The 67,668-nt window shown below is 40.8% G+C and overlaps 2 protein-coding genes across 4 annotated transcripts; both read left to right on the top strand.

The window, feature by feature from the left end:
* The first annotated feature begins 10,284 nt into the window (after positions 1 to 10,284).
* Positions 10,285 to 60,310, top strand: wu:fb95e10 (microtubule-associated protein futsch). 3 transcript variants are annotated; one of them, XM_038290414.1, is made up of 6 exons: positions 10,285 to 10,603; positions 36,129 to 36,860; positions 37,852 to 37,930; positions 52,742 to 52,947; positions 56,229 to 56,895; positions 56,950 to 60,310. In XM_038290414.1, exons 2-6 carry the CDS (start codon positions 36,224 to 36,226, stop codon positions 59,690 to 59,692), a joined length of 4,332 nt encoding a protein of 1,443 aa, XP_038146342.1. In that variant the 5' UTR covers positions 10,285 to 10,603; positions 36,129 to 36,223; the 3' UTR covers positions 59,693 to 60,310. The 3 variants fall into 3 exon arrangements, with proteins under 3 accessions (XP_038146342.1, XP_038146343.1, XP_038146341.1); XM_038290415.1 differs by having other exon boundaries at positions 56,229 to 56,949; positions 57,202 to 60,310; XM_038290413.1 differs by having other exon boundaries at positions 56,229 to 60,310.
* A 2,219-nt stretch (positions 60,311 to 62,529) lies between these two features.
* On the top strand, positions 62,530 to 67,228 carry LOC119786861 (UPF0746 protein DDB_G0281095-like). Its single transcript, XM_038290416.1, has 2 exons — positions 62,530 to 63,223; positions 65,784 to 67,228. The coding sequence occupies exon 2, from the start codon at positions 65,981 to 65,983 to the stop codon at positions 66,680 to 66,682; it is 702 nt and encodes a 233-aa protein (XP_038146344.1). The 5' UTR covers positions 62,530 to 63,223; positions 65,784 to 65,980; the 3' UTR covers positions 66,683 to 67,228.
* The last annotated feature ends 440 nt before the right edge of the window (positions 67,229 to 67,668 follow it).

Raw genomic sequence — 67,668 nt, 5'->3', positions numbered from 1 at the left:
ACAGGAAGGGAGGAAAACACACAGGCACTAATCAGCGGAGGCAGAGTAAAAGATTAGCTACATTAAATAATAAATAACATAGAGCAAAAGTGCTTGACCTTCAAGTCTGCCGCGTAAATGGAAGTGCAGGTCAGCTGCATCAGCGGAAAAATAGGAGAAAACTGCACCTCCATAATGTTCATCTTCAAGGCCGATATGTGCAGAGTCACTCAGTAATGTGTTGGAGTGGTATCGCTGTCCAATAAACACAGGATCTGTATTTATTATTCAGTACCAGAGCTGACCAAGCAGCATTTGAAGTGACAGCTTCTGGCTGACCTCACCTTGAAGTCATCAGGTTTCAAAGCTCATTAATGGCATCTTATAAAAACTTGCCTTTGCTACTATGAAAACAATACACATTAAAATCACCATAATATTCATTAAGCATCACATTTGACCCACTTGCATGCAAAAGATCTGCATGATTAAATTCCATTAATTAGATCTTTGTTGCTCTTTATTCACATGTTGCTTGTCAGGCAGTGTGGAAGCATCCTGCATGCTAATGATATGCAGTGTGGTGTTCTTCAGGGAGTCTATGCTGTGTGCAGAGAGCAGCAGCTGCACCAGCGTGTGCTAACCTGCACCAGCCTGGTATTCATGCACAGTCACACACCGTTTCTAATATAATGCTGCAGTTATCAGAGTGTAGATGCCTGGTAATAATGATCGGGGTTGTCTGATGAGAAGGGTGTGTCTCTCAGAGATTCAGACCTGTGTGCAATGTGACTCTAGGTGCTGGAGTGCCTGTATCTTTATCTGTTGTTTAAATAACTAATGTGTTGTGCAAGACTCTCTGACTCCAAACTAAAGGCCAGGTTTTTCAGGGTTGACTGAGCGCCAAGCCCCTTTTTGTGCTGCGGCTGCCCCAGCTGGACTCTGAGCACTGCGGAAAAAATACAATGAAATAAATAACACTAGAACTGCACGCCGGGGTACAGTGCCCTGCCCCTTCCTGTCTCGGCTGCTGTTAACCACCGCTTGTGCAGGAAGAAAAAAAAATACCACCTTCCTGTCTTTGTTGCAACCGGTAGACTGTGCCAATGTGTCCATCAGGCCCATATGAGCGAGCACGCCTCACACCTTTTTTCCCTCTCAGCTTCCATGCCTTTCACACACACCTGCACACACACAATGTGGAGGTTATTATCCTTTCACAGCCCCAAACTTCTCAGCCTTTGACCCCAAATAATAGCAATCAAAATCCACCAACCCCCTTAAACACATCTAGTTATTTCACTTAAAATGAGTTTAGTACATATATTTCAACAATATATTTTATATAACATGTATTTATTTAATTCCTCATTTAAATATATTCATTTTAGTGAAATTTTCACAGTAGCAAAGATTTTATATAGATTAGATGGAATCTGACTGAAGGTTTCAAGTTATTTTATAAACAGGCGTATTACAGAAGAAAATAAAATCAGACATAAAGAAAATATTTAACTTCTAGCATCAGATTATTGGGGCATTAAATTACTGTGAGGTTAAATATTGATTAGATCTTTTTATATTAAACTAAGATAGAAAATAAATAGATGTTATATCTGCTTAGGTGATAGCACATGTATTTATTTCATGCAACATTCACGTTTATTTCATGATATATTTTGGCCCTTCATATAGTTCAGGGTTTCCTGTTCATTGTAAGGAAATAAAAATAATAATAAACTTGCTACTACTCATTTGGCAGGACGTTGCCCCTCGGCGGGTCCTGACTCTTATTTTGGGAATACTTGGTTTAACCAGACAGTTGCCACCTTACAGTATATTTAATACCATGCAAAAGTGTTCTCCAATAACTTGTTGGCAAAACTACCTCTACTTGAGGCCCTCAACCCATCAGGGGCCCCATATAAACGGTTACGTTCAGATTTGTTTTTAAAAACTGAGAATTTGTGTTCATTGTAATTAATGGTTTAAACAGGCTATATAAAAATGTGTTATTCACATCAATTTACTTTGTAAAAGTGGAAACAATTATCTTCACTGTTAGGCCCGGCGTACACTATGTGATTTTTGGGGCGATTTTCCAGTCGTGCGACAATCATTCGAACGGGCCGACTTTCAGCCTGATCGTGCGTCGTGAGTCGTGTAGTATACAGGGGGTTACGAGCGGTGATCACCTTCCCACGACCACCTTGCGATCAGGAATCTTGAGGTCAGGAGAATATCAAACATGTTTGATTTTCTCCCGACCGTCGTGGGCAAATCGCTCAGGGCACATGCGCCAAGAAGGATTCTTCTATTAACCCAAATAGCGCGTTGGATAGACGAGTCAGAGCAGCTCGATCTCACTGCAGAGCTCAGTCCGACGTGATTTTTAGTCGTACAGTGTGAGCAGGCAGATCGCATAAGAGTGTCGGGCCGAAATATATGAGCTGTGAACTCACACTGTACGGCTAAACCCTGCGATTAGTCGTACTGTGTGAGCAGTAGCTGCGTTCAACTATTGAAAAAAATCTGATGCTACAAGCTGAAACTTTTCTTTGTGTCTGGGCTTATTTTGTTAACTAATACTAGCCTGGCCAATCAGACTCTGGTGACTCCGTGCATATCTGGCTGGACTAATCACAGCGCAGGAGGCGGGACTTTACGATGTGTGACTCTCAGTGCCAGAAACACCCATATTGCAGCAGCAATTTTCTGCTAAGATAACAACAACATGACAAACATAATACAGAACAAACCTTATTAGATTTTTTAGGCAAAACTGGCAGAAATCGATCAGTGGAGACTTTCTTCTATCGCTTTGCAGGTTTTGGAGAGTCATACAATTACAAAACCCCAAGTTTGTCGCTTGAGTTTTTGCATCACCTTCATAGTTATCTGATTGGTTCTAACCTGATAAGGTTGACCTTTTAGTCCCCTCTTTGAAATCAAGCTGTACAGTACCAGCTCTTTCCCAGACATACGCAGTGTAAAGTCATATCAGTCTGGCTGGCCATACCACTAGGCCTGGGGAGGGTTGGCCATGTGCATAGGTCAGCAACGCAAACTGCTCAAAGAGCCATATTGGACCAAAAAAGTAAATAAATAAATAAATCTGTCTGGAGCCGCAAAAAGTCATATATGCCTCGAATGACAACAAGGACTCTAAATATATATACGCATTCAATAAGTTTATCCTGGAGCAAATGTCACATAGGAGCACAGGGTGAGGGAGGAGCAGTGAACGCCGCTTCACCTCCCTTCACCGCACAGTCTACGTTTTGTTTCATTGATGAAATTATAGAAACAGGATAAAGGAATCTTTCTATGGTGGACGTGTTTCTGTTGGGAGGAGTTGATTGAGTCATGAGGAACCAAGCAGGAACTGACATCCATCAAAGCAGAGCTCTCTAACCATGAAATCCCACGTCCTCCATCACCACCTTGGTGTGATTTATATTTTTAGGATTTGGGGAAAAATGGAACAAAGTTCCCTTCCCTGCATCAGAGCGCCACCTGTTTGATCTGTGGACGATTTTTTCATCCTTACAACCTAGCAGCAGTAGTGGAGTTCAGAGATACAATCATCTTCTTAAGTCTATCTTTGCTCTCCTCTAATTTATCCAGGAGTTCTGCAATCGCACTTTGTCTCTCCCTCCCAACCTGGTGATCAGCTGCATGTTTTGCCTTCCTGGAAATGCCTTTCCAAGTTTTTCTTTTTGTTTTTTGACAACCTCTCATCACAAAGCAAAAATGCAGTCATTCCTTCCGCATTGATAATGAAAGCAAATGACTCGCTCCAATCCCTGAATCCTCTTTTCTCATCAGCTAACTTCCTTTTTTCCCTTTGGGATGCATGGTCCGACACACACCCACCGCTTTGTTTGCCTGGCATCGCGCCACACTGGTTCCAAGTTATGACAACTGATCTCTAAGGTTATGACTTAATGTTTAAATTTATTTATTATACAAATGTTTACAGCATTGGAAGAATTTTTTTTTACCCCCTGCACTCCATTTTAAAACAAACCAAAAAATTCAATTTTCATAAATTTTTGAAAAAGTTCCAGGGGGGCGCTGAAGAGCTCAGCAGCCACGGGTTGCTGACCCCCGGCCTAGTGGGTTAGAGCAGCACATTTGTGCTCTGAGAGGGCTGCAAGTACCCAGTTTGAATCGATCAACAAATAAGTTCAAACTTCTGAAATAGGACGATTTGGTCTTGATTTTAGCAGGTAAATAAGATGATCTGCAATAAAATCTATATTTTTCCCATTAAAATCAGATAAGCTGCAAAAATTTATCAAAAATAAATAATGATGATTTAATCTTAATTTGAGAAATAGGATGATCTGCCAATCAAATTAGGATTTTAGGCCTTCAATAAGAATAAATTTACATTACCACTTGAAATAAGATAATGGGGTTTTTATTTCTTATTTTAAACCTAAGTCATCTTACTCTGTTAGCTTATTATCTGCTCAAATCAAGGGAAAATACATTTATTTCAAGAATAGTTGACCTACTTAGATTAAAATGTGTACAGTATAATTCAACTATTATGTACTTAAAATAAGATACTGGAGATTTGGTTTCTTATTTTGAAAGTTAATCATCCTATTTCTTTGGCAAAAGGAGTCCAGCTGTGTGAAATTTTATCTCAGCATAAAAATGAATCAATGTTTCTTAAAAAAGATACATTTTTCTTAAATTTGAGCAGGTAAATAGCATTATCTGCAAATGGAAGGTGTGTTTTTTCCAGCTAAAATAAGATAATTAGATATTATGCTCTTAAAATAAGATCATGCAATTTTCTTTTCTTATTTTGAACATAAATAATCTTATTCACTTTGCAACTGAATTCACTTACCCGCTCAAAACAAGGGGAAATACACCTATTTAAAAAAAACTGACTTACTGAGATTTGATTTTTGCAGAGAGTTGTTGGAGAGAAATGCTTCAAAACACATCATGAAGCCCACAATGTAAAACAGCAACTTGTTAGAATATTTATTTTACTGAGTGCAAAAACTGACCTAACAAGAAGTAAAAATTGTTTTATCATTAGTGTGTTTGTCCTTAATTTGAGGAGAAAAATAAGATGATCTATCAATGGAAAGGATAATTTTACACTCACAAGATCATTTGATATCATAGCTTTGAATTAATATACAAATAATATAATATAATAATGCAAATGAAATACACCATTTATTATTCATAAATACAAAAAAGAAAAATGCAATTTCTCTTTCTAAAGTTTGCTTGGAGCCTAAGCAGACATTTAGTTAGTGCACGCTTTTGGGGTTAATATATAAATTGCTTTTCTTAATTTAAAGGAAGATTATCTTATTCCATTGGCAAATTCGCTCACCTGCTAAAATCAAAGGAAAATACACGTATTTAAAGAAATTATTTATATTTCCACTTTTATAGTGTAAGGAACAGCAGACAGATCAATGCTGAATCTTTTTATGTTTCTTTGTCTTTCCTTCCACATATTTGTGTTTGTCGTTCTAATAAACGATGACGCTCAGAAGCTGTAAGGTTGTTGGAGTCACATTCAACAAAAGTCTCCTCTGGAAATCCACCTGCAATTTTTTTTCAAGCAGCTGTCCCTATTATTGTCCTTTAGAGATGGGAGCAAAATCCTAACACCTTGAACTTCAACAGACACGCAGTTTTATCTCACTGTCTGATGTGGCATTTGAAAAAAGGAAGACTGCACGACAGGTTGGACATGAAAAGATCTCCATCCAAACCAGAGCAGCACACAAAAGCCTGGCTCATGCAGACAGCAGGGACAGGCGGCTGCTGGGAGCTGAGCGTGCGGCGCAGCAGACAGGCGGCGTGCCCACCCAGACAGTCTCTGATGAAAAGCTGTGTTCTGCAGAAGAGCAGAGAAACAAAAGGTTCAGGAGAGATGAATCAACACACTGTGCTGCCTCATCCTGACAGAGAGAAACAGACAACCATACCATCCGTGGATGCTCTGCTCATCTCTCTCTTTGTGTCTGAAAGCTTCTTGGATTGAAGCTGCAGGCAGATCTCTGAGGCAGGAATTTGCCTGTTAAGACAAAAACAAATTAGCCAGCAAATCAAAAGGCTGTTTTATAAGACATGAAGATGCTCATGCAAAAACAGGGGAAATTCATTTTCAAGATCTAGCATGAAACTGAGGCAGTCTTGATTAAAATCAACAGGTTTGAAACACATTCAGGGTATTCCACTGCAACAGTAACACTGGGAAGGGACAATGTTGATGCCTGCGGTGCAGCAAGGCTTCACCGTGGAAGTGTGTGTGTGTGTGTGAGAGAGAGTGAGAGTGCAGTGGGGCATGGAGAATGGAAGAAAAGAGTTTGAATAGTCGAGATAAAGGGCTCCAGGGGCCTGGGGTGGGGGGCACCAGACAACTGGGAGAAACTCGGACAAGAGAGCAGAGTGACTCGCAAGAGGTGACATCATCCTCCGTTTGAATAATCCCCCCCAACCAGAGAGGATTGGTTGGTTTCAGGGAGAGAGAGAGACAGAAAAAAAGAGTTGCTTGGCTATTTGCTATTCACTCCCTTTCAGTTTTGTCAGGGCGCGCTGTCTGGTGAATGCTCCATTCACGGACTCATAGTGAATCCCACGTTTCTGAAAAGACAAAAAAAAAAAAGAAAAATGAGATGCTGGAAATTATCGGTTGGAGCAACTATATACCATCCCCATTAGAGACGCCCGCATCCCATAAAGTTTTCACACCTCCTGAAAATGTTCTGGTGTTTTTGACCGACACAAAGCACAGTAGTGAAGTGGGATTCAGAGGATAGGCTATTCTAGAAAAAAAAAGAAAATAATTTAAACACTTCCGTATAGCTTTGACTGTTTTATAGGGTAATTGTCCAGCAGGAAGTTGAACCTCGACCCGGTTTCAACCCTAACACTTTTACTTCCTGGATCCATCCAGTTTATAGCCAGCCTTCCTCTTAAGAAGCAATCCCACAGCATGATTCTACCGCCACCATGGTTCACACTGAGAATGATGTAATCAGTTCAGCTGTCTCTGTACACACATTAAAATGCAACATTCAGCTCCATTAAAAACTTTAAGTAAACGTAACTCAATTCAACCCTGAGAGACGATGCAATTAGAAAATATTAAATTTATCAATACAGGTAACACAATCATGTTCTTCAAAATATTTATAAGGAAAACAAGGTGATTGTGAGGAATCAATGACTCTCTGCAATCCCTCTCTCCAAGCATCCACGTAGCGACAGTGGAGGGAAAAACTTCCTTTTAACAGGAAGAAACTTCCAGCAGAACCAGGCTCAGTGTGAGCGACCATCTGCTGAGGCCGACTGGGGTTCAAGGAGACAGACAGCTCTCTGCTGATCTGTAACATAAAATCCCAAGAAGACGTATTAAAATGTGTGGCTGTAATGTTTCAAACAGGAGAAATGTAAGTGAAGCATGGACATGGGATATGGTTGGTTTTAAATCTATCATGAAACATTTTGTGTTAAATTTACCATATGTTTGTTTTTATTAATACCATTAGAGGAGATCAAATGTTGGGGAGTGGTTTGGAAGTACCAAGTTCGATGCCCACAGCCTGCAATCTGGGTCCCTGAGCAAGACCCTTAACCCCACACTGCTCCCTGGGCGCCATACAATGGTAGCCCACTGCTCCCCAAGGGGATGGGTTAAATGCAGAGGTACATTTCTTCAATAAATTTCAATTATCAATTATTAAGTGATGAGGCATGTTTAAGTTTTTTTTTTGCATAATACACCAGATCTGTAATAATAATCTCTCTATTTTAAAAGCATGTTCCAATCTTCTTAAATGGTCCCTATGACCTTTGGAAGTGAATCCCTCAGCATGCCACATTCCCTATTGTACATTTTCCACATGTTCTTCCTCTATTTAACACTAAACCCAAAGCACGCACTAACTAAATGACTGCTTGGTTCCAAGGCAACTTGAGAGGCCCCCAAGAACAAATCAAAAGTTTCATTTTTAGTATTTAAGAATAATAAATTGTGCATTTCATTTGTATTATCATAAAAAATAGAGAAATAACGGAAATTTGGTCACACCGATGAAACATTTAGGTGAGGTTCTTAAACAGCAATTTGTTTTAAGCCCAAAGGCTTAAAGGAATTGATCTGTGTCATATCACGCTTGAATGAAAGCGTATGTATTTCAAAATACTATTTTAAGGCATTGTGAAGGGTACCAGTCTTTGTTAACAGCAATTTTGTGGTGGATTTCCCTCAACTGGATTAATCTACAGTAAAGATGGGACATTTCTAAAGTTTTCAGTGTAAGATTATGCTTCTGCAATAAAGAGATTTATTTTAATGCATCTTACACATCTTTACCACGGGACTGATTACATTTGTCTCTCACACTGCTTATATGTCTCTTCAGAGACACATAAAAACATTAGCATAGTCGGCTGTCTAACCAACTAATGTCACAACAAGATCTAGTGAAACTCATCAATTACCTTTAGTCACATTGATTACTGCATGTCTTCACAGGTCGATCAATCAGACGGCTGCAGCTAATCCATAAACCTGCTGTTTGTGTTCTCACTAAAAAATAGAGCACATGACCCTGGATTTAAAGTCTTTGGCTACCTCTAGCTCAGAGTAGAGGCGACACTTTAAATTTAACTCAATTCAGTTTATTTCTATAGCGCCAATTCACAACGCATGTCATCTCAAGGCACTTTACAGTTCAACCAGATCATACAGTCAGATTGAATCTATCTAAATAAAACCAGTTGATTCCATCGACTCATTGACTTGAAGGCAATCCCTCACACCAAACATGCTTGTAGCGACAGTGGAGAGGAAAAACTCCCTTTTAACAGGAAGAAGCCTCCAGCAGAACCAGGCTCAGTGTGAGCGGCCATCTGCCGAGGCCGACTGGGGTTCAAGGAGACAGAAGCAGAGATACAAAAAGCAACTTTAAAAGGCGGCCCTGGCCAGGCAGAAGAGCTCCAAGCCAGCTCTCATGTCAGAGGATGAAGAGAGCAAATCCAGCCCATCACAGTCAGACAAACAGGACTACACTGAAAAACACCGATCTCCAAAATCTATAAACAAAGGTGACAGCTGATATTTCTCTCCAGGATGGTGTCACGGCCAAACACTAACAGACCAGGGGCGGAGCTAGATGTGGGGCCAGGGGTAGCCATGGCCACCCTTAGCCAATCATTAGCCACCCCTACCATTTTTTTCCCTCTAATACAGACAGTGGCAGCAGTAATCTTCTCAAGTGGAATATTCAAAACATTTTAATTTTTCATGTATTAACAATTACTTGACAACAAAAACACTGGTTAATTATGCACATTAATATACTATCATAAAAGATGATAAACACAGAATTCATGCTCTTTTCAGAACTAGATTTTGTGTTATATGGGATAAAGAGAAAATTATGTATCTCTGAAAGTCATCTAGGAGTCTTCATTTAAATCATAGATAAATAACTATTTTAATAGAAACTTAATATTCAATTTATGTATATATTAGTACTTGTAAATATAAATTTTATGTAGAATAATTGTTGATAAAAGTAAGTAAGTAATGAAAAGCAAGAAATGTTTGCCCCAGAACTCAAACCTGAGAGAATTGTATCCACTATACCTTTTGTTTAGAAAACATGGATGTTTAAATATATGCGTCTATTTGTTAGCAAAGGCTGTAGGAAAGTATAGTTTGTCTTTATTTAGAAAATATGGATGTTTTGCTCGTTAATTTTCCTGTTGAAACAGTGTAAATTGACCCTGAGGTTCTGGTGCCTATCCGCTTTCGGCCACCCCTCAGTGTACAGTGGTTATTGCCTGGACAAATTTTCTCTGAAACGGATGAGGTAAAACAAAAAGCAGAGAGAGAAATACATCTATTAGTCAATAAGTAGGATTGTCTTAACTTTTTTATCGATACTGAGATACTTTCGCATAACTTATTATCATGAAAAAGTATTCCATAATCATTATTATGAGAAAGTATCTCATAATTATGCAGAAACTGGCTTAGAATTTGTTATATATATATATATATATATATATATATATATATATATATATATATATATATATATATATATATATATATATATATATATATATACATACATACACAGTATATATATCTATATATATAATTTTTATTTTATTTTACAACGACTTAATTGCAGAATGAGAGGGGTGTGAGGGTTAGAAAAATCTAATGTCACTGGCTCCTTGTTGGAGCAGAATTTCCGAGCAGCCCCTGAATGCAGCATCCATCTATCCCTCTCACCGGCTCCAGTAGAGTGAAGGTTCTAGTAGAGAAGCCAACCGTCATTCTCCTCCTTTCTTCCTTCAAGGGTGCGCGCATCACTTGTAGGAGACCAAAACGAAGAAGAAGAAGAAGAAAAGACGCTCGCGACTCACTCTTTCACCGTCTACTGGCTCGGTTCGACGCGACTTCGTGGTTCCGGACGATATCCCTCCCTCCTACTTTCACCCCGGCTTTATTTGACATTTCCATCCCCACTTTCTGACTCAGAGAGGCGGACTGGCTAACGCTGACTGGGCGTAGCTGGAGAGGGTCCTGCTAGCTTGCAGTCGCTCTAAACCGGTAAGTAGATTCTCTTAGCTTGGAGCTAGCATGCTAAAGTCGGTGACAGTGAAGTTAACCACTAAATAAGATAAATTAATAAAAACAATGGCTGTCTGGCGTGAACGTTGAAGACGTTAAAACCGTTACGGCTGCTTTTTATATTTTAGGCTGTTTTTAAATTAACTAAATTACATTAGCTGTTTTAGTGAAGGAGTGTTTCTGTTTATCTATTAAATAAATCAGAATATAAGATTTATTTCGGCTGTCATTTCGTCGTTTGGGCGGATGACTGGCTCCGTTTGGGTGAGGTGATCCAGCGGGGCGGTGGCAGCCATGGGCCAGCGGAACCTGTTAGTTACCAACTCACACTAAACGCTCCTTTTAACGTCTTTTTCTCCCTTTTTGGGGAAATATCAGCACCTCCATGTGTGGCCATTTTTGTCTGCCTTTTTTTCCCACCTAAACTTTTTTTTTTTGCCTCCCTTTTCCCTCTTCTTGCCTCCCCTCCTCCATCCTTAATCGTGGATTCCCATTGTTCTGTGATGGGCAGAAGTAGTGTGAGAAACGAGGGATGTTTCAGACGCCTCTGGGGGGGGGGGGACATTTCAGTTTTTCTCATTTTTGTGCAAATGAAATATGCAGACACCGTCTTTATTTTATTTTTTCTTTCTAATACAACATGTTTCACGTTTTTTCCCCCGGTAAATGATAACCTGATAACCTAAAGCTGAAATGTCTCTAAAGAGAGCAGTGTCCAGCTCCAATATAATCAGAGCTGATTTATGGACCCCTCAAATAGTAATCAGCTATGGTTGTTTAAAGGAATAGTACACCCAAAACATGATTAGCCTTCATTTTCTACTCACCTCCATGCTGAACAACACTCTGGAGTACTTTTTTGATATCTCAAATGCATCTGGAGATCTGGGAGGCTTCTTGCTGTCTGCTGACATTCAAATAATGGAGGTCCATGGCGCCCGAGACAGAAAGGTCCATAAAAGTCCACAAAAACGTGTCAATATTCCTCCATACTGCTCGTCCAATGTAATCCAAGTGTCCTGAGTGGGTAGCATCCAGAATTTACTCGAAACGAAGTCATTTAGAATGTTTTTAGAGCATAAACAGTAGTGTATAGGATTTCCTAATAGCGCCCCCATGCGCGCTCACGATTCTACGGAAGCCGGCAGACCAAACCAGCGCATTCAGCTCGGCAAAGAACTCATGCTCTTCCTCAACACTGAAGTCCTCAGACATTTTTCTTTCGTTGTTTCTTTCTTTGCACAGGTAAACAGCACATTTCTTCTTCTACGCTTGCATTATCGGCAGACCAGACGCTGAATGCGCACTTTCTTCCGGTTTGGTCTGCCGGCTTCCGTAGAATCGTGAGCGCGCATGGGGGCGCTATTAGGAAATCCTATACACTACTGTTTATGCTCTAAAAACATTCTAAATGACTTCGTTTCGAGTAAATTCTGGATGCTACCCACTCAGGACACTTGGATTACATTGGACGAGCAGTATGGAGGAATATTGACACGTTTTTGTGGACTTTTATGGACCTTTCTGTCTCGGGCGCCATGGACCTCCATTATTTGAATGTCAGCAGACAGCAAGAAGCCTCCCAGATCTCCAGATGCATTTGAGATATCAAAAAAGTACTCCAGAGTGTTGTTCAGCATGGAGGTGAGTAGAAAATGAAGGCTAATCATGTTTTGGGTGTACTATTCCTTTAAGGCTTTCTGACTCTATGTGGCAGGAAATCTTATTTAAAAAAGTGCAGATAATTTAACATTTGCTCATTTGAATGTCATCTCTTGAAAACTGAAAAGACAAACTGAGTAAATAATTTTTTTTTTTTTTTTTTTTTTTTTTTTTTTACAAATCAATGGCATGGATCTACTAAAGAGTGTTAGGGCCACAGGAAAAAAATGAAAAGGTTAACTGATTTTTAAATATTTTCCTCAGAATTTTGACCTTTTTTCCTCAGAATTTTGACACTTTTTTTATCAGAATTTTTTTTTTTATCAGAATTTTGACTTTTTCTATTTTATCAGAATTTTGACCTTTTTTTTCCTCAGAATTTTGGATCTTAATGTAGATGGGCACGATAAAGGAAGAGCTGTGGGAGCACTCAGCTTCAGTAACAAAGACATGAGTTGTTTGGGAGGGCCAGTAACATATTGGTGGAAAACTATGGAATTAGGTGACTTTTTATGTGCCCGAGGGGTCCCCCGACACCTAATGGAGGAGCTTAATAGAGCATATCGCTACCCGATCCGTACCGGTAGCACGATCCGTACCATCAGCTCATTTGCGCCTGCGCAAACAGAATAACTTCCGGGTCGCCAAAAAATAATGTAATTACGGTACTGAAAAAACTTTATTTATATCCTTAAATAATTAAAGAATACTAAACTACATCTTAAAGACAATATTGAAAACTTTTCTGGAAGAAATGGATGCTTTTTAAATTCAATCCATTGTATTGCTTGACGTCATTTTTTCTGGAATAAAAATCCAAATTTTCGGGAAATGTTCCCTTATCAATGAAAAACTGCAGGTCACGAAAGGTAGCAAATGAATCCATTGTGGGATCAGTACTGCTGGAGTGCATAGTTAAGTACAGAGTAAATCAAATATTTAAACAAATTTAAATATATACGCTGTGTGCCGTATATTTGCGCATGCTCAGAGCAGTCAAAGTAACTCACAAGGCGATTGAACTTTTTTATGTATTTCTGTTTTTTTATTTTTAGAAAATGCAATATTGACGAAAATACAAAGATATACAAAAAGAAACCCATGCCTCTAAAAAATACAAAAGAATAAAAAAGTAAGAAAAAGGAAATATTGCCACCGGAAGTTATTCTGTTTGCGCACGTGCAAATGAGCTGATGGTACGGATCAGGTAATGACAGAGCAGCAGAAGGTGATTAAAACAAACATGGCTAGGGCTTGATGCTAACATGTTTGTTAGCTGTCAGAATTCAGTTCCGAGATTAGTCAGAAATCTGACTTTTTTCTCATATTATACTGAAATAAAATTTAAAAATCAGCTAACATTTTTATTTTTTTCAGTGGCCCTAATCCTCTTCTGTATGGATCAATCAATCAGTCATGAGTCGTAATAGCCAACAGATCAAAAACTTGTTTATTTTTTCTCTGATCATATATCTTTCTAAACTAATAAAATGGCTAATTGAGAAGTGCATCGATCAACAGTTGAAGTCTAAAGCTTAGGGAGGCACTTTGATGCCTACATGTAAAGAAAGATGTTTGTTTTTTTTCTCTTGAATTACAACCTCCATCAAAGAGGCTGCATTTAATGTTTTTCTGTAGAGCTATAGTCCTTGTATTGAAATTGAAATTTGTTTGTCAGGCTTTAAGGCTTAATGTCTTAATAAAGGTAAACCAGGCTGTCTTTTTCTGGGTATACTGATTGGGGTTTTCTGTGAAATGTGACCTCATACTTTATTTATTTTTTTCCCTTTTGTGTGATAATGTTTTTTAGTCCAATTCATTGAAAATACAATCCTTTCATCATGTTTTGTTTTTTTTTTGTTTTTTGCCTTTATCGATTTTTAAACCTCTGGTTTACTTCGAGGTCTTGAGTTTCTGAATTAATATTTTTCCCTAAAGATGCATTATTGAATAAGGGTGTGCAAAATAATCGTAAAATCGATGAATCGTGATTCTAATTTTTGTGATCTACTGAATCGATTCTTGAAGGCAAGAATCGATTATAAAAAAAAAAAAAAATGAACAAATAAAATACATTAATGGTTGGCGCACATCAATCAAACCAAGTGGAATACAACTTCCAGTCCAGCAGATGTCGCTGCGGATGTGTTGACGCCTGCTGCTTTGTGTCATAAGCATGTCCGGGCTGATTATCCTCATTTTGTTATTTTAAGTTTGATGAATCCTAAGATCTTTTTGTTGGTGTGTCCATGCCAGTAATAGTAATATTTCTGTCCAGTATTTGTTTTCATGGCAACACCTCCAAAAGTAATTTCAATAAATACAGCTATGTATGAATTCAGTTGCTTTCAGTTATGTATCAATTGAAGACGCTATCCAGATCACACCCAGCCAGTCAGCCACTGGTAAGGGCTGTATCTTTTTCTTACAGTGTTCAGTGAAAATATCACAATGCATCGCAATATTTCAAGTATCGTGATGCATCGTGATAGAATCGCATCGTGGCATGTGAATCGTGATTCGAATCGAATCGTGACTTCTTTGCCAATACCCACCCCTATTATTGAAAATATGTTTTTTTCATCAAAGTGGTTGATCTTCTAAATCTGGCTGTAATCCATGTAAGTGAGCTCAGATGGAGTCATGGACTTTCCTTTAGTTTGAGGTTAAGAAGGAGGAAACACTTTTTCTATTGTGGGTTATTGCTAGAAGTAGATGGTTATTTGATTACCTGATTAAAACCTCAATTCAAAACATAGAAACTTTTTTTTTCCACTTAGACCTTATTTTTTTAAATCTTTTTAAGAAAACAGCATAAGCAGCTTAAAGCCAGACCGTGTCGGCCAGTAATATGTGGCGATCCACCATGATGTTGAAGTCATCCAGAATAAATGGCATCCCAGGGCAACTAAGATGAGCCTTTTTAAGGGCTGGCTATGCTGGGGCTTGGAGGCACTCCCAGCACTCCTAGGTTAGGGGTGAGCCAGACCCCCACCCCACCCTATGATGGTGGATGAATGAATGCCTGAGTCATGTTGGACGGGGCTGGGACATGAAAGACAGCCAGGCTAATGCAATCGAGTGAAATTAAATGTAACCGCCATTAAAAGGCACACTGCTTAAATGAAGTTATCTGGGGGCGACTGGGAGAGATTATTACTTGGAGCATGTGGATCAGAGCCAGAGGCGTTCTGTTGGTGGGGAGGATTTATTGGGAAAGGAAAACAAATGAAGCTGTTTGCGGTGTCTGTGGGGGAAAGATGGATGGAGATATTATTCCTCCATTTCAGTGCTTAGAAGTAGATAGTGGAATGGGTTCTCTATGGACCTAGTATTTATTGTGAGTTTTTACTTCAGATGGACTGATGTGTCTCCTTATTGTGAGCCAGAGGAGTCCAAATAAAATGGCTGATCGGCTGTAGGTGGATACAGAGAGACTGTTACAATTGATCAGATTTCTTTTATTTTTTGTTTGTTCAGATTTAAAACAGTTTTATGTCAAAAAAACTTTCAGGATTCCCCCTGGAAAACATCACCTCAATAAAGCTTGTAGTTTTGAGGGACCGGAGGATAAAAGGAAGCAGCAGCAGCTTTCCCCCCAACTTTTACTGCACACCTTTGGTCAGCTGACTGAAAGAAGGTTGCTATGTCTTCTTACTTAGAGAAAAATTAAACCTGTTTGATTGATTGATTACATTTTTTTACAGTCAAGAAGTTAAAAAAAAAAAAAAAAAAAAAGGAGAAGATATCAAACTTAAAGTAATGCTGCATAACTTTTGACCCAAGTATGGTCTTTATTTGAGAATTATTTGATATTCAGCACTTTGCACGTATTGATGCTCTTTACCACAATCTGTTCTCAAAAACTTGGATGTAAGTTAAGAGGGTCAGATTCATGTCTAAATGAGTCATGGGACCCAGATCGTTGCTTTACGGTGGTCTGAGCTCCCCTTGAATACCAGAGCTAGCAAAGCTTAACGTTTGCCCAAGATGCATTGGAAAAACCCCAAATACAAACTCTAAAGAAAAGCAACCTTCTAGTATCTTACTACATAAACAATAGTTTATCAAATTTAAAGGAGAAGTTCACTTTTTAACACTTTAAGCCCATTTTCTGTAGTATCCAGGATGAAATCGAATGATCGACACCAAAATTTTGACAATTGGTCCTGTCTCTGCTTTTTGCCTCATTTAGAATCAACCCCTGGTTGCTTTAGAATGGCTTCCATAGAGCATGTCCGATAATGTCCTTAAAACAACCTTAAACGTTCTTTTTTTAAAATATGCTACTCACCGGGTCGTCAGCGCTGTTCAATGACGTTCCAAAAAAAGTTTCGTAAAGAAAAAACGTTCCTGTAGTGTTTTATTTAGCATTTTGTAAATCCCATTGAGTTCTGTTGGAATAGTCAATATTCCCCTGCCACCGGAAACGGAAATGGGGCCTGTTTACACAGTTGTAGTCTTTTCGCTTCACTCTGTGTACTCCGACGTCGAGAATCAAGAATCCACCTTTCGTATTCCATTTTCAGAGTTTTTTAAAGTGTTTAACAGAGACGTTAGCAACTCGAGCCAAATGACTGCGCTCTATTCCCAGTCTGCTGCCAAGATATGCAGCAGTGCATTAATACGAAGAACTAGAGAGGAGACATAGAGATCTCTTCTTAATTATGGGAATTAATCAGGGAATTAAGGACAATTTCTTTTATATGTTATAGTAAAGTTTTAAGGTTCTAAGAGATGTTTTTTTTTTCAGTTTGTCTGTGGGGAAGTGTTTTAAAAAATTCCAGTTGTGAGGAATAGATTTATAATTAACAATTATTAGACTAATTATCATTTATTTTCATCATTGCATTCTGTTAAGAATTACACATCAGTTGCTTGTAAAAAATAATTCGACTCACACCTTTAACTGTCCCTTTATTGCCCTTTTGTTACCACTATCCTTTATTCTTTACCTTTTTATTAACAAAAAAGGTTACAACATTGACTTGGAACAAAATGGACTTAGTTTTCGTTTGAATTATTTAACTAACCAGATGTTTTTGAAAACAAAATCCTTCTACCTTCAAGGTTTAAATGATGTGTAAAAGGTGAGGATATCGACGTTTGCAGCCAGACTTGTTCTCTTTCAGAAGGCAAGGTTTGCTTTGAAAAATGACAGAATTATTTATTTTCAGAAATGCTCTCCATCACTTCACATTAATTTCAGTGAAAAATGAAACAATGGCCGTTTCTCAATTCAGTCAAGTCCGTTCTTGGCGAGAACGCAGGAAGATCGGACTTGACGAGAATGCGAGCACGCAAGCACGTATGTGTATTGGAGCAGAAGCGTACTCTTATCGTCATCACAGGGAACGTTGTTTAGCATTTCTTTAACAGTCAAAACTATTTATTCCCTACACAAAACATTTTGAAAACAATATTTTTAATTTCTAAAGCTTAAAAAACATTAAAAAAAATTACCGAACCGCAAAAAACCGCCATCAGAACGAGCGGTAGTTCACACATAACTAGACCGAGAGAAGTGCACTACAGACGGGGTAAATTTAGCCCTGGCTGCGGTTACCCTCAGAGGTCTGCTGGTCACTCTGGTCCGCTCAACGTCGGACTTTTTTTTTTAATTTCGCACTAACTCTGTAAACAGACCACACAGGGAGGCTTCAATGTATAATGTTATCGCCTCAAACAATTTCAAAACGTACTTTTGAAGAACAACAGCAGCAGAAAAGGGAATGTTTAACTTAACACTGTGAGCGCTGTCTGGAATCAAGCTGCGGCCGCGGGGCATTCTGGGGAAGCGGTCAGTCTGAAGAACGCACAAGTACGCTCTGATGCATGCTCGATAAAGAGGGCGGGGTGAGAACAACATCCGGGGATTTAATGCATTCTCGATCTGGCGTTCTTGAGAATTGGAACGGTACTCGGGCTGAGGCTGATGACGTGTCTTGAGTACACAAGCACACGAGAACGCTCAAGAACGCATATTGAGAAACGCCCAATGAAATAAATCAAACAATAACTGTTAGATATCAGTGTTCAGCTGCAGCTAACTACCACAGACGGCCTCTCCTCCTGGAGGCAGACATTAGGGATCATCTGATCTGATATATCAGACTAATGTTAGGATGCATAATAAACGAGTCAGTTCTCCTGTCCATTGCTGTTCTACTGTTCTCTATTTAAATAATTACTTGAGTAATTATTTTAATAACATTTCAAACTATTAAATAATTCCTAAAGATATGTATAAATAATGCTGATATTTTATTGGGTCATTAAATGTAGAGGTAAATATGCAAAGCTGCATTATTGGTATCTGAAAGGAAAGGGTTGTTCTGGGGGACGCCCCTAGCAGACCCTCTGGAGATGAAAAGCTTAATCACCCACTCAGCTGACTGCAGGCTGCAGCGGTGGATCGCAGACAGAAAAGCAGAGAAAACACTGGAGTACTTTAACAGTTAAATCTTTTATTTCAGCGCTACACAACAAAACTCTGCTAAAATCTGTCATTCACGTTCATTTTATGTCTAAGAAAGTAATTCATGACACTTTACTCGCTATTTGAATCTCTTTCTGCTTTCAGCTGCAGTGAATCCTGTGAAAAGATGCTCTGGGGAATTAAAACTATTGCTGAAGATGGCTCAGTTTTCCCTTTACAAACTATTAATTGAAAGTAGCCATTCAAAATTTCCCCACTTTCCTTGATGGGACCTTGGCTGGTCCACTACAATTCCTTTTAAACATCAATCTTTGTACTAAAGTGTTCTTTCTGTCATGATTTGTGCACATTAAGATCTAAAGAGAAGCAGCATCTTCTGGTCAGACCCTGTAATTCAGTGAAAGGGTGGAGTCAGAGTAAAGAGAATATGCTAAAGGGGGTCACTCCAGTGGCTGGAAGTTGGAGAGGATTTCGCTGGGAGTCGAAGGGAAGTGGGCTGCTATTCGGCTGGCGTTTGACTGGGAAGGGCCGCTACTTGTAAATAGAAACCTCCCCGGTACAGCTGCACAATATTAGGAACCCTACTGTACTATTGTTATGGAATATTGGGATAACCATCATTGTGTTTTGCCCTCCACTCTCTGTGCATCTTGATGCCTAAACCTAGCTAAGCCTACGTTTGCTTCAACAGCAGGGAAATTCCCCCCAAAGGTCCAAAGCTATTATTAGCATAATAGCATAGCATCCAGAGTCTGAATGAATGACTCTTTAAACATGTATATCAGCACACCAAATGAGCAGCAGTAAAGCATGATTACTGCAATATCGACGTATTGAGCTGCAGGGTGGGAATTGATGACCTGTTAACTGATAATGTTAGATCAGTTATGGCTCTACCTCCAAGAATGAAAAGTGACGAGCTGATATTTCTCTGCACAATGGAAACTCAAGCAGTGCATTGGTGGAGGAAAAAAAATCTCAATTTCCATCAAATGATCAAATCAGTTAATTTCTCTGCCCACAGAAGAAGCCTGAATGAAAAGTCAACATGGCTCTCTATAAAATACTGTTGACTTTGAGCTTCCTCTATTTAAAATAAAAAAAAAATCACGATTATGGAAAGCTGCTAACTTTCGGTTCTCGTCCCTCAGTACCACCGACCACACTGAAGAGCGTTGTTGCTGTAACCTGTTGAGCATTTTCTGAAGTCATGTAACCTGACGGCCAGATGTTTGGGTTGTGATTTACGGCTCAGAAAGTTGTTCCCAAAGCTGCGATCAGGTCATCTGCCCGACCTTGTTTGACATCCAGCAAAAGATCAGATTCCATCTGGAACGTGTGTCGTTCCACTTCAAAGAGAAGCACATAATCCTCTTAAGGACTCAGTTGTTGTTCTTGTACCCAGCAGGTGGGTTTCCATACGGCCCTGCAGAATCTGGTAAGAACTCTGGAGCCAGCCGTGCATGTTTCTACCATCCCATCCAGATGCTTGGTCCTGGCCGCCGCCTCCATCTCTGTATATGTTCTTTCTGGTGACATTGATCCGAGCCACCAGCTGGTCCTGGGCCGGCCTGATCTCATTTACCCCCAGAGAGGAGATTGCTCGTGGGCAGACGGCCCATTATGGAGATGATCCAGCAGCTCTTCAAGTTACAAATTAGCCTTAGTTACTCTGCTGGATCCTTGGTCTACCTTCTTATCTTGCTTGGGTTTCTTTTTTCTTTTTTTATTAGTATGCCTTTTTGTTTTTATCCACCCAGCCTCCTTTTGTTCCCCTTTAAAACCTTGTCATTACTGTCTCCTTTATCTCCCAGGGGAGAGAGCTAACAGCATCAGAGGAACCTGCCTTTCTAATGCACTTCCTCTGTCTGTCCCTGTCCTGGCCATCTGTGGGTCTGTTGGCCTGACCGCCTACTTTCTCCTGTGCGATCAATATCCACAGAGCGGGGCTTTGCGCTGCCCTGCTGGTCATCGCTACAGGCGGTGGAGTCCAGCCAGACTGTATCAAGGCCCTCACACTCTGTTTTCTACTTCTATATCTGTCCTCTTTGTTCTGGGGGGTGATGCAGCCATGCCTCTTTTTATTGTCTACTTTCTGGGGCATAGCAAGTCCTCCGTAACCTCTACATATACATCCCATGTTCCCCTCTTCTTTCCTCTCTCCGTTTGTCTGTGCAATTTGAGGACAGCCGACTGTACAAGATTAGCATCTCTCTTTGTCCAGGGTTAACGAGCTCTGTCATGTGTTAATCTGCGCATCCCGGGGGAGGGAGACTTTTTCTGTCCACAACATGGGAGAGCAGACTTTAATTGTTTGTGTGTTTGTTGGCTTTGACATTTGTAGAAATGACAGAGGGACTGTGAACCACAAATAACAACTCTAGCAATGTTTGCCATTTGAAATGACAGTTTGGTGCTTGTCTAATACTTATTTACATGTAGTTAGAGGTTTTGTTTTGATAACATTATTGAGGCTTTGATACGAGGATGTTGTAATGTCTTGATGTTTGGTTCCAGATAGGAATAATGCTAAATCTTCTCACGTTATCTCAGTCACTGGCTTTGTTTTATCACAGACCAGCAGCAAAGTAATAACAGATGATGATTTTCTTCATATTTATGCATTCTTGCCTCATTGGTAACTCAACCACATGTAATCAGGAGTTCAGGTAAGAACTGTCATTGAGGGAGAAGAGTGTTTACTCCTGCTGTGGTCCTCCTTGTTGTTGGAGGTCTCCCTCATATGATTCTTGTGCTATAATTAAAAAAACCCAAACTTGTCATAGTTTTCATCAGATGAGTGATGCTGCGCTGCTCCTCCTTATTCTGTTGCTGCACACTACCAGGCAGCTAGCTTAAGGCTTTTTCTTCATGCTTACAGACAAAAGCAAATCAGAAAATGTAATCTAAACGGTGTCAACTTTAACATTTAAAGTCGTAGGATAATCATATTTAAATGTCAAATCATTCTGGCTCCAACATGTATATAAATGCGGTATCAGACAATATTGTCCCAAAATTTGGAAAATTTTTGTTTAAAAAAAAAAATCATGTCTTAAAATCTGTGTTTTTTTTCGTTATCTTATGCAGGCCAGTTAGTTATACATCAGCCTGAGCCTGATTCGACCAATCATTTCTCAACGGTCATCTGTCAATCAAATTTTTTCAGTCATAGCATCTTGATTCATATGTCACAGCTAATCTACGCAACGGTTGAAATAAGAATTATTTCCTTTCCCATTGAGTTCCGTCCCAGTGTCCATGGGGATGGACGTCTGTGTCTTCGGCAGGCGTAGAGCTAACAGAACTGGCAGCGTTGCAAGGCAAGGGCTCAAACATGTACAGCTGTAAGCCTTCTACACCAAACCAAGCTTCTGCCCCCCTGACGTCCTCTTCCACAACATCTTCATCCCTGCTTTCCTCCTCTAAATAAAAAATGAATGGTGGCGAAGGCTCATCCATGACCTCCGACACAAAACTCTCCTCCTCTTGCATGTTTCAGCTGTCCATAGCGTTCCTTGACAGTGTCGTTTCTAAGTCACCAATTTAGTCCTACTTGGTCCCAATGGAATTTCCCATTGGGAACCTACTAGCGCTATGTTGCTAACTGGTTAGCAAGATGCTTTAGAGATACCGGCCACAGCCAAACTTGCTTGTGAACCTTACGCCACAACAATCCCGCCCCCTCGATAAACGACCAATCACATTCACTTTATTCACTCATATAAAGTCGGGAACCACTCGGGAGAATACGGAAATGCAACGGTTGGAACAGCCGCTTCCCTACCACTTTAACGTTTGACAGTTTTGTACACCTGCTGTTTTATAAATAATAATTTGATTTGGGATCAGTTTTTAATAAACGTAATTCAATTCAGTTTATATATATCACCAATTTTCCACACATGTCATCTCAAGTCACTTTACAGAGACAATTCACAAGTTAATACAAATTGATTCAAAGTCTTCTGTCTAATGAAAACCAGCTGATTACATCGACTCAATGACTCGAAATCAATCCCTCACACCAGACAATATGAAAATGATGTTTTCATATTTATTCTTTTAAATATTTTTTGCTAAAACAGGAATTTTTGCCTTATTACGAAGACACTGAATATAATCCTACTTTAGCTCTGTCTGAACTAGGGCTGAAACAATTAATCAATACAATAAAGAGCTGTAAATATATCACAATTGTAAAAAAATAAAATAAACAAACATTTTGCATTGAAGATAAAAAAAAAAAGTATTCATCCTTCAATTTGCTCTATCAAAAACTCAAGTGGAAAGGTTTTATTTTCACCTGGTTTAATTTTCGGAAAAAATTGAAAGAATAATCATCAGATTAATCCATCCATCCATTTTCTAACATTCTTACTACCAAATGGGGTTGCGAGGGGCGCTGTAGCCTATCTCCAGCTGTCAATGGGTGAGAGTACCTGGAGGGAACCCACACATGCTCAGGGAGAACATGCAAACTCCCTGCAGAAAGAGCCCAGATTAATCGATTTGCAAAATAATCATTAGTTGCAGCCCTAGTCTGAACAGATTCCCCTTTGGTTTCTTTCAGCTGCAGCTGAAATGATACAACATGTTGCTTTTAGACTTATATGTAGTGAAATATTTACTGTAGCTAACCAGCACTGCACAGCAACGGGTGGAGAAGGGGCAGCTCTGTGCTACTTTTTCTGCACAACTGGAGAAAATAAATTGTTATAATTGATTTGATATCCCTGTCATACACTGACAGTGGTAACCAGCTGATTCCATAATAGATGTTGATGTAAGTAATAGTTATTGACATTGCTAATTCTGTCCTAAACGTTTATTTACTGAGTAAATGTCTAAAAGTATTATGTATTAGTTTACAGCAAAAAAAACAAACACATCTCTGGATTCTGGAATACCCTGCCTGTTTCCACGAAGAAGAAATTATTAAATATGTTCTTTTTTTTGTCCCAGTTTAGACCGAACTAATTTTAACAAAGAACAGAAAAACATTTACTTTAGTTAAGCTTGTTTTGGAAGTAAGAATTTGAATTGATGGTGTAGATTAAAAAGTTTCATTTACCTGCTGATTTGCTCTTGCCCTGTTCTTTTATTTCTCTAACTTTCCTCTCCATCATGCCTCCCTGAACACTTCTGGGAGCAGCAGGTTTTGTTTGTGCCGAGGTCCGAGCCAGGATCCTGACCTCAGCGCTAGGAATGTTTTGGAAATGTGTGAACTGTGATTACCGTTGAGTTAATGACATCTGCAGCTCCCAACCTCCAGCTGGACCGAGCTGAGCGTTCAGCTGCGAGCAACAGCAAGTCATGCTGTTGTTTGTTAAAGCAGAATTGGAGGCGGTGATTTACACTGAAACTGGAACACAAGTGTGGAGGATAAACTGCAGAAAAGGCGCTCAAAGTTGCTCATTTTGAAAGGATTGGCTGTACTTAACCTGTTAAATAACAAGCAACATTGAGTCATTAGCAGAAAGCTAATTTAGAATTTTAATCATTTAACTACATGCGAATACACCGGCTCTCACTGGTTCATTTTTGTTTTTTTGTTTTTTTATTACGTATTTCTTTTAATAGAGCCATGATTTTTGCAGCTGTGAGACTTATGCTGGTGCTGTGCCAACATTTGGCTTAGAGTAAACCAAATATTCAGCTGTGGGGCCTTACTGACAATCACTCCTGCTTTTCAACCCCGTTCCATTCATCTACCTTAGTGATATGGACAAATTGTCTGATTCTAAACATTTTCATATATTCTGATTTCATTTACCTTTTTGCTTTAGAAACAAATGTGGTTTTATATACCTTATATTTTTACTGGCTCCTGTTAAAATACTTCTGATGTTCACATATTAATTTTCTATTGAAATAATTTGCCCGAGGCTGCAGAAAGGTCACAACTCATTTCTTCCAAGCCAGATCATAGCGTCTGACATTAAGTCCTTAAAATGCAGATGAAATCATCCCACTTGAGTTAAATGGCTGCTGAGGGGAATGGAAAAGTTGAATAATCTGCTTGTTTGTAATTTTTAAAACTGGGTTAAATGACTGTGGGCATTGTTATAGTAAAATCTCCATTTCAAAGCAGCATTGAACAAATAGAGGCAATGAGTCCAACTAGCCGTGAATGGGCTGCAGAAGTGACTGAGGGAGCTGTTGTAATATGGAGTAGGCTGAATAGACAATCTGCGGCTCTCTTCCAGCAAGTGACATCTTTAATGTGACCTTCTCTTTGAGGAGGAGGGATGCATGAGCACATTCCACCTTCTTTGGTCATTTCGGTTCCAATAAGAAGGAAAAACTGCGTCAGATCCAAAGCACGTTGTTTTAAACCCACTTACTGATGTTGAGTGGTGCTGTAAGCAATACTGCAGTAAATTATTCAAGCAGCGCTGCAGATTTGTTGGTTTTAGGGGTTAACTTGTACCTACTGAGAAATTGCCATATGATGAAGCGCAAAGCTTAACAAACATCGATTAAGGTTCAAGCTCTTCGTTTTTATGGTTTGATCATGTTTCTTATGGGTGTCGTTCAAAGGAAGAAGCATTCATTGCACCATCTTGGGTATGGAGAAGCAAAAGTGTCAAAAAGCAAACAGGTCAACTTAGCGTTTTGTGTTTGTCTCCTTGTGGAGACACAAAGCATGCCAATTAGAGGGTTAAAAGGTCGACACATGCTTGTTAAAGAAGGATTGGACCCACAAACATGAAGGTAGGTTTCTGCTTTAATCCACCTCTTCAGTCTTCAATGTTTCGCCCTGTCTTCTGCAGGTCCAGACCGCCATAAATGGAGATTTGCATTGTCTATACAGGCTGACTTTCTTTTTCTTTTGCGTCTTTTCTGGAGTATCTCATGCCCCCACCCCCAGCAGCATCAGCGCTGCTTCCTTCCCCCACAATCACTCCCTTATTTAGAGTAGGCCCCGGGGAAAGAAGAAGGCTCAGTGAATGCATCTGTGTTTGTCTGTGTGAAAGCAGAGTTCATACATCTTCATGGTCAGTTGGCTGGCTATGATGCAGACACTCTCATGGAATACAATATTTATTTGTTTTTACCTTAACTTATAAAGATTTAGTTAGACGTGAAACTGTTTGATACTTAAATGTATATCTGCATTTTTACCAACCATGGCTGTATCCTTTTATTTAGTAGATCTGAATTTCTCTTGCCTGCTCAGCTGTTCTCTAAATATATCAACCTTGTGTTATTAAAGTTGGAGAGAAACGCCTGTTCCAACAGTTGCATTTCCGTATTCTCCCGAGTGGTGCTCGACTTTACACGAGTGAAAAAGTGAATTTGATTGGTCGTTTATCCAGAGGGTGGGATTGTTGTGGCGGAAGGATCGCAAGCCCTTTTGGTTTTGACCGGGATTGACCGTTGATATATGATTGGCCGTATTTAGGTGTACAAGCTGATGTATTACTAACTGGCCTGCATAAGATAACGAGAAAAAAACACACAAATTTTAAGACAGGACCTTTTTTTTTTTAAACAGAAATTTTCTAAATTTTGGGATGATATGGTCTGATAAAGAGTACATTTATAAACACGTTTAAGCCAGAATGATTTGACATTTAAATATGATTCCCTACGACTTTAAAATAAACGGGTTGCCATAATGTGTAGCCCACTGCGAACGGTTCATTTTATACAATACAGAAAGTGGGTCAAAATGCTGGTTTGCTGTTTAAATATGCTGATGATCTGATTATTCAAGAACTGCATCTTTTTGTGTCTAGACACTCAGGAAGGCTGAGGCCTCTCAGATGGCCTGGATGCCTTCCAGTTACTGACAGGATTGGCCCAAACAGTGCAGTGCAGCAGGGATAGGAGCGAACATTAATACACTTTATGTCTCAGTGGGGTTGTTGGGATGGGATGATGCCTTGGAGGATGATCTCACCTTGTAGAGTAGCTGTGTCAATCATTAGCCTTGTGCATAAAGCAGAAGAACGCAACGTGGAAGTTATGATTGAGAGCCTGCAGACAATCACTGGCCTGGAGTTTTTGCACACTGTAATATGCAGAAAACATGGATTTTTTTATCTTTTATGACCTTCCTGATGTTTGTGCTATAACAGCAGCTTTGTCTTTTGCATAGTTGAGTGTTTGAGTAGGCTTCGTTTGCACTCTGTTACTGTTTAGCTCACCATTGAGGCTTGCAGAGAATTTGGAGTGGGATGCTGCTTGGAAGCTGAAAGCACATGACTTCTGAACAAGGAGAGCCAACATGGTTTCTCTAGCTTAGCTCAACAACAAACAGGATGTACAAGTATAAACTACATTTTTGTAAAAAAAACCCAAAACCAACAAATATAACTAAATGAGTAAAAAAAAAGCCTCATGTTTGCTTTTTAATTTTCTGTAATGTAAAGTTATTGTACCATTGATAACACAGCTTTAAATAAACGTTTTTGAAAAGGGGCAGTTTGCATGAAGCATCACTATGTGCAAAGTGCTGTTTGTTAACTTGTAAAGCCATTTAATATATTTCACTTTATGCTGATGCTTAACTCAAAATCTAGCCACAGTGTTGAATGTGATGTAAGTCATCTGATTCTGACAGTTAATTACCCGCTATGGCTTTAATGCTTGCTATTGATAAAAGTAAATAAAATAGTTTATTTTGGTTGCAGCAAGTCAGAGCTTTAGAAAACCTGGGATTAGAGTTCAGCCTCAATGTTGCTTTTACTGTATTTATAAAAGGTTTTTCCACTTTCCTTCTTAGATGACATCCAGTTTTATTACCTTTGAGATAAATGAAGTACTCTGTGTAAGAAAAATAAATATAATCAAATAAATAAAAATAAATACATATAAATAAACATTACTGTGTTGGCAGTGATGCGGTCGCTGTATCGGACTGTCGTGTCGGAAGAGGGAGCCGAGTCGTAGGGCGAAGCTCTCGATTTTCCGATCTGTCTATGTTCCCACCCTCATGAGATCTGGGTAATGACCGAAAGGACAAGGTCTCAAATACAATATCTTCATATGCTGATATATTGCCATTTAAAAACACCATATCAATCTCTTTTACTAATAAAATATTGCTATATGTCATCGTTATGCTACGAAATCCCCCGAAAATTCACGAAATTTTGCCATATTTTTATATTTTGATATATTGACGCGGTATCGATTTATTTTACTAACAAAATCTCACAAGAATTTGCAAAATATCACAACAGTTTGTAACAAAACGATGAAATTTCACGAGATTTTGAAAGTAAAATAGATCAATACCGCATTTTTAAAAATCTATTTGATATCAGCATATGAAAATATATTTGAGTATATTATTTTTCAAAGTGTCAGAAATGGATAACAAAACTGCTATTTTCAATGACTACTTATTTTTGTCCAGCTTTAACATCGGTATCGATATCGGTTATCGGCTACATGAGTTTTAAAATATCAGCATATCGGATATCGGCCCAAATCGCAATTTCGTGCATTCCTAGTTTTTTGGTTTTTTTTCTTCCTAAAAATGAAGTATCCGAGTTTACTGTTAGAATGAATGTCTCACAAATTACACACCGAGTTCTACAGTAACTGTAAGCAGTGTGGATTACTCCAATCCAGGTTTCTCTTAATCCATGTAATGCAGGGTTATGCTTGTGAGAGTGAATAGATATTCTGATGACTAAAATCATTAAACATACTGGCCTTTATTCCCAACTAGGAGAGGATATTAATATATCTCAAACATCAATAAGAATCAATTTTCTAAAACTACTCTTTTCAACTTTAATCTTTGCAAGTGTTGAATATTAAAGTAGAATGAAATACAATTAAATCTATCCTGATCTAATAGAAGAAATAGAACATTTTGAAGGTGAGGCTAAGGGAAACTAATGGTTAGTCTGTTGCAGTATATTTAGTGTAAATACAGTTTAGCCAAAAATAATCAAGTATCTTTATTTATTGATATTTTTTTTTGTTTCCTAAACATAGAGATTTGGCTCCAGGTTTGTTTTTTTTATCATGGCCTTAAATGCTTTCATCTAAAAAATCTATTAACGTGAGTTAACCTTTGGATGGAAATATGCTACTTCTAGCTTACATGCATGGTTTTACAGTCTAGCTAGACCTCTTGCTTCTCTTCTGTTAGCCAGCAAACCTGTTTTAGGCGTACTGGTGCCACCTAAAGGGCTGGAGGGAGAAGGTCGTGTCATACATTTATTAAATGTAACGAGACGGAAAATTGAGCACCTTCATGATTTTTTAAATGGGTTTTTGTAAAACTGTGACTACATTGCAAATGTTATTAACTGTCCAGCCCTAATGCAGACTGATCTGATTGGTCTGCACTGCGTGGACAGTACTGGGCATACTTTGCTTTTCCATACATGCTGTTCTGACTGACTGATGGGCACTGACTCAGTGTCAGGTATTATCACAAGAGCTGGCTGCCTGCACATCTCACTGCAGAGCCGAGTCCTCACTGACTTAATGTCCAGTCCATCCATGTAACCTGATTTGAAAGCTGGAGCGATGCATTAAAAATGACAGCTGATGTATGAGCCTCTATTTATTTACATGGAAGATGAATCGATTTGTTTCTTACTTAAACCTGCTGGTCTGGCCAATACGCCACTGTGTTCTGCATCGGCTTCCGGTATATGGGACAGATTAAGACATTTTAAATTAAGACAGTTGATTTCCCAACTGCTGAGCACAGTTACTAAATATTAACATTTTTAAACGAGCTTAATGTGGCTGAAAAAAATCCATCTGCTTCAAATCGTAACAAATGATGTCTTTAGTCACTGACTGCACTCTGTCCCACTTAGGTTGACTGTGCCAGTTTGTGTTTTCTCTTCTGGCTATATAGCTTGTTCCTACACATAGTCTGAGTTTTTGATGTTTGTATGTAACTTGACGCAACCTCACTAATGAGAGCAGGCCAATAGGTAGCAGCTTTTTCATGGGGTATGCAAACAAACCAGGAGAAGAAAATGTCTGCGGTGTGGAAGTATTTCTTTATAGAAACCCCGGCGAGTACATTGGCTAAATGCAAGACTTGCGACCTGAAAGTTTCTAGATGTGGAGTTAAACTGGGCGGTTTCAATACCTTGAACCTGATCAAACATTTGAAGTCGAAACATGTGAATGAACACAAAGAGTTCGAGACTGCCAAGAGAAACCGGGAAGGACCGCAGCAACAAACCCTGGTCTAAAATGTTCTACTGGATTCACTTTGATTTTATTTATTTATTTATTTATTTATTTGACAGGGACAGTGTACATTAAAAATCATTCCTGCAATGCACCAGAATTAGCCAAAAGGCTATTTTTCAGTCTTTTTCTTCACAAAGGTAGGCAGCAGCTTGACAAAGCCATGATGGCAATTATTTTACATCTAAGTAGTATCCAGTTCTTAATTTAAAATGCACAAACTTACACTAATGAAGCAATACCCATTCATTCTATTGGCTGCGTTTTTTTTTCACGTCTTTTGATGGTTTTCATGGGTGTAAACACTGTGCATCTGGAATGCAGAAAACTCCCACAGGGAAAGCGGAAATCACCACGGAAACCGCGCTCAGCCTGAGCGCACCATTAGCCTAAAGAGCAGGGCACATCTACCTCCTAGCTAACCTGCTAATATTGCTGTGTCTTGTTTAGCAGTCGCTATGACAGGAGAGAGTTTGTCATCAGTGGTTTTAGACCTTAAGCCTATGAACAATTTATGGATGCTGCCTTAAAGCTCGGTATTTAACATCATAGTGAAATGAGTTCTACTGGTTGTGCCAAGCTTGGTGGTTAAATACCCACCCAAATGTTTCCCAGAAGCTGTATGATGGATGTAGTCTAAGTTTAAGAATGTAATCCAAATATTAGTGGGGGGGTTGTAGTTACAGGTCAGTTCTATTCGAATGTCTGTGATCACTTCTTGTTTTTAAGAATCATTGGATCTGTGTGTGGTACGATTCAGCTCTGAAATAAAGAGAAGATTAAATGCTTCATTAAAAACAAAAATGTGACATTCATGTTTCATTGTTTACAGACCTCAGAACAGCCCCACAAATGGATCCCATTATGGGATTAAAATCTGCCTCTTTGCGCCAAAATAGTTTCAGTTTGGAAATTCTATTTGAATTGGGTAAATAATGTAATAATTAAGTGGCTGGTTTAGCCTAAAATTTTATCTTGGAGCTAAAAGATATGAAACCACAATAAATGGAGTGTCAGAGTAGTGATTCGTCAGCTCGGATATTTTCCAAATTCCCTTTTTGGGAAATAGACTTTGGCAAAGCCCTAAACAGTAGTTCTTAAACATCCAGCTCTGTTTGTTCAGCCTCCCGTGAGTCTCTGAAGTGAATCGGTATTGAATGTTCAGTGTTCTCTGGTTTTGTGGGAAATAAAAAGCAGAAATCTGCATTCTTGCCTGGTTTTACAGCCCGTTTCTGCTGCTGACTGATTATCCTGATGACGTGGTGCTGTGTGTATAAGCCAAAGAGAGGCACAATCTCACAGCTGTGTGGAGACTTGCAAGGGAACCAGAATTATTCTTCTGGCTGTACATATGCACTGAGGATTTATTACTTTCCAACAAACACGCACACAGAATGAGTGTTTGTTACTTAGCAGAGGAGTAAAGTAATGAACAGTGAGGCCACATGCTTTCTGCCACTGTGGGAAGAAAGTTAGCTGACCAGCTTTTAAGAGAGCGGGGGAATTGAACTTAGACATGGTTTTATTTTCCAGTTCAATCTGTGGTTAAATTAGGTCATAGTGTTGATGGCTATACTGGATACAGTTTCTTTCTTTCTTTTTTTTTTTTTTTTAACTACAACTCACTCCAAAGCTTACTTCTGCCCACATATAACAAGAAAAGTGCTATCAGGAAGATGTAAGCCTGAGGACCGAGGAATGTGGCTTTATCCTGAGAAGAGTACCAAGCAGGCAGTTTTAGACGCAAATGCAGGATATTACAGGGTTTCAGCGGGTCATTAAAAATCATTAAAAGTCATTAAATTCTTATTTTTTAAATTAAGGGCCTTAATTGGCATTAAAATTCATAAAATTTGATAATCGTGGCATTAAAATGCTTCGGAAAAGAAGCTTGAGGCGGAGAAAAGGCTGGAGAATGGGGGGGGGGGGGGGGGGGGGGGGGAATGCAAATTTGAACCAAAGTGGCGGGAAAACGAGGAACTTGGGACATGGCTGCAGCCTGTCCACGGTGAAGATGACAAAGGATTTTGTATATGGCAATATCCTTTGTCAACTTCACTGTTACTTATTCATGAATAAACCCTGTATTAATAACTGAAGTATGTTGTCAAAATAATGCCTTGGATATGTAGAAAGCACAGCATTGACACCAAAAAAAATGTCAGTTTTAATAGCTTTTGTTTGCCTGACATTTTGCTAGAAGTTTGCCTTCCAAGTGACAGCAATTTGCAGCTCTCTCATCGAGTCTGCTGAATGTCGGTTTCACCAAGATATTACAGATAGGGATTTACTGAGCAAGTCGCTTCCATTTTGACTGAAAAAAACGTACGCCGTTTTTGATTGTGTACTTGTGCTTACTTATGTGCTCGTGTACTCGTGAAACGTCATCAGCCTCAGCCCTAGTACTCTTCCAATTCACAAGAACAGCAGATGTTGTTGTATTTTATTTGCCAAAATATTCATTTAACTTCTGATCCAGTTGACTCAGATTTATGCTGCGTGCTCCCGTTCTCCCAGATTGCATAATTTTCAGTGTTCTTCTCAAGAGCATACTTGGCGAGGACAGGAGTCCATACTTGTGAATTGAGAAACGGCCATAGTTTCCGCTCTGCTATTTCACCCTACATCGGATTTTTCAACTGCTAATTTGATTTTGCATACCTCGTAGGATCAGGTATACTCATTTTGCTGTAAAAGCCAAAACACTTGCCTTTCACCTTGCTAGAATGAGGATTTTTGCCTCGCTCCAACCTCAGTGCACCTGAGCTGCCCTCTACATAGGGATGGCATGTAAATTTCCTCACTCCTACTGCAATATTCCCTTTCAGTGTAATTACAACTATATTTATGATATAGCATGGTGTGCTGTCATACATTCCGTGCTCTCCCATTATATGAGGGGTAAACGGCTGCATAGTAACCACTAGTTCTGACCTTATTAAGATGTTTTTGGGTGGCTTATAAAAAGCTGTTTTAATTAAGCACTAGAAAGATTGTTTCGTAGTCCTACCTCTGTCCTTCATAGTCCCACGGGCCGGCTGCCGCCTTCTCTCTGAGGCTCCTCTGCGCCCCAGAGAGAAGATGCAGGGGCGCTTTTTTTCCATCTCTCTGTTGGCCTATGGGCTAGCCTAAGTTAGCTGTAGCTTCTCCATGCTCGGACACCCTGGTAGACTTCTCCAAAAGATGCTATCTTCCTCCTGGATAACCATAGCCTCTCCACACAGTGATGCTATCTATACTGTTTATTAGCTGAAACCATTGATTTGGAAGGGATTAGTCTTTTAAACAATGCTTTTAAGTCGGACTGAACAATTAATTGCATGCATTATAATTAATCGATTACTTAAATAATTGTGAACTAATTTAGTAATCAGTTAATTGTTAGCTGTAGTTTCAGACTCAAATATATGCCATTAGCTGAAAGAGTAACCCACTCAGACCAGTTCTATCTCTAGAACATTTTAAAGTGAAACCAGAGGAAGAATTAACAGAGCTTTAAGCAGCTACCAGTCAGTGTTTTGGTGGCAGCCTGTTGCTCTAGCTGTGGTATCTGTTCCAGTGTGGCTTTTGGGATACATGGACCCTCTTTTCTTTCCCCTTCCTCTATCTGTTCGTTCCCCCGCTGGCCCTACTCAGCTGCTCCAGCCATCTGCACTATGGCAAACAGAGAACAGAGAGATGAAGGGAAAACGGGAGCAGTGGGGGAGGAAGGAAAGTGAGGAGGGGAACACGGGTTTAGAGAAAGGGAGGATCAGTTCAGGATGAACGGGGGTCTTTGCGACGTCTAAGAATGGGTCTGGTGATGAGCAGAGAATGACTAAAGAGGGATAAAAACACGATGAAGTGTTTCCAAGAAGCAGCAGAATAAAGATGATGTCTGTCCTCGTCTACAAATAGAAGTGTGAATCTGTGCATCGGTTCAGGAGGACAGTGGAAACTAGGATGAATGTTGAGGTCTGGACTTTAAACTGGGACCAGTAAATGGAAGCCAACAGTGAGCTCACTTTATGTCTTGTTTTTTCCTTGTCTCATTACTCCTCTGTCTCTCCCACCTTCTCAATCTGTTCCCATGCTCCACAGGCCAAGCGTCTTCCTCTTTGCTGGCCTCTAGATTGCCTGAGTGTTTGTCTCACTGCTTAACTTCCTGCACAGCCGGCTGCTCGATCTGTTTGTAAACTTCAACAGGCCCGTTTCCTGTTACCCCTCAGTTCCCCTGTATGCTTTACTTGAAGCAGCTGGGATTACAAATCTCTGATGGAATATTAGCGTTTGCTCTCTTTGGTTCCTTTTATTTCCTTCATTATCTTCTATCGTCTTTTTTTCCCTCTTGTTTTTCCTGATCTGTTTAGGGTTATTGGCTATGTTGTACCTATTTGACCTACTTAGAGGATGGATCTGAGACTTTCCCTCCCCTCTCTGACTTTCTATTTCCATCCGCCTTAATCTAGAGCAGGCAGTGTTGACTTTTCTTAGAATTGAAAAAGTTTAGCATCTTTCCATTAACTCTCAATCTTTCTTTACTCTGGCAGTCAAAGAAAAACATCCTAATTGTAGGATGCTGTGCTTTATTTTATTTTTTCAAGGGGATACTTTGGAGATCAATGTTGATGTTCTGATCTAAATCACCCTTCCCCAACTATTTTCTGTCTTCTCCATGTCGTTCCTGGTTAACTAAATTGTGGCAGCTTACAACCTTTTTTTTTTTTCTATTTGTCCAGAAGGGGGTTTTGGAGATGTTGCCTTTACATCCTGCATTCCCCAAATTAAAACCATTTAATCTTGTTTTAGCAGTTGATTAATCTCTGATTATGTTTTTGTTCTGAGAAGAGATCATTTTAGCAAATAAAAAAAAAACACTTAGAATATAGATAAAAAAAAAAAACACTTAGAATATAGATTAAAAAAAAACACTTAGAATATAGATTAAAAAAGAAACACTCAGAATATAGATAAAAAACACTTAGAATATAGATTAAAAAAGAAACACTTAGAATATAGATAAAAAAAAACACTTAGAATATAGATAAAAGACAATTTGCAAGTGGTAAACCGTAAAGAGCACATACACATACATGTAATTATATATTAAAAGAAACATTAAAGTTTTTCAAATTTAAGCTCGTAGTTTAAATTTTTACAGTTTAGTCTTCATTTCTTCTCTAAGTTATTCTTTCAGCAAACAACCTATTTCAGAGGCTGTATCAATTAATCGATTTTATTTATCAATGAGTCAAATTTTTTTTTTCAATTTTGAAGAATAGATTTTGGGAAAAATCAAGATTTTTTTTTTTTTATTCACTTCATGGGCTTTCATAGCTCTGGATGATATCAGTTCAACAGTTTTTGCTTCTAGATGTCTCTATCAACCAGCTCTCTATGTGATACCACTCAAAGTAAACATTTATTGTGTGAATGCTTTTGAACGCAATATATGACATTTCTCATTTTTATTATTCTCAATCAGATTTGATAGAAAAAAAAAATCAGATTTTTAACCCATATTGCCCAGCCTTATAATTAATCCAACGAATCACTTTAGCTCCAATTGTTTTTGCTGGACATTATTGTCATTTTCTGTATGTTTATAAAAGTTTGTTTTAGTTTGACAAAATGTAAAATAGCTAACAGGGTGTGAATGTTTTTGCTATAAAATCCAGGGAAATGGGTTCATTGTAGAGACTCCCGTTCTATTTTGACCAGGAAAAGAAAAAAACACCAACTAATTTTGCCAAGTGTGTCACTGAGCTTTGTAAGCAGCTCACAGAGGAATTGTTTAGCACTGCAGTCCAGTTGGCATTGACATGAATGTAGACGGTTTGTAGAATACGCAAGGAAAGAACATGAGTTTACTGCTAAGTTTAACTCCGTTGTCAAAGAATGTCTCAGCGGTCTTTTCCAAAAGAGTCGATGCTCTATAAATGGCCTAAGTTTGTAAATAAAACAAAAAAAACAACTATATTTAGTGAAAGAATTTTCTTCTCCCCTTTTTGATATGAGAACATTTTATTTGGACAAGATATGGTGGATTATTATTCAAGTTATCCAAAGCTGTTACAACAGCACTTTCTGTATCTCTGCACAGATGATTCCTTATATCTGAATAATATGACGACTCTGTGGTTCAGATGGAAGCTGAATCTCAGGCTACAAACATTCAGCAGTGTTTCATGTCTGATCTTGTCGTTTTCTAACGCTGCTCTTTATATTCTGTCCTTCCAGATTGATCCTCGCGCTCTGAAGCTGTATTCATCCTCTGAGGCTTAAGTCCACCAGTCTTTCCCTGCAGAGAAAGACCACCACCATCCAAAGGGGAGATGAAGCCGGATGGGGTTGCCACGGCAGCAATGGAGCCAATGGAAACACTGGACTCTAACCCAGTAAACGAGGCAGCAGGACAGGAGCCTGACCCTGCAGTCGCGGCGGCAGAGGAGACGCCACAACATCCCGCAGGGGAAACGGGCGAAGCGGAGCCTCAGGCAGATCTGGATAAGAAAACCTCAGCAGGCAAAACCGCCAGCAAGTCCTCTGGTGACACCAAAGCCAAGGCTACCAACAAGGCCACTCCTAAGACGAAAACCAGCACCCCGTATGCATCCAAGAATCCATCCGGCACCCGTTCCACTGCACCCCAGAGCCGTCTGGCCAATGGCACGTCGAAGCCCGCGAGCAACGGCGTGACTAAGAAGGCGACGCCCACTGCAGACAAAAAGAGCACCCCTACGTCTGCTTCCATCAAAAAACCCGCTGGGACAGCAGGGGCACCAGCTTCCAAGGCCCCCGCTAAGGTCGCTGAGAAAAAGACTCCAGGGAGCGCCAATGCCAGCAACAGTGTAAAGTCAACAACCGGCGCACCAGCGGCCAAAAAGGCCTCACACGGTGCAACCAATGGTGTCAAACCCAGCACTACCACTACAGCTGCTGCTGCTGCTGCTGCTGCTAAGAAGCCCCCAGGTTGGTTGTGTCCCAACACTGAAGCCATCATGCAGATTTTATCTATTTATCCGCAATGGGAAGCAACACATTATGACCTACTAAACGTTGCACACAACTATATAGAGAAAATACACATTTGTTTAGAAAATAGTAGAGATGTCCCGATCCAGGTTTTTGCACTTCCGATCCGATACCGATATTGTTTTTGGACTTCCGATCCGATACCGATACTGGCCGATACCAGCCTATCCGAGCATGTATTTAAGTTTAAGTTAAAGTATTTAGCCTTTGTTGTAAGACTCATGTTGAAAAGGGTTTTAGTACTCTTGATAACATCTAGCCAGCTAAATTAGGTGAGATTGAATAAAACACAATGATTGGTAACAACAAACTTACCTGTTTATAAAGAGATAAACACAAACTGGACAAAATTACGAATAGCAATCTCAAATTGCACAGTGAACAGTAAAACAGTAAACAGTTAAAGGTGCAAGTATTACTGTAAGTTTTAATAAAAATGCAAAACAGGGGAACACTGGCGCAAAATAGTGGAATGGATCGTTTCAATCGGCGAAACTGGAAAATACGGACCGGATTTTTTTTTAAAAACTGGATCGGCAGTCTGGATCGGCATTTTACATGCTTTGCCGATACGCATTTTTTTGCCAATATCGGCGTCCCGATCCGATACGTGGATCGGATCGGGACAAGCCTAGAAAATAGCCAAACCATTGCAGCTTTCTGGAAAACATTTCACTTTAAAACTTAAATCTATCCTCACTTTGCAACGATCCGCTGCAATTTATTGGTCATTCAGATAAAATTCAAATAAAAACATTAAAATTTAGGTTTTTACCAAGAAAAAAACTTTAAGGGGTTTGATTACTTTAGCAAGGTGCTGTGAGTAAAGCTAGATTTGCTTTTTTAATACTACGCAATTCGACATGTCTAGTCTATGTTGTTCTGTGATCTCCTGGTAGCATTAATTTCTCTACCATCTCTCCTTTAGCTCCCAAACCTACTTCTGCAGCTCCGTCCAAGACCAGCTCTGCTGCGGCGTCCAAACCTCTGCCTCCCAAAACAACCCGGTAGGTAAAAATGATACAAACACTTAACATTTCCACAAATCAGTACCTTCCTCCCCCTGGAAAAAAACAAAAATCCTCCAATTTAGATGGTTAAGTTGTTGATTTTATTGCCGTATAAACCACCTCAGTGGTAAACTCCAAAAAACATTTAGTTGAAAAGGCGTAGCTTGGCCTCTGCTTCAGAGAGGATTCTGTTAAAGAAAGATCTCCCTGAAGGAGTAAAGGACAATGATCCCCCACATAGAAGCACAGAGAAGCTGGCATAAGTAGGCCAGCAAGCAGCCAATGTTGGAACAAGCCTTAGAGGGATGCCTTGCAGAGTTTCATCAGAGGAAGCATTATTCAGCTTTATTAATAAAACAAGTTTTTGGGAGGGCTTAAAACGGGACGGGGATGGAGCGAGAACAAGAGCATTTTCTCAGTGGAGTTTATCCCTACAAGTGAACAGTTGTGAACGGTTTTGTTTTTTGTGACATGGTGTTGTTTTTAAATGGGATCAGATCAACATGTGTTCCTTACCAAAGTCACACTGTGTGCATGATGTTAGATCCTGAGGTGGCTGGGTAGGAGCTTGGGAAAGATGGATGAAAGGGCTCTTTATGGCTCACCATAGAGTATAATGATCAGATGGAGCCTTTGGGAGATTAGTTTGTTTGGGAAAAGAGTTTGCTTCTTTTTCTGGTTTGTCTTTATTTTTTTTTTTGGGGGGGGGACTTTGTGTCTGATATTTAAACATGGTACAAAAAAAAAAAAAATTTATAAGAAATGCCTTAAAGTTTCATCAAGTTTTGTTTTCTTTACAAATTTCCTAATGAAAAAAGTGGAAACCAGGTTATCTTCTGTTTTTATTTTGCTTGTTTATTTATTTTGGGAAGATTAGTTAGATAAACCAATATTCCAAACATTTTTTAAAGATTTTAAAGATGAAGCGTTTATTTTTCAAACCTTAAACCTGCTGTATATTTAACTCCTACTGATTTCCATATGTTTGCTGTAACATTAGAAGATAAAATGGCATTAATTTTGTTTTAACAGCCCTCTGTCCATCAAAGATGGTTAATGGGTGATGCCCCTGTCACACCTTGATGATTTAGGAAGAATCTGGCAAAAACGCTGACATATGTTGAATAAGTTATGGGTACATTTTGTATAAGTTATAAGCATGCTGAAGTATACCGAAGCACGCTGACACACATTTAAATACATTGAGAAATTTTTAAAAGTGCTCAAAACTTCCCGAAGTATCCCAGCGTATGCCATACATGGGCATTAATTATTGGTAAGTTATCTGATCATTGACATACATTAAATGAAAGTCACTCATAAGACGTGGCATCTAGCTTATCCAGAACCTATGAGTAACGTGTGCTTAACTTATGCGTAACTTATCAAGAACTATTTCCAATGCATAGCAACGTATTTGATGCATTACAGAAGACCGCTGAACGTGTTTCTAACTTCCAGCTACTGTTTAAAGGCGTATTGGCAGCGTTTTGGTATAAAGGGGGTTCACAGGAGGAAACCATCAGCTCTCCTCCAGACTTCATCCCCATCATAGGGTGAGCCAGAAGGCCAACAAACTTCCTATCAGACATGATGCTGAATCTGCTGCAACTGCAAACTTTCTTTCTTATTCTTTTATCTTTTTATTTAGTTATTTTTTTAGGGGCAGTAAACAGCAGCTAGGTTATTAGCGCGGTCAAATCTTTTTATGCAGGCCGGGCGCCTCCAGGCGCATCGCTACCCCCCCTCAGGACACTGGCTTGTGCATTGTTTCATTGGCATTACGCTGCCGTGCGTCATGCATATTAGGCTGTCATTGGACATCTGCCCTAGACTCGTTATAAATACTCTATGCATACGCCAAAAATTGAAAACATACATGGAAATCAGCGTATGCCAGCATTTTGGGAAGATTCTGGGATGTCAGACATACGCTGGCTAAATCATCAAGGTGTCACAAAGTACCACTATTCAAATGAATAACTTCCCAGCAGACATTTTAAGCTGTTTTTAGCATTCTGTGCTCATGATAAGCACAGCAGAAATACTAATGATTCAGTCATTCTGTCAGTCATACCGATACTCAGAGGGATATAATATTAATGTTGTTAGGTATTAATACTAAAGACAAATGTCATTTGATAATTTTTGATAGCTAAATAGTTCTGGATTTTTTTTTTTTGCCACATTCAAAAAATAATAAATGAAAATAATGTAAAACTGTTATATTTAGGTTTTATTTATTTGTCTACTTATTTAAGTTTAGAGTATTTTCCATGATGAGATTGAAGAGGAGTCTTTAAGGCATTTAATTATTAGTCTTTTTTTTTTTTTTTTTTTTTTTTTTTATCCCTTTGGTTTTAAATATGGTATCATATATTTCCCTGACTATGAAGTTAATCATTTAAATATCCTGATTAATCCAGCTTCCCTTCATGTGTGACGGATGAGGGGAATATCTATGAGTTGCATGATAGTCTCGTTTGACACCTCAGTAGTAGAAGCTTTTAGATGAGCCGTGCCGTTTGTTCAGCGCCTCCATAACTCCCTAACTAGATCTTAAACTTGAGCTCAGAAATAACTGCAGCATTTTTAGAAGTTAGAGGTGTTTTATGGGATAAAAAGTATTGATTTAAAACATTAAAAGAGACTATTTTAAAGAAGGAAATGCATTAAATTACCATAATAAGAAGCTGGTAGTATTTTATTTTCACTCTACCTCTCGTAGAACGTACTAAGTGGCCTGTCGCTATGAGTCGGGTGTTTTTAAATCCCTTCCCCCTCCGCTCTAGTCTCCTTGTGCCCTGTGTAGCAGCTGGATTGTGGAGATTACACTCAGATTACTGCTTTATACAATGGTTGATGTGCAAACATCTCATTAAATAGAATTATAGAAGGTCACGTTGGTAATCGCCTGCATGGTGAGCAACAGGAAGGGAGTAACACCTACAAGCTGTCCTGGTCATTTCACCTCCTTGTCCTGCTGAGGTTAGATTTCCTCTATGGTAAAAGTTAATATTGGTACCATTGGTGTGTACTCACCGAAAATTAGGGTAGCTTATATGCGGATTAGTGAAACTGGCAGGCAGGTTGGGACTTCTGAGAGTCCCAGATCTGACTACACCATGGAAATTAGTAAAGCTTGTTAAAATGAATCCAAAGGCTAATGGGGAAAGTTCTCTAAGCAAATCCAAATTAAAAATTACAGGTTAATTTGTATGATATATACTATTTCATAGTTTTAAAGCATATTGATCTAAACTTAGGGAGACAATATTATTTAAATAAAATCATCTGTTCCAGAGACCCACACTGACCCTGGTGATTAATTCCTAACTCAAGGAAAAATGAAATGACTGCTGGTTTAAAATAACCAGACTGTCTAAAAACAGCTAAGCAGTCATAGGACCCATAAGCCAGCGTCTACTACCTGATATCATCTGAAGCTGACTCAGATGGTTGAATTCAGCTTCTGCAGAATCTTCTTTTGGACGATTCCAGCAGACCTGCTGAAGCTGGGAGGCATCTGAAAACCAAAAATCTATGACATTGTTAGTTAATGAACAACTAAAGCTAAGATCTCCAAGAAGCATGTTTATCTAGGCTGATGCTAGCATGTTTGCTTTCTGTTTTCATCTTGTGGCTATTTAGGCTCGTAGTATTTCAGTGTTTTTAATGTGATCTCCTGGTCGACAGAGGGAGCCAGATACAATCTCTATATTCCTTTTCTAATGTCATTTTAAATGGTTAGGAAAATTATGAGATTGTTCAGGGAAACTTCAATCTATCAGGGGCTTTAAATGTTTTCCAGGCCAAGGACCCCCAAACTGATGACAAGATGGAGCGGGGACCCACTAATTATATATATTGTATGAAACTGTGTTATATCAGACTGGTCCTATAGTCACTCTATTACAGATGGAGTCATCTAATGAAAGTAATTTCACCCTGGGATTATTAAAGTATTTCTGAATCTGATTCCTGGTTGATGGGACAGGTGTTGTGAATGAAACGGTGCCCAGCTTGAAAGAGCTCCTGTGTGTCGCTGAATGTGAGCATTGATGACTGAAAGACATCTTCTGCCTCCATTTATCTGTTTACTACAGTGTGTTGAATTCATGTTAATGTGGATTTAAAGACAATTCAATTAGGGGGGAAAATTGCAGGGGGGAATATAAACAAAAAAGGTTAATCAACCAACAATTTCGTGACCACCATGCAGTACCTCCATGGACCTCCTAGGGGTCGCGGAACACTGTTGAGGACAGATTGACAATATATTTATTAACACCGTATAGTGGATTAATAAAAGCCTTAATTTGGACTGTTGGCTGGACAATATTCAGCTTTATTTTTGCAGGCTGATGCTGTGGATGCAGCAGACATGAATTCAGACTACAGACCAACAGGAAACTGAGGTTAAACTTGGAAACTCTGGATTGATTCTGAGCATAACTGGTTTTATAATAATGATTTATTTGTTTATAAGATATCATCTGATTATTGTTTGAAGGTTAAAATAAGGATTTTATTTCAGTCGGCTTCTAATTGTTTTGTATGTAGATAAAAGTAGGAAGAAATGTAACTGAAGAGAGGAAGGTTTTCCTGCTGTTGACCTGCATCCTAACTGCTCCTGATGGGCTCCTCAAACAGGCACACTTAGCCTGATGCGTGTATGTGCCTTTCAGCTTCTGTATCTTGTCATGGGCTTTGACAGGGCCATAGATCTCAGCTTTAATCAGATTCTGCCTTTTCCTACCTCGCTCTGATGTTCATTTAGGGCCGTTATCTGACTTTGCCTCTGTTTACTTGGTCCTCTGTGAAATTGCTGCTGATTTCATTTCATCTGAAGCAGGTGGCAGTTGTTCAGTCCACTTTAACTGGAAACAAATTACCAATGGTTTCCTCTTAGGTTTTACTTTGCTTGAAGCCATACCATAAAATCTTTCTCCTTTCTTGACATTTTAAGTCGACTCTAAAAGGAGCTCTTGCTTTTCTACATGAAAGCTTTTGTGCTGGGCGACAGTTTCTCCACAGCTTCCTACTGTTTCCTGTATTTCTGAGGAGCAGAAGGGATAAATCCTGCTCAGCTTTTCAGTGACAACAGGGTTCTGCTATACAATGCCGAGGCTACAAAAGGATTCACCGTCTCTGTGTCGCTGCGTGCAGGATGTATGCTGCACCTGTGGTGCTCATGTCTGCAGCGGAGGGATGGCAGCCAATTACTATGCAGGGCGTGAGTTGGTTTGCCGGAGTAATACTCTGCATGATGGGAAGGTAAAGGGGGGAGGGAGGCAAACTGACATGCTGGCTCTTTGGACACGTGGTACAGAGCCAGTCTGATTTTCTTTTCTCCTGCTCCTCCGGTCTCTGGAGACACAAGAACCAATTTAAACCGTAATGGATGCAGTGAAACACAGGAGGCGACTCTCCTGTTGTCGCCTCCAACAGAAATATGTAGCACTTTTAGGGTTTATAAAAATGAAAGATGGTGAAGGAAAAAAAATGGAAAGAATAACCGGCCTGATGAAGCGGATGCCAGACTGATGTAAACATGGCTGCCCATGCGCCTACATTAGTCATGCTCTTTTTCCCACCTATGGTCCCTTTGGGATGATACATTTTTATTGGAGTGGATTGAAAACAGCCCTCTTGATTCAACAAATTAAGCTGATGTAACGGTCTGACACTTGTGAGCGCACGGTGAACAGCAGTGGGAGGGGCTTCTGGTTCAGCTCTCCAGCATCAAGCAGATGCCATGTTGCACAAAGCTGTAAATCTTCAGGCCTGCCAGGGGTGCGGCCAATAACTCTGCCATGCAGTCTAGCTCTGGCATGAGTATTTCAGGATGCAGCCGCAGAACCAATTACTAAATGGATAAGGTTGGAATGAGTGAAAGGGAGGGGCGCATGTCTGACTGAGGGGAAACAATGTGGGTGTTCCTCTGGTACTGCAGACATGATGAGACATTTAAATGGACTCTCTGAAGAAAGCAGACTTGGATTTCTGTTCTATTTCTCACTTTAAAACAATTTAAAGTCAACAAAAGGTTTTTAGGGCTTTGCTTTTTAGTTATTTTTACAGTACATGAAGAACTACTGAAATTATTTTAAGATTACACGTAAATGGATTCAATAATTCCGTGGGGGAAAAGGAATGACTTTAGGGTTAGGATTAACTCGATGAGAACAACCTAATGAGTCTACTGGCACAACCTGAAGGCATGGCCATTCATTGGGATGATGCAGTAAACAGACACTTTACTGTGTAAAAGAAGGATCAACGTGAGGAGGGACGCAAGAGATGATCCACAGGTTCTTTAAATTAGAACGTTTTTAGACTTCATCCTCACCTGCAGACAGACATTTTTAACTAAATAGATACATTGATCTACTAGCATTCAAGAAAGAATCCCATACTACGGTCACAGTCACAACAGCTATGGCAAGCCGTTTTGATATTTACTAGTTTTACTGATTATGTATTCCTGATATCTGGGGGGGGGGGGGGGGGGGGGGGGGGGAGTTCTTGTTGTAAATGACCATTTCAAACAAAATGACATTCTCCACATCTAGAATAAACATTCCGGATGTCTAGAAATTTCAGATTGCCATATTCCCAATAGTACTGGTCAGTGTTTGTTTTATTTTGAGTATGATTTTTTATTTTATTTTTTTTCAGATTTTATAAATACATTTTCACTCTGCCAAAACATTTCCAGATATATAAAACTTAACACTTATAAGTGTAACTTTTTTTTTTTTTTTTTTTACATTCTAAAATTCAGTTTCTGTAACAAATGAATTTAGAAAATATATTATTACAGTTAGGTAGTAGTGGGATTTTTGATCAGGAATAATCTTATTTTAGTGATCTACAAATGGAACAACAGAGAGAAGGGTTTTCAATAAATGTAAAAACGGCCTGCCATAGCCACTTCATATAGACCTACGCATTATGCATTAAAGGTGCCTTAGGAGATCTTTTCTGACGCATTTTTTACCAAGTGGCTTAAAGATCTACCCACAGCCGCTTAGCAAGCGCGCCAACCATTGACTTTGCATGTAAACTATCTGCTTTTGCTGCCTCTGCTGCTTTAGATGTGAACGTAGCATTATGTTGTTGTTAGCTCGTGTCACAAGCACCCGGTCTCGGCTTGTTTTCAAACTCGGAAACATCTGATCACCTCGACGGACAGCATGCACGTTCATGTGTTTTGAAGGCGTAGTTTCCAGGGGTTTGAAGGGAGAGGTGTGGTTGTGTATTTTAAAAAATATAGCTTGCTGGAACCGTGTTTTCCAAGATCTCCTAGGTCACAGTTAACTCGAGCAACAATATTCTCCTTCACACATTTTATTCTCTTTTTTAGCTGTAGTGCTGTTTCTGTCTTATAAACACATTTTCCTTTTTTATTTTATTTTTTTGCATTTCTGCATTAACATCTTTAGTTCCAGTGGGGTGAAATAAGCACTTCCTGTTGCCTGTTGTCATGGTGACTCGTCTTCATACTTGTTGTGTACGCATTTAACTCTGACTGGACCTGTTTAGAATTGATTGAACTAATTGATAGCAGCTGTTATGAAACCGAATGTTCCCAACTTCAGGCTCGATCAATTTAGAGTTGCGGGTTTGAATCTGAATTTTTTCAACCTGCTTTGTGAAACAGACCCCAGGGCTTCCAGTCGGTCCCAGGCAGCTAAAGACGTGATTGAAAAGGAAAATAATAACAGTTACTGATCTCCTTCAGTTTAGATCCGATCAATCTTCAGCAGAATGTTAATCCTTCCTCCAAACCTTCTGTTTTCACTGGTATGGTTAACTCCATTCCAAGGAAGCAGTCCTACTTATCTTTTACTTTCTTTAATCAGCTCATTTTTCCTGATGTCATATTTTGTTGCTACAAAGGATCACCAGCAGGCAGCTGGGTTTAAATATGCAGCCCTTTGATGGAGCGAATGCTAATCTGCACTGAACTAAAATGACGTTGCTGAACCTGAGGCGAGCGAGGCAAACTGCGTGCGTCGGTGGGCCTGAAGCCACTGACTCTCTGACTAATACAGGATTTTTCAGCTCCACTGCCTTTCTGGGTGTTGTGTTCAAATTTAGCTTTAACCTCAATCCATAATGCACCACTGTGGAAGGCCTGTGGTGAGACGTAAACAATGTACACAGATTTCCTCCCATCTGCGGTAAAATTAAGTCCATAATTATAACAAATGGATGTCAGGGAACTTGATTACAGATCACTATGTTTAGGCTCTGTGGACCAGTTGTGAACGGTTTCTAATTTCCAAGCAGAAAAAGACGTCTGTCTGCTGTGGCCAACTCTGGAACAACTGATCTAAGATAACATTATGAGATCACGAGGTTTCTGGTCCGCCGCTTTTGACAAGCAGATCGTTGCAGAAACATTCAGATTGATCATGTTTTATTAGGTTTGCAGTTTTTTAAATTACCTTTAAAACTCCGTTTATACAGTAGCAGCCATTCAAAATGGCCCTTCCAGTCAAAAGCCAGCCGAATGGCAGCAAAATCCCCTCCAAATTCCACCCACTGGCATTCCCATTGATACGCATATTATATTAGTCTGACTCCACCCCTTCACTGAATTACAGGGTCTGACCATGAGATGATGCTCCTCATGACAGACAGAAATATTTAAGATGTTTAAAAAGGAATTGTAGGAGACGAGCCAAGGATCCATCAGGGAAAGTGGGGAAATGTTGAATGGCTACTACTGTGGTTGTTATTATAGACAAGGCTAAATTAGCCTGAAGTTGTTTAGAGCCCCTCTGAGCTGGCAATCTTCTAGAATGGGCTTGAAGGGGTCACTTTAAAAGGGATGTCTGGGTTACAGACCTAGAACTGCTACCTGTATGACCTGGCTGAGTGATAATAGTTATCCATTGATCAAGTCTGACAGATGATTGGCAGGCCAGATACAGAATGATCCCACCCCACCTGTTAGCATCTTTTGGCTCCGTCCAGAAAGCTCTAGGATACAGGCTATGCATGTAAGCTATTATATTCTGTTTGATTTAAAACTTATACTTTTATATTGTGTTTGATCTACACACATTTCAGTCAAGGAAAAGACTAAACAAACTAAAGTTTCTGATGCATTCTTTCAACAACAAAAAAAGAAAAATCTAAAAACCTAATTGGTCAAATTTGGATCATCATCATCGAGATAAAACAAGCTTTAAATGTCCAAATAGGCAGAGAAAATAGAATAAAAAAAAATGAATCAAAGAGAAGTTTTTTCATCATAAATGAAGAACAAAAACAGAATATTGGCTTTAATTATTCTCTAGATCAAGTTAATTGGAAAATAAACTCTTCAGTGATGCGATGAGGATGTAAACATCCTTATTTTATTTGGAGTCTACTTGGGTCTCCTGGACCCGTCTACCTACCTGGTGCACCTCATCCAGGCACCAGGAAGAGCAGCAAGAGCAAAGGTGGAGGACTTGTGCTTGTAAATAACAGATGGTGTAATCGGACCTGAACGTATCCCTGCGAAGGTGAGGATCTGTGTTCGTGACATTAAACCATTAGCTGGACTTGGTGTAAACGCACACCAACTCATCTAATCAGTCGCCCTGAGGTTCAAAATACAAAATCCTTTCAACCGTATCTCTTCCAATTTGGTCTGAAGCTGCTTCCTGTTCAGTTGAATAAACACTGTTAATATTAACAAAACATGAACATTTTAGGACTAACAAAAATACCAATACCAGATATGTGTGACCAAAAGATTCTCCTTGTAGGTATGATAGATAAATATCTGGTACGGTTGTAATTAAAAGCGACATTGAGCAAAAATATGGACCGTCTTTTTGACGCCATCTAAACCAAAGGATCCTCATCTTCTTGCCCTTTTCCTCCTCAGTGAGCGTGTTAATTCCAACCCTCATTAAAATCACCCTGTCTGTCCGTATAATCTGTATTCCCCTCATCACACAGATTATTGTGAATACTCTTCCTGAATATCCAATTAGCATTCTTCATCTCTTACGCAGTTTTTATCTTCTGATTGTCCTCATTCTTCCATCCTTGTAACTATGATCAAGAATTGTCTCCCTAAAGTGGTTTAAGTTAAGAGGTGATTTTCACTTGAGTGTCAACCTCAGACTCATTTGGATTTCAGTCTGAATACCTTTGAAAAGTTGACTTAATGATTAGTCGCTTTGGTTTAGGGAGAGTTTATTTAAATATAAACAGGCTTAAAGTCGTAGGGATGTCATATTTAAATGTCACATCATTCTGGCTTAAACTTGTATATAAGGGTACTCTATCAGATAATATTGTCCAAAAATGTAGAAATATTCTATTGGGGAGAAAAAATCCTGTCTTAAAATCTATGTTTTCCCCCGCTATTTTGTGCAGGCCAGTTAGTTATACATCAGCTTGTACATCTAAATTCGACCAATCACCCCTTGCTCACACTGGCTCCGGTGCAGTTACCGAGCCGACGGAGACCGCAACTCCCGCACACCCCCTCTCACACCGCCCTTTTGACTACGGTGCGGTGCGGCTCTGCGGCTCCGGCAACAGGTCCGGAGATTTACAGAAGTTCACTTGAGTTCACGTAACTTCACGCGATAACACGGCCCAAATAAATGATTTTTGCGAGAGCTTGTTGCGGAGGGCTCCGGCACGCCGCAAGGATAGCTTTCTTGCGGAATTTTCTGCAGCGCCGGAGTGTCTCGGTAACCGCAGCCGGACAGCTCAGCAGCCGGTGAGAGAGGTTTAAGTCTTTTTAATGACTTGGAATCACTGCAGCGCCGCACCCACCGCACCGCAACGGTAAGACCGGAGTCTGTGTGAGCCTGGGGTTACATATCAATGGTCATCTGTCAATCAAATTTTTTCTTGATTCATATGTCGCAGCTAATATACGCAACGGTTGAAATAAGAATAATTTCCTTTCCCATTGAGTTCCGTCCCAGTGTTCATGGGGATGGACGTCTGTGTCTTCAGCAGGCGTAGAGCTAACAGAACTGGCAGCGTTGCGAGGCAAGGGCTCAAACATGTACGGCTGTAAGCCTTCTACACCAAACCAAGCCTCTGCCGCCCTGGCGTCCTCTTCCACAGCATCTTCCTCCCCGCTTTCCTTCTCTAAATAACAAATGTATGATGGAGGAGACTCATCCACGACCTCCGACACTAAACTCTCCTCCTCTTGCATGTTTCCGCTGTCCATAGCGTTCCTTGACAGTGTCGTTTCTAAGTCACCAATTTAGTGCTTCTTGGTCCCAATGTAATTTCCCATTGGGAACCTACTAGCGCTAAGATGCTAACTGGTTAGCAAGATGCTTCCGACAAACCGGCCACAACCAAACGTGCTTGCAAACCTTCCCCCATTCATAAGTGTAAAGTCGGGCACCACTCGGGAAAATTTGAAATGCAACGGTTGGAACCGCTGCTTCCATACAACTTAAAAAAGGAAACTTCAATCAGTTTTTATTTGAAAGAGGGTAAAAATGGGTAAAGATGACGGGTTTAAAAAATGTCTGTGTTGTATTTCCCTCTGTCTGGTTATCGATTTTCAAGATTTGCCAACGACTACGAGTTGGATTCTTGTCTAGACTTGGACTAGGCCATTCATGGAACAAGCAATACTTCCTATTCTAACATGAATACAATGAGATCTCTCTGTAGTAGCTCTGGCTCTATGTTTAGGATCCTCCTGCTGGAAGGTGAACCTTAAAGTTTTTCCTTCTTCCCAAATGTATATAGTAAATGCACTGAGGTTCGCTGAATGTATCAGGAATGGATCCAAATTTGAAACTTTGCCATGTTGTTGTGGGACGACAGTTTTATTCAGATTAACCAAAATTTTCCTCGGTATTCTTCCTTTTCATGTATCAGTCTCCCTAAGCTTTCCAATCTTTGTCACAAAGATAATAATACATTTTTATTTAAATTGTGGCAAATTTTACATTTGAAATTATATCTCAATATGAAAAAAATGACCACAGCTTAAAAACAAAGATGTAGATTTGCTGTTGCTATAAAAAGCAGTAGAAGTCTTTCTTAGGGTCAAAATATGCTGATTTGATTTCACCTATCACAGCTAATCTCTCTGCAAACATTGTCTCAGAATATATTGAATAGTAACAATAAAAGCCACCTGATGCCACCGGTTTGTATCATTTTGGATGCTTTCTTCCTTTTGCATTTGCCAGAATGCGATTTTAAAAGCATGAACTTAGAAGGGAGGATTTGAAGAGGTTATTTTTATTCTCCTTTTTAGTATTAAAAATTAAAGTAGTCCCAGCCATCTTCTGTCCTCCCTTTGCCTGTTCTCTTTCTACCATGGTTAACTCGGTTCTTTATTTAGAAACAGGCAGTAAGCGCAGTGTGGACCCAGGAGATTATGCAGCACAGCCTTGTCAGGACTGCTAGATGTAGGTTACTTTGCTCAGAAGTGACATACAAGCCAGTTTCTAGGCCAGGGTGGCTGCAGCAGAGAGGCTGACGCACGGCGTCCAAAAAGTCATTCCCCTGTGGGGAGGTGGGGTGCAGCCTGAGCAGGAGAACAGGGTTGCTGTGGGGTTAGGATGCCTCTCTAGGGACTGTTGTGATTTATCTTCCATAAAGCTTTATCTCATCTCTCAGGTGAGTGGGTAATGGGCCTCAAGAAGAGTCAGCTGGGTCCTATGGTTGTAAATCAGAGCTTTTAGTGGCAGATTATCTTTTAATGGAAGACCTCCTAATGTGCAGAATCTGTTTCCTTCAAGCGATTTCTCAAACTTAAGAGGCTGTTATACAAATGATTGAAAAACTGTTGGCTTATGAGATGACTACAGGTGCTGGTCATAAAATTAGAATATCATGAAAAAGTAGATTGATTTCAGTAATTCCATTTAAAAAGTGAAACTTGTATATTATATTCATACATTACATACAAACTCATATATTTCAGATGTTTATTTTGTTTAATTTTGATGATTACAAATGACAACAAATGAAAATCCCAAATTCATCATATCAGAAAATTAGAATATTACTGAAGACCAATAAAAACAAAGGATTTATAGAAATGTTGGCCAACTGAAAAGTATGAACATGAAAAGTATGAGCATGTACAGCACTCAGTATTTAGTTGGGCCTCCTTTGGCCTGTATTACTGCAGCAATGCGGCGTGGCATGGAGTCGATCAGTCTGTGGCACTGCTCAGGTGTTATGATAGCCCAGGTTGCTCTAATAGTGGCTTTTAGCTCTTCTGAATTGTTGGGTCTGGTGTATTGCATCTTCTTCTTCACAATACCCCATAGATTTTCTATGGGGTTAAGGTCAGGAGAGTTTGCTGGCCAATTAAGAACAGGGATACCATGGTCCTTCAACCAGGTACTGGTAGCTTTGGCACTGTGTGCAGGTGCCAAGTCCTGTTGGAAAATGAAATCTGCATCTCCAAAAAGTTGGTCAGCTGCAGGAAGCATGAAGTGCTCTAAAACTTCCTGGTATGTGGCTGCGTTGACCCTGGACCTCAGAAAACACAATGGACCAACACCAGCAGATGACATGGCACCCCAAACCATCACTGACTGTGGAAACTTTACACTGGACTTCAAGCAACGTGGATGAAGTGCCTCTCTTCTTTTCCTCCAGACACTGGGACCTTGATTTCCAAAGGAAATGCAAAATTTACTTTCATCAGAGAACATGACTTTGGACCACTCACCAGCAGTCCAGTCCTGTTTCTCTTTAGCCCAGGCAAGACGCTTCTGACGCTGTCTGTGGTTCAAGAGTGGCTTGACACAAGGAATGCGACAGCAGAAACCCATGTCTTTCATACGTCTGTGTGTGGTGGTTCTTGAAGCACTCACTCCAGCTGCAGTCCACTCTTTGTGAATCTCCCCCACATTTTTGAATGGGTTTTGTTTCACAATCCTCTCCAGGGTGCGGTTATCTCTCTTGCTTGTACACTTTTTTCGACCACATCTTTTCCTTCCCTTCGCCTCTCTATTAATGTGCTTGGACACTGAGCTCTGTGAACAGCCAGCCTCTTTAGCGATGACCTTTTGTGTCTTGCCCTCCTTGTGCAAGGTGTCGATGGTCGTCTTTTGGACAACTGTCAAGTCAGCAGTCTTCCCCATGATTGTGAAGCCTATAGAACTAGACTGAAAGACCATTTAAAGGCTTTTGCAGGTGGTTTGAGTTAATTAGCTGATTAGAGTGTGGCACCAGGGGCCATCAATTTTGAACCTTTTCACAATATTCTAATTTTCTGATATGATGAATTTGAGATTTTAATTTGTTGTCATTTGTAATCATCAAAATTAAACAAAATAAACATCTGAAATATATGAGTTTGTATGTAATGTATGAATATAATATACAAGTTTCACTTTTTAAATGGAATTACTGAAATCGATCTACTTTTTCATGATATTCTAATTTTATGACCAGCACCTGTAGATATAAAAAAAAATACTTTAGGTAGAAAGAAATCGAAAGAAAATTGCAGTAAAAATTTATATATATATATATAGTTTGACTTTACAACGCAAAATTATATGGATGAATCACCTGGTTAGTTAAGATCAGCATACTTTGGTTTATAGAGAAATAAATCAGAGGCATCTATGATGGCATGTGAACCTTTGTTTTTTGTTTTTTATTTGTATTGTTTGAACAACTTCTTTAGACGAATACTGGCTATAATTATTTTTCATTACCTGTAGGGATGTTTTCCTGTCTCAAAGAGTGAAAGTATTGGGTTTGGCACTAGGTGGAGATTTAAAATATTTTCTGTTTTTCCAGCATGACTAATAAATCTTTTTATGTGTGTTTCTTTAGGCCTACAGCAGGCACAGCATCATCTAGACCAGCGACTGGGTCATCTCAGTCAGCCGGCCCAGCCAAGAGCTCCACAGCTACATCCAAACCTGCTACCCCGAAACCGGCCTCAGCTAAGACTGCTACTCCCAAGTCAAGCCCTGCTACCCCCTCTAGTGGCAAACCGCCTCTATCACAGGCTAAAAACAAAACCCCTGTGAAAAAAGGTAAAGTCAAGAGAGGCAAATCCCTGAAATTGAAGGGAGAAAAAAAATCTCAATAAACTGGAATCCTATAATTAACTTTTATGATGTCAGCCTTTGTGATCATTTGACAAAACACTTCTTTTACAGATTAGAGATGAAAGAAAAAAAAAATAGATTATTCTTTAATCATATAAATGTGTTCAATCCTATGAACTGATGATAACTGCTTAAAAGGAATTCTTTAAGTGTTGTAATGATACCTCTGTCCACTAGAGGGCTGTTTGCTGTCAGAGCTTCATTGGTATTTACAAGAGAAGTAATGCCACAGCAAAAGCATGCCAGAGCAGAAACATGAATCAATCTGGAGTACGGTCCAGGCTTATTTACAATGCTTAACGGGCACAAGGATGCAGAATGGACTTTATTTGGTTCTTTTTGTATATAAACACTAGAACTCTTAAAGTCGTAGGGAAATCATATTTCAAATGTCGAATCATTCTGGCTTAAACATGTATATAAATGTACTCTTTGTCAGATGATATTGTCCCAAAATTTAGAACATTTATATTTTTAAAAAATCCTGTCTTAAAAATCTAAAAATCCCCCCCCCCCCCCCCCCCCCCCCCCCCCCCCCCCCAATTTTATACAGGCCAGTTAGTTATATGTCAGTTTGCACACCTAAATTCGGCCAATCATATATTATGTCATCTGTCAATCAAATGTGTTCACTCACAGCATCTTGATTCATATATGGCAGCTAATGTATACAAAACGATTAATATAACAAATAAGACTCAGTTACTCTACCACAGAGTTCCGTCCCAGTGTTCACGGGGATGGACGTCTGTGTCTTCAGCAGGCGTAGAGCTAACAGAACTGGCAGCGTTGCGAGGCAAGGGCTCAAACATGTACGGCTGTAAGCCTTCTACAGCAAACCAAGCTTCTGCCGCCCTGACATCCTCTTCCACAACATCTTCATCCCCGCTTTCCTCTGCTAAATAAAAATGTTTCCGCTGTCCATAGCGTTCGTTGACAGTGTCGATTCTAAGTCACCAATTTAGCGCTACTTGGTCCCAATGGAATTTCCCATTGTCAACCTACTAGCACTATGTTGCTAACTGGTTAGAAAGATGCTTCTGAACAACCGGTCACAATCAAATTTGCTTGCAAACCTTCTGCCACAACAATCCCGCCCCCTTGATAAAGGACCAATCACATTCACTGTATTCACTCGTGTAAAGTACGGCACCACTCTGGAGAATTCGGTGCAACGGTTGGAACAGCTGCTTCCCTACGACTTTAACTTATCACCTAAATAGAGCCCATTTTGTTTCCCTGCATGGACAAGTGGCAAAGCTTCTGTAATATGTTTTTATAGAAAATGGAGAGGCTTACACAAAACATTTCTTACATGACCCTGCCTCTCGCCCAATTGACTGCTGGAGGCACCAGCACCCCTTGTGACCCCTGTTACGGCCCAAGGCCTTTTCCTCTGGGTCTCTAACCTCCATGTTTTGGACTCCTTAATTGGTGCTGATTGGAAGTGGAGGCAGCTGGCCAGTGTCTCCAGAGGACGTCAGATCCACTTTAAGATGCACCACTTTCTTTGACTAAGTCCCTTATTTTCTTTCTGTCTCCCTGCCACTCTCTCCCCCTTCTCCCTTTCTTCCCCAACCAGTTATAATTTTTGTTAAATAAATTCCTTTTTTAAGTTATCCCTAGCGTTGCTTCCCTTTCATTTGTTATGGTTTAAGAGCCGGACCATAACACCCCACTCAGGATAAGCGTGTCAGAAGATGGATGGATGGATGGATGGATGGATGGATGGATGGATGGATGGATGGATTTCTTGCATGACAAAAAAACAAAACACAGACAATTAGCACAGTAGATGGTGAAGGCTTTGGTAAGTTAATGCACTTAATGGAGTTGAGTTTTTGTGTTCCTCTGAGAGCAAACAGAACTACTTGTTTAAAAACACTGCTAACAGCACAAACTAGGGGGAGAGTTTGCCTAGAGGATGGGGCATAGGGCTTGGAATTCTTAGGTTGTGAATTTGAAACCAACTCCCAAAGACTGCCACTCTGGGTCTCTGAGTAAGACCCCTAACCCCCGATTGCTCCCCAGGCGCTGCTCCCCAAGGGGATGGGTTAAAGGCAGAGGGTTAATTTCTCCATTGTGAGATCAATAAAGTTCAATTTATTTTTGATTCTATTTTTTTAATAGCCTGACAGTATATCAGAGTGACATACCCTGTCTGTTATCCATCCATCCATCTTCTTCCGCTTATCCGGGGTCAGGTCGCGGGGGTAGCAGCTTCAGTAGGGAGGCCCAGACGTCCCTCTCCCCAACCACATGCGCCAGCTCCTCTGGGGGAATCCCAAGGCGTTCCCAGGACAGCCAAGAAACATAGTCCCTCCAGCGTGTCCTGGGTCTCCCCCTGGGCCTCCTCCCGGTGGGACATGCCTGGAACACCTCACCAGGGAGACGTCCAGGAGGCATCCTAATCAGATGCCCAAGCCACCTTAGCTGGCTCCTCTCGATGTGGAGGAGCAGCAGCTCTACTCTAAGTCCTCCCCGATGACTGAGCTCTACACCCTATCTCTAAGGGTGAGCCCAGTCTGTTAACGATAGTTTTACATCTCTGTACTTTAAAATTATTTATGAAATATAACAAAACAGGAATCTGTTGGTTACTGAATTAATAACATTTGTGAAGCACTAATGATTTCTAATTTGCCAGATTATCAGTCAGTATTTAGTACAGCTGGCACAATAAATTAAGATATATGTCGTATTTTAAATAGAATATAAAACATAAAAAGTTAATAAAACTTTATGTTCTGGTAAGGTCATCTTGATCCCATAGATACAAAGAAAAAAGGGCACTTAATAATCAACAGCCAACGTATACATGTCGCTCTAATTCCTGTATAAAATTACACAAGTATTAAATGTATGAATTACTGAAGTCACAAAAACAAGATATCGGCAACACACTGTGGAAGAACCTTGGCATCCTCTTCATCAGACAACAGTAACTACAGTCAGAGGCTTCTCCAACACTGCTGTAAATCAGAACAGTACAGGAGAGCTCCCAGCCACCATCAACATCTCGTTAAAGAAGCATTTACAGTATTTAATTTCACTTGGTTATCATTTTTTCAGGTGAGCTGAGTTTGAATTGGTGTCTATAGTTTTATATCTACACAGAAAACAGACGTCTAACAGCCTGAGGTTTTGATCAACACATTCCTTTTATCTGCCTTAACATTCTTTTACTCCTACTTGTTGTCTTTCAGATCTTACCAAACCAGCAACTCCAGCAGCCAAAAAACCTGTAGAATCCCCCCTTAGTCGCCCTTCCTCTATAACAAAGTCTGCTAAACCAGAGACCCCCAAAACAAAATTAGATGTCTCCGCCAAAAAGCCTCCCACTAATAAGAGTGTGGAAACAAAGACACCAAGTCGCCCCAAACCACAAGAGAGTAAGCCCACACCTTCCAAGGATGCCTCCAAGATCACCAAAACACCTACAAATAAGACCTCCAGCCCCAAGAAAACTGTTGGAAGTACGACTCCAACTCCTGTCAAACGAGGTCCTAAAGTTGCCACAATTATTGAGCGTGGAAAGGAAATAGCTGGAGTAGTTGCTGCTGCTGCAGCAGTTGCTACTGCAGCATCGGTGTTTGCAAACCCAGAAGAGTCTCAGCCTCCTGCCGAAGATAATGCCAAGACATCAGGGCTCAATGTTAAGGAGGACCATGAGAAGATACAGGAGCCTGTAAATGACCCATCTGCAGAGCCCCTGAGGGAACCGACACCAGAGCCCGTGAAGGTACGGGAACCAACACCGGAGCCCCTGAGGGACCCGACACCAGAGCCTGTGACAGAGCATACACCAGAGCCCATGAAGGTACGCCAACCGACACCGGAGCCCCTGAGGGAACCGACCCCAGAGCCCCTGAGGGAACCGACCCCAGAGCCCCTGAGGGAACCGACCCCAGAGCCCGTAAAGGTTAGGGAACCGACCCCAGAGCCCGTAAAGGTTAGGGAACCGACCCCAGAGCCCGTAAAGGTTAGGGAACCGACCCCAGAGCCCCAGAGGGAACCGACCCCAGAGCCCCAGAGGGAACCGACCCCAGAGCCCCAAAGGGAACCGACCCCAGAGCCCCAGAGGGAACCGACCCCAGAGCCCCTGAGGGAACCGACCCCAGAGCCCCTGAGGGAACCGACCCCAGAGCCCCTGAGGGAACCGACCCCAGAGCCCCTGAGGGAACCGACCCCAGAGCCCCTGAGGGAACAGACACCAGAGCCCCTGAGGGAACAGACACCAGAGCCCGTAAAGGTTAGGGAACCAACCCCAGAGCCCGTGAGGGAACCAACCCCAGAGCCCATGCGGGAACCCACTCCCGAGCCTGTGAGGGAACGGGAAGCTACTCCAGAACCTGTGCGGATGTGGGAGCCATCTCCTGAACCTGTGAGGACACCATCACCAAACGCCCTGCGGGAACCGACACCAGAGCAAAGAAGTGAAGCAGCCACCGGTGTCCGGATGTCACCTCAGATGACTGCTTTTGAATTAGAGGACACGGGCTCGGCTCCTTCCTTAGGAACTACGGTCATGTCTCCTCCCTGCTCCCCAGCAGGACCTGCCTCTCCTGTTAGAGAATCACAGAACGACTCCTCTCTGTTAGACTTGGATGAGCCCTCTAACTCCTGGAACACAAACAAACCCGCAGCTAGTCTGGCACCCCAGAACCTGCTTAACGTGATGACATTCCAGGCAGGGGAGGACACAGAGAAGGAGTATGATGTTCAGAGGATGCAAGGTTATGAGGAGGAGGAAGAAGATGAGGAACCGGCATTTCCCTCCACAGCTCCAGGGGCCTTTTCTGCAGTTGGAGAGCCTCAGAATTTCGGTGCTTTGCCTTTAGATGATTATGTCCACAGAGATCTGCTGTCGCCTCATGACAAAGAGGAGGCAGTGGAAAAGGCAGATGAAGAGATCAATGAGGATGACGATGATGACTATGAATATGAAGAAGAGCGGAGACAAGGTCACCAGCTCTCATCTTTGGTCACCGACATGAGTACATCCCAACCCTCCGACGACTTCCAGGCAAGGTCATCGGCATTCGGAGGTTCGGCCGGTTGGCACGGCGATGACCTGCTGTCTGGGATGGACTCCGAAGACATGAGCAGCTGCACCAGTAGCCGGCAGCAGGGGGTGTCGGACCTCAGCAGCACTCTGCACACGGCTCTACTGGAGGGAACGCAGAGCTCAGACGCCTTGATCGACTCCAGCCTCAGAGGCTCTGAGGGAGACGGAAACCTCATGGGTTCCCCTAATGTGGAAACGCTAGCCAACGAGGAAGAAGAGGATGAGGATGATGAGCGAGTGGATGACATGGACCTGAGCGAGGAGCAGCACAAAGTGTTCCAGGAGCACAAACAGGATGAGGAAGATGATGAGGATGTGGAGATGCACAGCGAAGGTGTGACTGAGAGCGGTGGCAATGTGGACGAGGATTTTAACGAGGAGAACCTGAACCACCTGACCCACTCTGGCCCCATGTCTGTTGGCCCCGCTGCTTCCTCCTGGGGTCAGACCAACCCCTTCTCAGATAGGTGGGCTCAGCCGGCCTCCCAGCCCCCTATGTCCTCCCCCAGCCCAGTGTCTGACCACGACGCGGCCGAATCAGAGACGCCCACCCAGTCTCCTGCTCAAGCTCGTGTTGACGGCGGGGCACCTTCCTTCCCTCAGCAGACAGCACAGGAACCCCAGCACCATCTCTCAGCCCAAGGAGACGATGACGACATTCTCGCCCATCCAGCTGGAGGCGTGCCCCAGTCCGACGCACCGCACGCTCACAGCGGCAGCGAGACGAGCACCCCGGAGGATCCCGGTGATTACGACAGCAGCTCTGGAGTCGAGTCCCGCTCTGACAAACAGCAGACCCCTGTGCCTGCGGCCGGTCAGCCCGTTATGGACCAGGATTTAGGAATTCACCTGGAGAAAGGCGATGGAGAGGAGGAGGAGGCTGAGACTCTGCCTGCAGATGAAGTTCTCGGAACGGGAACCCCAACCGCCCCCGCCTCCGTCCCTTCATCTCCATCTTCCTCTGGCGACGAGGCCAGCGACACAGAGGGGGAGATACAGATCAACGACCCAGAGGCACCGATGATGATGATGATGGATGATGAAAGGGCAGCGTTTGAAAGTCCCCCTCCCACTGTTAGCTTACCGGCTCTGGAGGAGGATGAGGAGGCAGGAGATCTGCCAGCAGGAGAGGGTGAAGAGGATGGAGGTGGAGCAACCCCTCAGTCAGCCAATTCCGTTGCATCTTATGGCTTCGACTGCACCACATCCAACGCTCACTCCATGGCTGAGAGCTGCGGGAAGAGCCCGGGGATCTTCTCCCTGGAGAACGAGGAACAACTTCCTGAGGAGGCCAAGGACCCCTCCCTCATCAAGGAGCTTACTGTGCCACCGTCTGCTGCCACGGCTCAGGCCGACGACCTGCTGGGCAGCGCCGTAGACCTGATCCCTTTGGTCTGCCACGGAGAAGACTTCCCCGGTCTGGACCAGCACCACTTCTTGCTCGGAGGAAAGGTTGCTGTAGATCACCGGGAGAAGGGGAACCCCCTGGAGGGCAGCGAGGACCTGGTGGACCAGGAATGCGGCGAGTCAGACAACAGCCAGACACCTTACTTCTCCACCATATGTGATAAGACTGATAGTTTCCTGGAAGGTAACGTATAAGGCCCCCCTCCGTCATCCCTGGAATGCACCTTTTTCCTGCAACTCTCCCCTTCCCCCCCCGATGTTTGTTCTTTCCTCCGGTCGGATTAGATGTCTTAGCAGAAAACAAGGAGACCAAGATTGTAGGCACAGATTTTTTGAAAAATGATCGAAGGAGACGGAAAAAAAAAAGACTGTAGCGATTTTTAAATGAAGCCTCCCTCTTTCTTACCACGTTCTGAGTGTACGGCTAAAACTCCGTTATGTACCATAGCTATGATCTTTTCTAGTCGAATGTTCTTTTTAAGTAACGCTGCATATTCTGTTGCCCACGACGGCGAATTGACTGGTTGGTCCATTTTAACTGGGCCTTTAAACTGAGAAAGAGCAAAGAAACACCGATGGAAGGATACGGACTCATTGTGTATTTATCCTACTGTTTTTACCAACAAATGTTTTTTTGTTTGTTTTTTGTATTTGCTTTGTTTTGGGGTTTTTTTTCCTGTTAAACCTGGTCCTCCTTACCCTGTGTGCACTCTCCATGTTCTGCACTATAGCGATAGTCACGTATTAATTTTTAAACCTTTCTGTTGTTCCAAATCTTTCAGCTTTATTGATAATAAAGGTTAGTTATTAACACTGCTGGTTTTGTCTTTGCAGGTTCTAATGACGTAGGAGGATTAGTTAGGGCTGACCCAAATACTTTAATGTTTTGTTGCCATAATTATTTCCAAATTTGGACTTATAGAAAGTGAATTTTCTTTCTGCATTTGTACCACTAAAACTAAAATCGGATTCTTTATACTTTTGAATGAAGTCACTAATTCAAATTCCTGCCATGACAACGAATGGCCAACAAACCTCACCTGAGAGGAAAACAAACATCTCTCTACTTTTAAAGCTTCCTGATTGGTGAATAATTTAAAAAATAAAATATTTGGAAGTCATGTGCTTTTTGAAATAAACGTTAATGTTGTTATGTTAAGTATTTTATGTTTAAAGTGAATAAACACATTAAAAATTCTTTAAAAATATGTATTTTTAATTAAAGGTACATAGTCATGGTGTTTGACATATGTAAGACACCAATAACTGCCTGGCGTAGCATTTGTTATTTTAGTGATTCAAGCTTTGTCTATGCTCCATTTGTTACTAAATATCACCTTTCTTTGTATATAACCAGAATTTGATCACCATGCACATGTACCATTGGTCATCAAGTACATGTTAAATTCCAAAAGGGATTAAATTGGAGCTGAGCTAGGAAAACACCCTACCCTAAGAGTTCACTATAGTTGGAGCTAAAGCTTGGGAAGCATTTTGATGTTGCTGTAAAGGAAATAAACACGAGTAACACTGCTGTTAGCCCTATCCTCTGAGCATTATAACATGGTCGACGCGACCGTTAACTGCTGTTAGCCCTATCCTCTGAGCGTTATAGCATGGTCGACCCGTTCGTTAGCTGCTGCTAGCCCTGTCCTCTGAGCATTGCAGCACGGTCAATGTGGCCGTTAGCTGCTGCTAGCCCTATCCTCTGAGAATTGCAGCACGGTCAATGTGGCCGTTAGCTGCTGCTAGCCCTATCCTCTGAGAATTGCAGCACGGTCAATGTGGCCGTTAGCTGCTGCTAGCCCTATCCTCTGAGCATTGCAGCACGGTCAACGCGGCCGTTAGCTGCTGCTAGCCCTGTCCTCTGAGCATTGCAGCACGGTCAATGTGGCCGTTAGCTGCTGCTAGCCCTATCCTCTGAGCATTGCAGCACGGTCAACGCGGCCGTTAGCTGCTGCTAGCCCTATCCTCTGAGTATTATAACATGGTCGACGTAGCCATCAGCTGCTGTAAGCCCTATCCTCTGAGCATTGTAGCACAGGCGACGCGGCCGTTAGCTGCTGCTAGCCCTATCCTCTGAGCATTGCAGCACAGTCAACGCGGCCGTTAGCTGCTGCTAGCCCTATCCTCTGAGCATTGCAGCACAGTCAACGCGGCCGTTAGCTGCTGCTAGCCCTATCCTCTGAGTATTATAACATGGTCGACGTAGCCATCAGCTGCTGTAAGCCCTATCCTCTGAGCATTGTAGTACAGTCAACGCGGCCGTTAGCTGCTGCTAGCCCTATCCTCTGAGCATTGCAGCACAGTCAACGCGGCCGTTAGCTGCTGCTAGCCCTATCCTCTGAGTATTATAACATGGTCGACGTAGCCATCAGCTGCTGTAAGCCCTATCCTCTGAGCATTGTAGCACAGGCGACGCGGACATTAGCCGCTGCTAGCCCTGTTCTCTGAGCATTATAACACGGATGACGCAGCCGTTAGCCCTTTCCAGTGAGTATCATAGCACGGTCGATCCGGCTTTTAGTCACTGTTAGCCCTATCCTCTGAGCATTATGGTCGATGCAGCTGTTAGCCCCTGTTAGCCCTATCCTCTGAGCATTATGGTCGATGCAGCTGTTAGTCGCTGTTAGCCCTATCCTCTGAGCATTATGGTCGATGCAGCTGTTAGTCGCTGTTAGCCCTATCCTCTGAGCATTATGGTCGATGCAGCTGTTAGTCGCTGTTAGCCCTATCCTCTGAGCATTATGGTCGATGCAGCTGTTAGTCGCTGTTAGCCCTATCCTCTGAGCATTATAGCACGGTGTGATGCAGCCCGTACTTTAGTAGCTTCATCAATGGCCACTATAAAGTTTTCTGGTAGTTCAGTAATAGTGTCTGTAGATAGCGCCTTGTTGGTTTATGTCAGCTCCAAGTGCTGAGCTTCTATTTAGGCTCAAAATGGACAATCCAAACACTATCAGGTCGGACACTTGGAGTATATAAAACCTCATTTTATCATAACTGGAATATAACCTGACTATGTACCTTTTTTTTTTTTTTTTTTTTTTTTGAGGCAGGGTGAGCCTTTTTTCTCTCATCATTTTGGATGATTCTCAATAAAGGCTGGAAGCCTTAACTCTTATTTGGGACAGCCCTAGTTAGACAGCAGTTGGTGGCGTTCTGTATGTGCGTTTTGAGAGGTTCTGGGTTTATTTTTCATGCATAGGTGGTTAAAGTATAAAACATGCGTTACTGACAGTATCTGCTTTAGGCCTTCAGTTGGCTCATCATTTGTGTCTTTAAAAGAATTACAAGTAGCTTATTATTTAATAAAACCTTCATGGCTTCCACAGTGTAGCTTTATACTCCAGCTTTTCTCCTACTGTAGCAAGCTTTTGGTTTTACTACTTCAACAGTATATTGCATGTTTAACTAACAAACACTTTGTAATACCCGACGTTTGAAACAGTTCTACAGTAGACGTGTTCAGCAGTGAATGGTGCGACGCTAGGTTATCTTTCAAAATCCCATTAAAACATCATTTCAAGGCATTCTGTTCCCGTTTCTTACTTTCCCAATGGATCCAGCATGCTTGAACTTTATGTCCTTGTCCAGTTGCTGTTTGTGTTTATAAAGTTATGTTTGTCAAACAAGGTCCCCCCCCACCCACCACCCCACTTGATGTCCTCTGTTCTTCACCATGTGACGGGTTTATCTGAAGAAGGAAACCAAAGAGGCCTCGCGGTGGGAAACCTCAAATAGTTTGTTCCTTGCCGCATCATTTCTTGTAATATCCCTGAAAAAAAAAAGCTATTTATAGCTAGCTAGTTATACACTATTACTTTATATTGTTGAAAAGCAAGCCCTATTTAACACCTAACATGTTAAGTTATCGTCCTGAACATCCACAGATGAGCGGAACCCTAACCTCTGGGTTAAGGTCAGGTGTTGGTTCAATTGGTTCAGCTCAAACATTTCCACAAGGCTTCCTCTGACCCGTTCTGCCTCATTAAAACCTCCGTTCAGACTCATCCAAACTTTCTATTGCAGAAGTGATTGGAGAACTTTCCACACATATTCTCATCCTTCTACTTCTGCACATTTAGGCATTTCTGACACCTTTAAAAGCAAAGTTTTAATGCGAAGAATTGGAATTTATTTTCTGAAAAAATTTGCAAAAGACTGAACTGGAAGAATAAAGTTCAGATAAAAAATTTTTAAGTTGGTTTTGCTCCATTCTGAAAGGGGGGGAAAAAAGACTGCCTTTAGTATAAACACTGGAAAAAAATCTAAATCTAGATAAGCCATTTTTTCTTACGATAAGTGCATTGCCTCTTGGATTGAGGAGGTGCAGGTGGAACAAGAAAATTTACATTTAAAATAAGAAAGAAACAATTGCATTGTGTTATTTCAAGTGCATTTTATCTAAACTTATTTTAAAAGTAAAAATATTCATTCCATTGGCAAACTATCTCAGTTACCTACTCAAAGGTAAATACACTTAATTTAAGACATTTTTTACTTATTCTAGATCACTTTTCCAGTGAACGCTGATCTGTGAAATTCTTGTTTTAGTTTCAGAATAAAGAGCACAGCAGACGGGTCAGAGAAAGTTTCATACAGAGTTTCTAGTTGATCAATCCGAAGATGTTGATGAAAGATGGAGTTAAAAGTAGCTTTGAGGAGACTGCGGAGATCCACTCCGATTTTCCATTAGAGGAAAAAAGCCCCCAACCCTGAATACAGCCATCTTTAGCTGGACATGGCTGCATCATGCTGTGGGGAAGCTTCTACTTAGCAGCCGGACGAGGCTAAAACCAGCAGTTCTGGGAGAAAAACCTGTTAGAAGCTGCAAATAACGAAATATAGAAAAGCTTAAAGGGGCATGAATACGTTTAGAAGGAGCAAAGATTCCCAAACTTCTCAGCTTCTGACCCACAAAAAAAAAAAAAAGTACCAGAGTGGGTAGATCACTGGAAAATTTTATCTCTGGAGTATTACTACTTTTATTTCCATCAATAAAAATAATCAAGAGCAAAATTTCCTTTTAAGAAATGCAAGGTCACTACGAAGAGAGAAATAAAACTCAGCCAAGACAGGAAAAACAAGCAATGAAACTAAACGCTGAAATTAAAAGTCAATGTTATGTTAGCTATTCTGGTATTTCTTTAATAAAAAATAAAAATGACATGATTCAAAATTCAGAGAAAATAAAGTTTTCAAATCCATTTTTTTTAAACATAAACTTATAAAAAGCATCCTAGCAGTAGGTGATATATGTTTGTCAGGAGAGAATAGTTTCTACCGTTTCCTGTATTTTCGCCTGATCTGAAAATACTGAAAGAAATGTGATCAAGATCAGTGATATTTTTACAAGTGTATGAAGTAAAAGTAAAGAAAGAAGAATAACTACTCCAAAAAAAAAAAAACAACCCAACTCTGCTCATGATCCATCAGGATAAAAACATTTCTACAAGATCAAAGACCTACAGGTGTAATAAACTAACCGAACGTCATCAAACATTTTTAAGTGATGTCTCTATATCTTTAAGCTCTTAAACATTAATATTTTTTAGTTTAATATCTGTAGTAAATCTCTCGACCCAAACTTGGTTGATAATGGATCCCAGCTTTGTTTTCACCATTCTAGTGATGTCACCTCTGAGGTACATGGAGGAACAAAATGTCTTATAATTAACATAAATACAAATGTCCCATTAAATAAGTAAATGCAGCTTTTTTTATTTATCTAATTATTTATATTATTTATTCTTATAACATTTAATTCTAAAATGTATATTTCAAAAGTTCAATATTTTCATATAAAATATTTAGAAATAAAATTAAAGTTCTTAAACGTTTTATAAAATTGAATGTGTTTATATTAATTATTTATTAGAATTTTAAATAGTTTAAATTTAATCTAAAGTAGATGTAAAAGTATTTTTAGGGTGTGTTATTTTTTAGGCTGAGATGTTTGGGAATCGCTGCTTTAGATGAATCCAGCCTTTAATTTAACTAACTAGCAGGTTAACCACTGACTAGGATGGTTTAATGTGTTTAAGCGTCTTCTAGTGCCTGTATGTGTTTCATCATCCTGTCTGTTTTTGATGCTTTTTCCTTCATGGATTGTTGGATAAAAGTGTTCTGTGATCCTCCTCACGGAGAAGGTATCTTCCTACTTTAGTGTTTGTTTTTTAAAGAACACCTTTAGGGCCACCTTCACATTGATCCCAGCTCCTCCTGGACCCCTTGTTCCTCCACCCGTTCTGTTTAAAGCCTCCATCTGTGCTCCATGCTTCAGGTGCTCCTCACTGTCTCACAGGAGACTCAAAGACCTCTGAAGCGGACGAAGACCTAAAGTGGCAATCACGCACCCTGGAAGACAACCGGAACCAGAACCACTCCCCCTGTGTTCCGGTAGCCAACGGCCACTACTTGGCGTTAGTACCCGGCAACAGGAGACCCATTGATCCGGCGCTGGCGGAGCATTTTTCCAGGATGGCGCCTCCTCAGTGCTCCATCATTGAGGAGCAGCTGAGGAGGCTGGAGCAGCATCGCCAGGAGCAGGAGAGACAGAAGAGGCAGTGGCTGGAGGAGGAGCGGCTCAGGCTGGAGCAGCAGAAGAAGCTGGAGAAGCAGCGCAGAGAGCTCCTCCAGCTTCAGCTGCAGCAACAGCAGCAGGAGCACCGTCAGCGCAGGCAGGTCCTGCAGTGGCAGCTGGAGCTGGAGCACCAGTACCGCATGCAGCAGAAGCAGATCCAGCAGCAGCAGCAGCTGAGGAGGAGCCCGACTGGAGTGATGCTGTCGCCGTCGTCCGGACTCTGCACCATCTACGAAGCCATGGAAACCAGCGACGAGGAGGACGAGGTCAGAGGAGAGCAGAACAGGAACGTCCAGCTGGCCTCGCATCCTGTGGCTCCGCAGGACCTGGAGTGGAACAGGAAGGTGGACATGGTCCAGCAGCTCATCAACCAGTCCTTGATGCTGTCTGATGAAGAAGGCTGCCCTCCTCTGCTGCTGCTGCCCGTAGGAACCGGGGGGACCCTCAGCCCCCTGAGGAGCAGCATGTGGCCCAGCCTTCCTCCACACTTCAACCCCCCTACAGCCACCGTGACCTCCGTCAGCAGCTACTCCCCTGGCAGCCGGGGCAGCGCTCCAGCTGGAGACTGGACTGTGGTGGAGGTGGAGACCCAGCACTGAGGCAGCTCACAATAAAATATCACCTCTTTATTTCTTTTTTATCACATATCTTTATTTGAGAAAGCAGTAACTGAACTTCTGAGTGGAATCCTTTAAATAATTCAGCTCTGTGACCCACATATCAGCCTCCACCTTTCCCTTCTTAGCATGTGACCTTTACACTGTGACACCTTAAATAAATCCTTTATTTTATCAGCATAAAAACCTAAAACCAAATACTGTGCCTTGCTAAAGTACTCGTACTTTTACTCCTGGCAAAAAGTGAAACACACAAGGCTCCATGTGCAGCCTGCCTCAGGCTTTAAAGATTAAACATGGAAGAAATAAATGTGCAAACTGTCACTTTTTGACTGCAAGCATAATGCTTTATATTGTTAGAAATAAAGGAAATAAATGGCCATGCCCACCATTACAGTCGCTGAAAGGGCAAAATATTCAAGTCAAATTTAAAAGAAGAAAAAACATCTCATCCATCGACAGAGCATCTTATTTACTTGCCCAAACGTCTTTTACTCATTTCTACGGAAGAGGATTAGGGCCGCTGGAAAAAAAAAAAAAAAAAGTTAACTGATTTTTAAATTTTATTTCAGTTTAACATGGGAAAAAAGTCAGAATTCTGAGATTAAAGTCAGAATTCTGACTTTTTTCTCAGAATTCTGACTTTTTTCTCAGAATTCTGACTTTTTTTTATTGTCAGAATTCTGAGAAAAAAGTCAGAATTCTGAGAAAAAAGTCAGAATTCTGAGAAAAAAGTCAGAATTCTGACTTCAATCTCAGAATTCTGACTGAATTCTGACGATAAAAAAGTCAGAATTCTGACTTTTTTTTATTGTCAGAATTCTGAGAAAAAAGTCAGAATTCTGAGAAAAAAGTCAGAATTCTGAGAAAAAAGTCAGAATTCTGACTTCAATCTCAGAATTCTGACTGAATTCTGACGATAAAAAAGTCAGAATTCTGACTTTTTTTTATTGTCAGAATTCTGACTT

This window comes from Cyprinodon tularosa, unplaced genomic scaffold (genome assembly GCF_016077235.1).
Source record: "Cyprinodon tularosa strain WSP-4 unplaced genomic scaffold, ASM1607723v1 ctg280, whole genome shotgun sequence".
Lineage (NCBI taxonomy): Eukaryota > Metazoa > Chordata > Actinopteri > Cyprinodontiformes > Cyprinodontidae > Cyprinodon > Cyprinodon tularosa.
Note: the sequence above shows the minus strand (reverse complement) of the source record. Positions and strands in the feature narration are given on the sequence as shown.

Coding starts and splice junctions, on each gene's coding strand:
- wu:fb95e10 (XM_038290413.1), top strand. CDS start 36,224: ATGAAGCCGGATGGGGTTGCCACGGCAGCAATGGAGCCAATGGAAACA. Junction 37,931..52,741: donor CTGCCTCCCAAAACAACCCG/GTAGGTAAAAAT, acceptor GTGTTTCTTTAG/GCCTACAGCAGGCACAGCAT. Junction 52,948..56,228: donor CAAAACCCCTGTGAAAAAAG/GTAAAGTCAAGA, acceptor GTTGTCTTTCAG/ATCTTACCAAACCAGCAACT.
- LOC119786861 (XM_038290416.1), top strand. CDS start 65,981: ATGGCGCCTCCTCAGTGCTCCATCATTGAGGAGCAGCTGAGGAGGCTG.